At 40.5% G+C, this 60948-nt stretch overlaps 1 protein-coding gene across 13 annotated transcripts; it reads left to right on the top strand.

The window, feature by feature from the left end:
* The first annotated feature begins 624 nt into the window (after nucleotides 1-624).
* Nucleotides 625-49578, top strand: CSNK1A1 (casein kinase 1 alpha 1). 13 transcript variants are annotated; one of them, XR_516342.4, is made up of 12 exons: nucleotides 625-1410; nucleotides 2084-2190; nucleotides 24253-24379; nucleotides 28690-28788; nucleotides 31191-31274; nucleotides 34652-34791; nucleotides 35596-35674; nucleotides 36693-36767; nucleotides 39018-39124; nucleotides 40457-40605; nucleotides 43833-44098; nucleotides 44791-49578. XR_516342.4 is itself a non-coding variant. In XM_051843283.2 (12 exons), the coding sequence occupies exons 1-11, from the start codon at nucleotides 1288-1290 to the stop codon at nucleotides 42331-42333; spliced, it is 1089 nt and encodes a 362-aa protein (XP_051699243.1). In that variant the 5' UTR covers nucleotides 625-1287; the 3' UTR covers nucleotides 42334-42357; nucleotides 47054-48585.
* Nucleotides 49579-60948: the final 11370 nt, after the last annotated feature.

The raw sequence follows: 60948 nt of genomic DNA, 5'->3' as shown, positions 1-60948 counted from the left end.
TTTTGGTGAAAGGCAACAATACCAACTTGTACTATGTGCAGTGTTTTACGCTGTTGCAAGCTTTATTTCTGTTGATTTTATTTATCACTAATACTCAGCATGAAGCAGGTATTGGGTCTTACTCTTGAAAATTAAGTGTCCGTGGGGAAACACGAAAAAAACGGCGGGGAAAGTAATTTCTACTTCTCCCTTCCCCCTCCTGTACAGAGAGGGTCTAACACTCCGCTGAGCGAATTCCAATTAGTAGGAGGATCTGGCCCGGCTCTGCTAAACCAGGAGCCTTGACCAAGTCTCCCAAACGCAGCCCTCCTGGAGTGCCTTCCTCTTCCCCTCCACCAGAGGCGACAGCCTCTTTCCCAACACAAACTGGGCTGGAAAAGGCCGGTCCCGGGGAGTAGTCTGAAGAAAAGATGAAAGGTTAACAGCCCCCTCAAACAAAGAGCAAAAGTCAGTGCTCAGCCCCAAAGGAGGCCTGAACCGTCCATCTGCCACGAAAATCGAAGGCGACGCCTCCCATGGTCTCAAGCCCCGGGCCGCGTTGCCTCACCGACACCGGGCAGTCTCGGAAGTACCTAAACCGCAACAAGAGCGGACTTGCCGACGGCCGGAAGTGGAAGTGAGCCCGAGGGCGGGGGGGGGCGGGGAGAGGGCAGGCCATGACACGCCTGCGCAGTCGGCAGGCGTCGCAGCGCTCATGCGCAGCTGGGAGGGGACGGAGTGACGCTCGCAGCGTGGGCCTAGACTCTCACGGATCCGGTTCCGCCCTCTCTCTCGCTGCCGACCCTTTGGGGCTAGCGCCTGAGATCCCTTTCCCAGAGTGCTCTGCGCTGTGAAGAAGCGGCTCCCGGGGACTGGGGGCATTTTGTGTTGGCTGAAGCCGGAGTAACAAGATGGCGGCGTCGGCGGAGTGACAGGGGTCCCTTCGGCCCGGAGCCGGCGGCACTGGTCGCAGCGGTATCGCCAGCCTAATTTCACCGCGCCTCTTTTCCAGCCAGCGACGTCGCCGCGAAAGCGAGGCAGCGGCAGCCGCCCAGAAACAAGTGGCCCAGCCTCGTAACCGCGAGAACTGCCTCACAATCGGCGGCCTGGCAGAAAGAAACCTGACTGAGCGGCGGTGATCGGGTCCCCGTTGGCCGATTCTGGGCCCTATAACGCCGGGAAAAGCCTCCGTTTCCGCTTCCTGCCGCCCTCCTCCGCAGCCTTGCCCCGTGGACGAGCCTCCGAGGCCTCCGTCGTCCCCTCTGAGGTGTCGGGGCTTTGCCCCAGCCTCCATCTTCGTTTCTCAGGATGGCGAGCAGCAGCGGCTCCAAGGCCGAATTCATTGTCGGAGGGAAATACAAACTGGTACGGAAGATCGGGTCTGGCTCCTTCGGGGACATTTATCTGGCCATCAACATCACCAACGGCGAGGTAATCTCTCGGGGTGGGGTTCGCGGTAGCGCTGCGCCTTGGCTCGCCCCCTCCTCAACCCCAAAAGTGCCCGGCCTCTTCCCCCACTCGCTCGCCCGCCCGCACGCACGCACTGGGGAGTCCGGAGGGAGCCAGTTTTCCTGGCTTAGGAGCCTCCCCCGCTCTCTTGCCCTAAAAGGAAAAGAACCCGATGGAAACGTTGAGTGAACCATTAAGTTTCCCAGCTTGTTAAAAATGTCCCCGGGTCGAACTTTTTTTTTTTTCTTTTTTCCGGAAACCATCATTTAAGATGGGAACGACAGAATCCTAGTCTTGTGGTCCCCATGTTTTTCTAAATACTTTTCATATTCTACAGGGTTCTTGGGCCCCTTAGGGCCGCTTCCTGTCTCCTGGTTCCTCCCGAATCTTTGCTCATGTCCCGAGGTTGCTTCTTTTTCTTGCCTGTGTCATTTTCCTGCACTTTAGAAGATGTGCGGGTTTCGTCACTACCCCCTGAAGAGGCCTTTGAGGCCGGTCGCCTCCCTTTGTAATTGCAGAGAGAGCTTTCTCTTGCCAGCCTTTCACTTCCTCCTCGTCGTCGCGACTTGGAGCCTTGCTAATGCCCCCTCTCCTTTCCCAAGTGACATTGACTTCACGGGGATGTTGATGCCATCGTCCCGTCTTTCCCCTGCAGGAAGTGGCAGTGAAGCTAGAGTCGCAGAAGGCCAGGCATCCCCAGTTGCTGTACGAGAGCAAACTCTATAAGATTCTTCAAGGTGGGGTTGGCATCCCCCACATACGGTAAGAACCCTTTAGCACCTCGGCGATCCGCTGAGGGAAGTCGGAAGAGGGAAGTGGGAAGAGGCAGGTAAAGGGACTAGGAAATCCGGGTCTTGGTGTTCGAGTACCTGGGGTCCCTATAGCCGGTGGTTTCCTGTGACCCGTGTCACCTCAATCACAGTAAATTTTAGTTTGCCAGCTTAGTTTAAAATGCCAGTTGCTTGCCCTCAGCTCGGTTTAGCGTCCGTCGTTCCCCCTCTGTGGGGCCTTCTGGTGTGCAGCGAGGTATGCGGTCGCCTTTGATCCCTCCGCTGAAGGGTTGGCGGCTGCTCGCGTTACGGCGGCACCTCTGATGTCCTTAGGTTTGGCCAGCGGAGTGTATTTGAAGGTGCTGAAGTGACCCAGCTCGGCCAGTTCGGGTTGCTATTGGAGCTGGCTTGGGAAATGGCTGCTCTTTTGTTGTGTTTTTGTTCCAACATGTCTTCCTCCTCCGCTTAGAAAATGGCGGAACGACATGACTCAACCCCATATTCCTGCCCTTTTCTCAGCTTGAGTTCACAAGTCATGCTTCTTTGATTCCCCTTTAGCAGCCCTGAGTGGATTAACCCCTTGAAAAGCCAAGAATAAAGCTACAGGAGGCGATGGGGTTCAAGGAATGAGATGGCATAATGACGGTGTGTGTGCTATCTGCAGCAGATGCGGCACCAAATTGTTAAAATTACACTTTGTAAAATCTTTTGTATTTCTCTTAAAGGTGCCAGTTATTGTTTCCTTCCTTGAATGTTAATCTTTGGTACATTTTAGTCTGTATTAAATTTTTATGGGTAATAGCAAAGGCAATTTGAGCTGCACCAACTATGTTGAAGTTTGCTCCACTCTAATCAGTTGTATTAAGGAAGCTTAATCACTAATCACTTAACCACGGTTTGATAAGTAATTTTGACCTGTTGAGTAGTTTTGTCAGTAAAACTTCACATCAGGGGAATCATGGACTTCCGCAGGATGGCTTATGTGAATACAAATAGAAATGGTAATCAGAATAAATGATGACCAGATGAAAATGACATTGTATTCTCTTTAATGATTAACATAACAAACTATAGTTTAATCCCAATCGGTTTATTAGTAGCACTCCGAAATATTTGCAAAACGATCCAGAACAGTTGAAAATTAAATGAAATATTTACTGTGACAGTTTTTATTCAAATCGTGAACCAAGAGCAGGATTATGTTAGTTCTGATGTGGAAGCTACCAAAATAACAACTGTTTTTGTTTTTTGATTTTTTTGTGTGTGTGTGTAACAACTGTTTTTGAAAATAATTGTAATGCAGTCAGATACTTCTAGTGGTGAAATAGAGTGGTAAAATGTACTGTTGTTTATAAGTGGTGTAGTAGTTATTTGGAAAAAGTCTCGCATTTATGAGGCAAAGATGAATGTGAAATTTGAAATGATCCAGATTTGATATTTTTAAATGATTATAATCCCTTGGGAGAAGCTGGGAAAATAAGATCCCTAGGCCTTACTAGTTTGCTTTCCCCATCACTAGTTTTTCCTAGAATTTCATATATATGGAATCATACACTATGAGGTCATTTGTGCCTGTCACCTTTCACTTAGCATAATACTTTTGAGATTCAACCATGTTGAGAGATTTTATAAATTTTGCAAAAACAGATTGCATCTAAAGTATTTGAAATAATTTCCAAAAAGCATTTAAGAATGGCACTGATAGAGGCCAATGAGGACAATGGGTAATATACCGAATAGGCACATAAATAAATGAAGTTAACTTGTGAGAAGAATAACAGTTGCCTATTATGAGATGGTGAGTGCAGAGTTAATGGTAGTTTTAAGATTTATGTGGGTGGAGCTGAAGAGATGAACCGGGCTTTCAAATTAAGGCTTCCTGGGAGTGAAGATGGGGGATTTCAGGGTCTGGCTCCGAGAAGAAAGCTTGGTGAACTACTGTGGAGGGTGACTGCAGTCTTTAAGCAGCTTGTAGTAGTGAGGGGCAAGGGTGTGGGTAAATCTGCGTTAGTAATGATAGGATCAGGTACACAGAGACAAAGGTGGTTTATTTGTTTTAAGGTGGACTATGACAGGTTTCTCCACTAAAGTAGAAAGGTTAAAATTTACATAAACCTTCTCTGGGTAGCAGTATTGTTCAGTCCTCCAAGTTTAATTCCCCACTAATTCTGTATCACCTGTACACAAGATACTTGGTAAATATTAAGTTGACTGGGTAGTTTTAGCCAGATTAAATAAGGCATTGTTGTAGAAGTATTGACATTAATTTTTTTAAAATTTGGATTTTTGCCACATTTTTTCACAGTATGCACGCTTCCTCTCCACCCCTCTATCCCTCATATTTTTTGTTTATGGGATTTTTTTTTAAGATCCCTTGAGATATCCTAAAATAAGTGCTGAAAATTACTTGGCCTACAAAGCTGCCCTTCCTAATATATAGTCTTTTATGTATAATTTGAGAGATCTGTTGTTCAGAAATTAGCATGCAGTGTAAAGAGCAAGGATTACAGAATGACACCATCTCTTGGTATTTTTAAGAAGCTGTCCTTGAACCTTGTAAATTGACATTGGGAGTTGACTTAAAATTGCCGTGTTTCTGTTAGAACTCTCCTTTTCATTGTGCCATTCTGAATTGAATTAGCATGTCTTCTGAGGAAACGATTCTGATAAAGAGAAAAAAGTGCTTAAGCAGACAGTTAGATGTTGGAACCTGAGCTCTAGATTTACCGTGGGATATTGACTGTGTTCTTTAGGATCAGTTAATCTGTTAACCTTTGTGGGCTTACTGAGCTTTATGATATTTAAAATGAAAAGAAGATTTTACTAAGCTACTTTCTAATTTTGCTGGAGGGAACGAATGCTGAAGAAAGATTTAGGATTCTCCACCCTTCTGCTGGAAAGCTACTCATTTCCATTTGCTTTTGTGTACTGAGCTTTTGGGTTTTATAAGTGTCCTTTTAATAATAAAGATGTTGACCTAGTTGACTGCAGACCTTTCAGGTCAGGAGTTTTAGTATTATTTTAGTATTATCCAGAGGTAATAGCTGAAAAGCATTTAGTTAGAGTTGAGTCTGGAGCTTTTCTTTGCATGTTAATTTTAGGAATGAGAAACCACACAATTTAAAATGTCATCTGCTCAGGTAAAACATTGACCATTTAGAAAGAATGAAATATTGGAAAATACTTCTTTAGGAAAATTGGGGGGGGGGTGGAAAATTGTTGCTGCCTTGTGTTTTTTAAACATTTTTGGCCTACTATTATGAATGTCAAATGTTCTAGAAGATAGTTACATGGTACTCATTAATCCATTGTCTTCATTGTTAAAAAGTTTAAATTTCAATCTTGTCTTTGGTGCTAAGCCTATATCCTGTGAATAAGATTGTAATACTATTATCAGAGAACAAAAATGACAGCTGCACTAGCTACCTCTTCATTGAAACATTGAGATGTTACAGATGACTAAAATGCATGATGAGAGATGTGATTTTTTAACTGAAAAGTAACTATTCACAGTATAAAAGAAGTGCTTTGTGTTAAACTGGCTTAAGGAATAATGTAATAATGTTGAGTAGCCCAACTCTTCCTCATCCAAATTAGACTTTTGAGTACCCAGGAGTTACTAGCCTTCTCACTCTCAGTTCTCTTGAGCCCTTATCACCTTTATGTCAAGGTCAAATGATGCCTGCTGGTCATACGCCACACCTTTCCATTCCATATTCAAGAGCTATACTTTGCTCCTTCACTTTTTGACATTTGGCTTCATACAAGGAAGCTGAGAAGCTTTTAAATGTACCTAACCCATTAATTTGCTTTTAAGTAGCTGCCCTTTTGAATCCATGGATTGCCCGATAATCACTTCTTTTGGAAGTTATTAGTTTGTAACTTGGAGTAAATATTTGTGAATACGTGTAAAATGTATGTGCTTTCCTTCTTGACTTTCTTCATTTTTATTTATTTCAGAATGTATTTAAGTTGTACCTAAAGTGTAAGTGAGGTTTGCTTGGAGTCTGTTGATGTTTAGTAAGGAGTTTTACTGTCAAAAATTCTCTAAACAGAAAATAAGAATTGAAGACAAGTGTTATAAATTGAATTTTTAAAAATCAGTTGTTGAGTTTAACTGAAGTTTTTCTGAGGTTATATGAATACTTTCATAGTTTCCAATGAATGCATAGTTAAAAAGGCTTTTGTTAGTTTTTCTTCCCAATACAATCTTAGATGGTTCTTAATTCTGTAGAAGTAGGATTAACATGGACTAATGATTGTTTTAATGGGATTTTGTTAAACTGAGGTGAAATTTACTTACAAGGAAATACAGTTTTTTTATTTTTTTTTAAGATTTATTTGATTAAAGAAGAGAGAGAGGCAGAGGCAGAAGACAGTGATTTTCTGTCTGCTGGTTCACTCCCTCAGTGACTGCAACTGCTGGAACTGGGCCCATCCAAAACCAAGAGTTTCTTCCGTGTCTCCCACATGGGTGGCAGAGGCCCTTGGGCCATCTTCTGCTGCTTTCCCAGGCACTTAGCAGGGAGCTGGATTGGAAGTGGAGCACCTGGAACTGAACCACCAGTCATAGGATGCCAGCATAATAGTGGGTAGCTTAAGACACTGCGTCAGAACACTGGGTCCCTACATTTTCTTTTTACACACACACACACACACACACACACACACACACACACATATACTGCTAATCGCTGGTAAGCTACATTATGTGACACCATAAGCTTCTTTTAGTCTTTTGGATTATAGTTTCATGCTTTCTTTTGGGTTGACATTGACTTGATTATATGTAGAATAATAGGTTAGTAGTCTGTTTTACTGTTAGGTACTGTTAGGTTAGATTTTTCTGACAAAACAACCAGGTGGTAGTGGTGAACACTCTGTGGTTATTGATATTTTTGCTTTATTTTTTTTTAAGATTTATTTATTTATTTGAAAGTCAGAGTTACACAAATAAGGAGAGAGAGAGAGAGAGGTCTTCCATCATCTGCTGGTCCACTCCCCAATTGGCCGCAACGGCCAGAACTGTGCCAGTCTGAAGCCAGGAGCTTCTTCCTGGTCTCCCACGTGGGTGCAGGGGCCCAAGGACTTGGGCTGTCTTCTACTGCTTTCCCAGGCCATAGCAGAGAGCTGGATCAGAGATGCCAGCACTGCAGGCAGTGGGTTAATGCCCTAGGCTGAAGTGCCAGCATCCCTTATGGGCACCTGGCTCCGGGCTTCAGTTTGGCACAGCTCCGGCCATTGCAGCCAATTGGGTGAGCCATCAGATAGAAGACCTCTCTCTCTCTCTCTTCCTCTCCTCTCTGTTACATAACTCTGACTTTCAAATAAAAATAAATAAATCTTAAAAAAAAAAAAAAAAGAGTACTGGGGGACAGTGGTGCAGCAGGTTAAATCCCCTGCCTACAGTGCCAGCATCTCTTATGGGCGCTGGTTCAAGTCCCGGCTGCTCCACTTCTGATCCAGCTCTCTGCTATGGCCTGGGAAAGCAGTAGAAGATGTCCTTGGGCCCCTGCACCGGCATGGGAGACCTAGAAGAAGTTCCTGGCTACTGGCTTTGGATTAGCTCAGCAGTTGTTTGGGGAGTGAACCACTAGATGGAAGACGCCCCCCCCCCCCCCGCCCCTACCCGTTCTACTTCTCTCTGTAAATAAAATCTTAAAGAAAAAGAATTAGAATACTGCCTTTCTGTAGTCTGAATGCAATAGGGTTGTGTTGTGGCCACTTTAAGTAGCCACTTTGAAAGTGTACAAAAAGGTTTAGCTGAGGAAAGTACATTCTGATCCTCAAAACCAAAGGAAATGAGGAAAGCAAGGTTGGGATTCCTTGTTTAGGGTTCTGTGTATTGTATCATATAGATGTGAACCTAGAATGGATTCTGTAGTTTGTGATACCAGTTTTCATTTATAAATGGGATTTTGTAAGTTCTGTGAAGTTGCAAAAGTTTTTTAAATGCATCATATGTATTGATAAGATCAGTAGGCTAAAAGATGAGTCTTCTGTTTTCTACAGTAACTTGTTCTAACTTTAAGATATAATCCTTTTTTATTTGTTCTAACATTGATAAATATTAGTGAAATAGGGATTGGTTGATTGAATTCAATGCAGTTAAATTTTTTTTCTCTCAACATGCAAGAAAAAGGTTGGCATTGCACATGGGCTCATTTGTTACAACAATCCTGTAAAAGCCTAGAGCACACAGTTAATGTATAATTTGACTAGATCTTAATGCCTCTTTCATCTGTGCCATGGTTCCCAAATTTTGCAGCACATTAGATTCACAAGAAACTCTTTAAAAAATGACACTGAATTTCTACTAAACTTTTAATTTAATTGATTTGAGGTATGACCTGGATATCCTGTTTTTTTAAAAAACTCCCTAGTTGACTGTGATATACAGCAAAGTTCAGGAACCACATACTATACATTTATACCTCTCTGCCCACTCCCATCAGCCTTTTCCAGGAACTGTGGTTTGATAAGGCTGAGTGTTGCATACCACCTCCTGGAATTCCTGTATCAAAAAGCATGATAGTGGAGAGTGTACTATAATCCCATACAATCTAATGCTTTTATTTCTGAGCAAGTATCTGAAACCATTTTCCTCTTCATGAGTTTCATACGGAAATATTCTTAAAAGATGCATTCTAGAAATTCCTTGAGGAAAAGTTCTTATCTCGCTGATGATCTTTTGTGTTCCAGTACCATTAACTTCACAGCAAAGGCTTTGGATTATGGATGTTAATCAGATTAAGTGCCTACAAGGCTACTTCGAAGAGTTCATGGAAAGTGTGTTATTTTAATTACTCTTTTTCCTTGAATTATTTGAAGAATCCTCTTATTAGCATCTGTTAGTGAGTAGTGTTGCTCTTTTGATATTTCTTCTGGTTCTGGTTCAGCAGTATCAGGAAATTGCTTCTTCTCTCATTTTATTTTATTTTATTTTGACACAGTGGACAGTGAGAGAGAGACAGATAGAAAGGTCTTCCTTTTTCCGTTGGTTCACCTCCAATGGCCGCTGCGGCCGGCGCACCGTGCTGATCCAAAGCCAGGAGCTAGGTGCTTCTCCTGGTCTCCCATGTAGGTGCGGGGCCCAAGGAGTTGGGCCATCCTCCACTGCACTCCCGGGCCACAGCAGAGAGCTGGCCTGGAAGAGGGGCAACCGGGACAGAATCCAGTGCCCCGACCGGGACTAGAATCTGTTGTGCCTAGTGAGCCGCAGTGCCAGCCAGGAAATTGCCCCTAAAACAACTTCTGTAATGAAGAAAAGGTTTTTTGGTTTTTTTTTCCCCCTAAAGGTAGAGAAGATGGTGACACTTGGTGAGGTATAAATCATGTTTTATTTATGCCATCATAAAGTGCATGTGTGAGTGTACAGTGAAGAGATTTACACATAAACTTTTTAAAATTGAAATTGTCCTATGAAGGTTGAATATCCTTTACCCAAAATGCTTTGGACACAGAAGTGTTTCAGGTTCCGAGGTTTTTTGATTCTGGAATATTTGTGTAGACTTTAAAGTTGGTCATTCTCTAATCCAAAAATCTGGAAGGCTCCAAAATCCAAACTTCAGTGTCATATTGGTTTTTAAAAGTTTCAGATTTTGGATTTTAGATTAGATGTCTGTATATGTTTGGTGGTCTAGAAGCTGCTCAGAGTACTTATCTTTTAAATTTCCCTTTATTGCCAAACCATTCTGCCCTTGTGATGGTATTTATAGAGAGGGAAGTATGAGATCAGATTTATTAGTTTATTTACTTGAAAGGCAGAAAGGCACAGACAGATCTTCCATTCACTAGTTCTTCCCAGATGTCAGCAACAGCCAGGTCTGGGCCAGAGCAAAGCCAGGAGCCAAGAACTCAGTCTGGGTGTCCCACATGGGTGGCTGGGACCCAGGTAATTATTTTTTTTAAGGTTTATTTATTTATATGAAAAGCAGAGTTACAGAGAGGCAGAGAGACAAAGAAGTCTTCCATCCACTGGTTCACTCCCCAGATGGCTGCAACAGCTGGAGCTGCGCTATCCGAAGCCAGGAGCCAGGAGCTTTCTCTGGGTCTCCCATGGGAGTTCAGGAGCCCAAGGTCTTGGGCCATCTTCCACTGCTTTCCCAGGCCATAGCAGAGAGCTGGATCGGAAGTGGAGTAGCCAGGACATGAACTGGCGCCCATATGGGATGCCAGCACTGCTGGCAGCAGGCTTACCCGCTATACCACAGCGCTGGCCCCGGACCCAAGTAATTGAGCTGTCACTTGCTGCCTTCCAGCATGCACATTGACAGAAAGCTGGAATCAAGCAGAACCAGAACTTGAACCCAAGCACTCTGATACAGGATGCAGGTATCCCAAGCAGTATCTTAATCATTGTACTAAATGTCTACATCTGAAATCTGATTTAAATGCAACTTTGTTGGAAAATAATAGCATGAATGTTCTGTAGATTTTTATTGTAAGTTTCAAATTTTTTAGGTCTTTAGCTATAGTAGAAGTATTTTTATGCTTTTCTTGGTACCAATTTTAAGATGCTGGACACTTTTCATTGAGCAGACAAAAATGTTGTGATGCTTAACATTCTTTCTGAGCATTTGGCATATAATAGTTGTGAATTCGTCTCCTGAAAATTAGAAAAGATGTCTGATTCTCAAACAGATACGAATGCTTAGTTAACATCAAGGAGTTGGTATACTGATTGGTCCTCAAGTAGTATCTTGAAGCATTTCGAGATGCTTTCAATTGTCAGGTCACTGGGATCCCAGTAAGTTTATTTATGTAGATCCTGCTAAGTCAGTATTTCTCAAACCTCTATCATATGTAATTACCTACAGAGCTTTTTAAAAATGTAGGTTAACAGGGGCCATTGTTGTGGTGCAGCAGGTTAAACTGCCACCTGCAGCACCAGCATTTCATATTAGCTTGTTTGAGTCCCAGCTGCTCTTCTTCCTGTCCAGCTCCCTGCTGATGTGACTGGGAAAGCCGTGGAAAATGGCCCAAATGGCCCCTGTCAACTCACCTGGGAGGCCCAAGTGAAATTCCTGGTTCCTGGCATCAGCTTGGCCCAGCCCTGGATATTGTAGCCATTTGGGGAGTGAACCAGCAGATGGAGGATCTTTTTCTCTTTGTCCCTCTTTGTGACTGCTTTTGAAATAAATTGATTAATAAATTTTTAAATACACCCCCCACAATGTAGATTAACAAATAACCCTGGGTAATTTCTGCTACAGGCCAGAGGACCATGCTTTGAGAAATTCTGTGCAGAGGTTTTAACACGCCATTATATGGAGCTATTGGTGGTAGGGAATTTGGTGAGTGCTGTGGCTTTCATTGGAAATGCTGTTTGTGTTAGTACAGAGTTTCTTAATTGTTGGGGTGATTGCTTTTTGTAGTAAAAGTAACAGGCCTGCCTTTCTGTAATGCTTTATAATTTGCCAAGTAGTTAGACATAGATTGTCATATAACCAGTACTACACCTCTTAATTGGTAGATAGGATTATATTAAGAATCTTTGATCAGTAAGCAGAAACAACTTGGAGTCACAGAGCAAGAACATAATAAAGCCTGGACTAGAATTTTTGTTTCTGGATTGTTAGTCATGTATTATTTGTTCTGTATTACATATTCTTGTGTTGTCTACTCAGCCAGCTTCCCATTCTTAAACCCAACTGCTGGTGTACTGGGCCACTTTTTAGTTGTTCCCTGAAGGACTTCACTTTCATGAGTGTTGCACGGTTCTGTATTTTTTGTTCAGGTTTAAACAGAATTTACACGTAACTGTCTATTCATTCATGGTCTGTATCTTTTAGGTTGTATTTTCCTTTCTATTAGCTTATGTTGACTCTTCTGTTTTCTCCTTTGCTATATATTATATAATATTTCCATTTTATATTTGTTACTTATATATCAGAAATTATATCAAGCTTTGGAATACTAATAGTTCATTGTTTTCTTTACTCCAGTAATTTGAGTGAGTTTTTTTCTGAATATATTTCAAATACCATAAAAATTTATATTTATTTGAAAAGCAGAGAGACAGAGAACAGGAGAGACAAAAGATCTTCCATCCACTGGTTCACTCCCCAAATGGCCGCAACAGTCAGGTTGGACCAGGCTGAAGCCAGGAGCCAGAAACTCCATCTGTGTCTCCCATGTGGGTGGCAGGAGCCCCAGCATTTGGGCCATCTTCTGCTGCATCACAAATTCCGGCCCCCAGGTGATAAAGTGTAAAACCTATCCTGAAAGAAGCCATGTGGTCTCTGAATAGTATACTATGGGATATTTTATAAGGAGTATATTTGATTTCCATGATTTTTTTTAAAAGACTTATTTATTTATTTGAAAGAGAGATCTTTCGCTTGTTCATTTTAATGTACATGTCATCTTTGTCTTTTTTTGAGGAAAGAAGATGAATTACTTACAGCTTGAGAATTTGAGGTTTAAATGAGAAAGTTAGGAAGGGGGCCCACTTCTGATATTTGAGAAACAGGGTAGGTAGTTCTGTCTTGGAGATGTTAAATTTAAGGTGATAAGGTATTCCAAATTTAACTGTCCTGTATTTAAGTTAGCAGAAAATACAATACAGAAAAAGTGAATCTAGACCTAGGAATTGGGATTGAGCAGGATTAGCGTACAAATGGCGAATAGTCAGGATAATGGACTAAATAAAACTAAAGGAAGTCTGTTTTCAAGAGTAGGTAATGTATATCCTAGAGGTAGGGGGAACAACAGAGTTAGATTCCGGGCTTCCACTGCGCTATTGCACTTCCACAGTGCTTCTCTGCTGTCTGAAAAATGAGACTTAAGGCTTAGAGGCTTGGCTGTAAAAGAGCCCACTAAACAGAAGGTGCTTAGTAACACAACTGTTGACTCAGTGGTACGTTCTGAAGATAGTCTAATGAGAAAACAAGCATATAAAATTAAAGGATAACTCACGGGGCCATTTTTAGAGGTCGTTATATGTATGAAACTTGTGCTCTTTGCCAGGGGGGCAGGGTGGTAATGGGGAAGTTCTTAATTTTTATTTATTTATTTTTGTAAGATTGGTTTATTTATTGGAAAGGCAGAGTTATAGAAAGAAAAGAGAACAGAGATCTTCCATTCACTGGTTAACTCCCCAAATGGCTGCAATGGCCAGGGCTGGGCCATGCCGAAGCTAGTAGCCAAGAACAGCTTCTGGGTCTCCTATGTGGGTGCAGGGGCTCAAGGAATTGGGCCGTCTTCTGCTTTTCCCAGGTGCATTATCAGGGAGCTGGATCGGAAGTGGAGCAGCAAGACTCAACTGGCACCTATATGGGATTTCTGCACTGTAGATGGTAGCCTAACCAGCTGTACTACAGCACTGGCCCCAAGGGGTCTTAATTTTTTTTTTTTTCTTTCTTTTTGACAGTGAGAGAGAGAGACAGAGAGAAAGGTCTTCCTTTGCCGTTGGTTCACCCTCCAATGGTCGCTGTGGCTGGCGCACCACGCTGATCCAAAGGCAGGAGCCAGGTGCTTCTGCTGGTCTCCCATGCAGGTGTGGGGCCCAAGGACTTGGGCCATCCTCCACTGCACTCCCGGGCCACAGCAGAGAGCTGGCCTTTAAGAGGGGCAACCGGGACTAGAACCCGGTGCGCCAGCGCTGCAAGGCGGAGGATTAGCCTATTGAGCCGCTTTTTATAATAGAGAAATGGCTGAAACTTTAGAGGAGTGACTAGAACTAGAGGAATATTCAAGAAGTTAATATAGTAGTCCACACATCTTTATTTTTTAAAATTGAAGTGAATTTTCATACAGAAAGTAAGGTAGCATTTTGCAAATTTATCACTCAAAAGGGTATCTCTATTTGACAAAACCAGCTTGTTAAACTTTGAGAGATGAAATGTAACAGCTTGTACACCAAAATTAAAAAATTAAATTAAAAAAAAATGAAATGGTTACCAAGGTAATGCAGGTCAGGGGATCAAAGGTGAAGAGTCACGTATTATCAAAAAAGAAATCTAAAAGGATGGCTTTATCATGATCTCTCATTAGTGTTCCAACAGTGCCTCTGTTTTGGTAAACTTGAACATTTCAGCAGGCATACAAGCAGCTTCTTTGGTAAAAAGGATTTTGCGCGACTACTATTGCTGTTCCCATGATCATCTTCTATAGGTGACAGGTATTGAGAACACAGTAGGTGTGGCTTATTTGGGGTAGCTATTTCCCCTCCACACATCCTACTCCCCCTGGTGACTGAGACCCCTCATACTGCCATTCATACAGCCTGCTGCTGCACATTCATCCTGGGCTCAGACATCTTTGTTTTTTGTTTTGTTTTAAGGGAAAGAGTTTATTTGGGGAAACTCGAAAGACTGGAGGGAAGGGGTGAAGAAGGAAAAGGAGAAGGAGAGCATAAGAGAGATCAGGAGACGGGGAGAAGGAGAGAGAGAGAGAGGAGAGGAGAGGAGAGGAGAGGAGAGGAGAGAGAGAAGGAGAGTAAGACAGAGAAAGTTCAGGAGACAGAGAGGAAGAGAGTGAGAGAGACTCGTGTTCAAGAATAGGTTGTTTTAAAACTTCACTGGAGGCGGGCAGGAAAGTATGAGCAGCGAATCCCATTAGGATGAGGGTGGAGCTTAACACCTGTGGTGGTTAGGCCATGTGGTTATCTGGCTTCCAGCAGTGGTGGCAGGAGCTAGAGCCTAGGATGGTATCAGGGTGTAGATCGCGCCATAGATAAAACTGTGCCATTTTTCCAACATTCTCCTCTTTTGTTTTTAATAAAGCAGGAGTTGTATGCGATTACTTTAGCCCCAAAAGTCCAAGAGGGGTAGAGGGAAGATGATCTGTCTTTAGAGCTACTTCCTACTGACATGGGGCGACGAGATACTCTTCACTGGCATGGGGCGATGTCTCAAGCTGCTGTCTTCTGGGTGGAGAGCAGAGTCTATCTCTGTAGCAGCATTTGGTTGACTACCTGGTTGCTAAAGGCCTTGGTTCGTTCCATTATCATCTGCTGTAAACACTTAAACAGACACTGTAGTATAAAAGACAGGGTGAGAATAGCAACCAATGAGAGGATTTCATAGAGGAGAAAAAATGAGGGGGTGGTCTCTGGACCCTTGTGAGGATTGTTTGATGGACATGGCTTAAAGCTGATTCCAACCAAGACCTGGAGAAAGGCCACTCAACTTTTGTAGGTAGAGGGGCTTGTAGAGAAATTCTGAATAATCATACAACATTAAGTGCAGGAGAGGACCATCAATACACACCGGACGGGAGTAGAGCCATTGATGTTAGAGTAGAGGCTATGACAATAAAGGAATGAGGCCCCAGATGGGCTAGATAGGATCTGTAACAAAAGGACAGGGTCATTATTAGAGGACCTAAGAAAGGTGCTATTTAAGTCACAACTAAATTTTCTGATTGAGAGGCAAATAGAACCTGACAGATAGGGCTTGACAATAACCTGGTGGGTGGGGTACATCATAAGGGAGATGTGAACCTCCTTGGGAAGGCACCCTGTTGACTTCCATTACCCAGCTCTCCTGGGAGGAGAGCTGACCAGGTAAAGGCAAGTGGCATCTCTAACAGGAAATTTACAGTTCTGCCTGCAGTGTTACTGACTCTACTTGGCTGTCTCCTCAGCAGCAGTGGTCACCTTGGAAGCTGGGCCCAGTGAAGAGCTTTTCAGGTTGGCACCAGCAAGGTCTCTGGCTCTAACCTGAACTCCTTCGACTTCAGGGCAGTTCCATTTCCAGCGTTCCAACTCTTGGTTGGCAGAGCTGCAGGGCTGACTTCTGCTGAAGCCCAGGCTTTCCACATCAAAAGCCACTGCAGTGGATTGGCCTGTTGGGTCTCCTTGATGGCAGATCACTGTATGGAGCAGCCTATAGTAGGCCTGCTACCTATCTTCACATGCCTCTGATGCTAGCTTTCTTTTCTTCCTGGTTTTTGTTAAAGCAGACCAGAGGATGCAAGTCAAGGGTCCCATCTCTAATCTTTGGTGGCCTAAGAAGTCTGTATCAGAACATGTCTTCATATTCTGATAGTGGTAGTGGTTTTTCTGAGGTAGACAATGTCAGGCATCTTTCAAAACTTACTCCAGATGCTAACTTTTCTAAGAAACCTTCTTTCTCTTCTAAATAAATTACTGTCTCCTCGATATTTTCTATTTACTTGATTGTTGCCTTTATAGTGCACTTGTCATTTATCTGCTTTTCTAGACCTTGAGGTGCCTGTAGCACTTATGTGTGGTATCAGAAAAATGGTAGGTGCTTATTGTTAAATCAGACTAAAGCAGATTTTGGGAAAAGATATAGTAACTTTATTGAGGTGATTTACCTGTGTAAAGCTTGACCTGAGGTGGTTAATTTGGTTTTTAGTTAAGTGTACAGTTATATTGCCGTTGCTCTAAAATAATACCTTAATACATTTTTAGGATATTTTTATTCCAGAAAAAAACCTGAAATCCATTAGCAGTTGGCCCTATGCAATCACTGATACATATACCTATTAGAATAAGATTTGAGGCCGGCGCCACGGCTCACTTGGCTAATCCTCTGCCTGCGGCTCCGGCACCCTGGGTTCTAGTCCCGGTTGGGGTGCCAGATTCTGTCCCAGTTGTTGCTCTTCCAGTCCAGCTCTCTGCTGTGGCTTTTGTAATAAGTATTGTACACTCACTTTTTGTTTCCCAGTAGAGAAGTATATTTGCATATATGTTTCCTGCTAATGCTCTTGCAAAGGGGTAGCAGATAATGACCCAGCTACTTGGGTTCCTGCCATCCTGGATGGAGTTCTAGGTTCCTGGCTTCTGCCTGGCCTGTCTGTTGCTATTGCACGCATTTGGGGAGTATATCACTATATGAGTATGTCTTTCACTGTCTCTTTAAAAAAGAATAAAGAGAAATATTACTGTATCTCAAAATAAATTTTTTGTTTGTTATTCATATTTATTTGGAAGGAGAGACTCAGGGAGAGAAAGAGATCTTCCATCTGCTGGGTCACTCCCCAAAAGCCCAAAGCAGCCACAACTAGGCTAGGCTGAAGCCAGCAATCAGGAATTGCATCTGGGTCTCCCACATGGGTAGCAGGGACTCTTATCTGCCTCCAGGCACATTAGTAGGATCAGAAGCAGAGGTGGAAGCGGGACTGAATCTCAGGCACAATAATACGGGATTTGTCATTAACCTGCTGTGCCACAATGCCCTCCCCCAGGTTTGTTGTTTTTTTTTTTTTTTTTTTTTTTTGTTTTGTTTGTTTTTTTGTTTTTTTGATTGATTGATTTGAGAGGCAGAGAGTCTTATCTCTGTATTTATGGTTCTAGTTGCTTATACTCTACAGTGTTCATTTTCTTTCTGTTAAAACTGATTCTCCAGTTTCCTCTAGTAAGAATGCTCTGGATCCCAAATCATTTCAAAGATGTTTTTGTAAGTTATAAATCTGATGTTTTCCTTGAACCAGTTGCATTAACCTAATCCAGAGGATTGTGAGTAGAAATTTTGTTACTGGCCTTTTAAATTCTGAATTGTCTTTAACCAAGGTCACCAGAGGGGAAAAAGGTAGGTTGATGCTCTTAAAATTTTTTGGTGGCAGAATAATTTGTTTAGATCATTAAGTTCCAGGTATCTTGCATTTAAACTAAAATGAAGGCCACAAATTGAAGGAGTAGATGTAGGCAAGGGAGCCTAAGGAGCATGAGTCACAAAACTTTGTGAAGAATTAATAGAAAAATCACAAAGAACTAAGTCACAGTCTGGTATCTAATTATCTTCAGAAGGGCTAAAGAGTTATGAATCAAAATGGAGTTGGACCTGTCTTGCTTTTTTTGTTTTGTTTCCATGATGAGTGCCATTAATGACATGGAGGTTAGTAGGTAGCCTGATAGTTATTAAGTTAAAGGTCACAGTGTCTGATATCCAAGTTCATACATTGCTGCAGCTTCTAGAAGTAGTTCATGAATGTAGTATCAGAAACATTGGTGACTTCTGAGGCTCAGATGCTTAAATTGAGAAGAGAGAAATTATACTGTAGTTAAGGGTACTCTGCTTTTAAAGTATTGATTTGGTAGCAGATAGAACAATGTACCATTCTTTTGTTTGTTTGTTATTTTATTTACCTGAGAGTAAAAGTTCCCATCCTTCTAATGGTTAACTCCCAAAATGCTCACAGTGGGTAAGATTGGAAGCCAGGAGCCAGAAACTCATTCTTTAGGTCTCCACATGGATGACAAGAACCAGTTACTTAGGATCACTGCTGTTTCCCATAGTCTGCATTTGCAGGAAGCTGGCATTAGGAATGAGAGTTGGGGGTTAAAACCTAGGAACTATGCTGTGGAATGCAGGTACTCAAACCTTCTGCTTGATCCTCAAATCATCACTCTTCTCCTCCCTCATTTCCAAACTTCATATGATGCCAAGGCTAGTACTAAAACATTTAATTATGTCACAGCTGTAAACTCTACTATTAGTTCTCCCCAGTTATTTACAGAATATAAAGCTCTGTAGCTTTGCATCCAAGAGTTAATAGTATAGCCTCAAACTAACACCTGATTCATTCTGCTATGGGGACCCATGATCCAGAATGGTTTGTTTGCCCCTGCCTAGTATATCCTTTCCTGTCTTCCCTATCAAAGTATTATCTATCCTTCACATTCTCACTATCAATAGACATTTTACACAAACTCTCTTTAGACAGATTTAGTTTCCCTTGATCTTTTGTCCGAATTCATTTAGCAATTTTGTTAGCTTCTTTGATCTCTCTGCCTGTGTCAACTTGGATTTGCGTTTTTAGTATATTTGTTAATTTTTGAACTAGATTTTGTTTGGATATGGGTTTATGTCATCTTGAGGTCTTGAGGTACTTTTTAAAGATTTTATTTATTTATTTGGGAGGCAGAGTTACAAACAGAGGGAGAGGGAGAGACACAGAGATCTTCCATTCGCTGGTTTTCTCCCAAAATGGCTGTAATGGCCAAAGCTGGGCCAATCTGAAGCCAGGAGCTTCTTCCAGGTCTCTCACGTGGGTCTAGGAGCCCAAGCACTTGGACCATGTTCCACTGCTTTCACAGGCCGTTAGCAGAGAGCTGAATCAGAAGTGGGAGCAGCTGGGACTCAAACAGGCGCTGGCTGACATTTTTATTTCACTTAATTTATTTTACTTTCATCATTAAATTAATTGAATTTTTTGGATGCTGTCAAACTATTGGGAAGAATAAGGTACAAATGAAACTGGAGAATTATTTTTAAAAGTCTTTTAGGGGGTCCTGTGCAGTAGGTTAATCCTCCACCCGCGGTGCCGGCATCCCATATGGGCGCCGGGTTCTAGTCCCGGTTGCTCCTCTTCCAGTTCGGCTCTCTGCCGTGGCCCGGGAGGGCAGTGGAGGATGGCCCAAGTGCTTGGGCCCCTGCACCTGCATGGGAGACCAGGAAGAAGCACCTGGCTCCTGGCTTCGGATCAGCATAGTCCCGGCCATGGTGGCCATTTGGGGAGTGAACAAACCAATGGAAGGAAGACCTTTCTCTCTGTCTCTCTCTCACTGTCTATAACTCTGTCTCTCACTGTCTAACTCTGCCTGGCAAAAAATTAAAAAAAAAAAAAAAGTCTAAATCTAAGGCCTAAATTTGTTTCTTGAGGTACCCAGAAAGTAGAGAATAGGAGTGAGGTTTTCGGTGTGTTTTAGACTGTCTACAAACTTAGATGACCTCAGAATCTGGTTAGAGCTTGTTCACTACTCATGTTCTGTAAAATCTGTTTAAAACAAAATAGTTAGCTCTGTCCTGCCAAGTGTAGACAAGCACCAAAGTAGCAGTGTGAGAATTTTGTATTGTCAGGTGGTTAAATTGTGGATTCATAGCAACTGCCTGTGCAAATTATGTGAAATGGGAGGTTGATGTGATACAGGCTACATGAGGAAGCTTTTTGGGTATCTGAGTTTTGGGTAGTTGGGATTGAGAGTAGAGAAAACTTCTCAGAACTGGAAAACATGAAGTTGAAGATAGAAACCAAGAACCAGTAGGGTTTGAATAGGATCATTCTTTGTTCCTCATCTTTGTGTAAAAATGTCTGGATGTGTTAGTCCATATGGAAACCATTGCTGAGATATGTGAGGTGTTAGCTTTAGAGAAAAAGCTATATATAATCCTTGAGACCAAAAGAAAGTATGAAAGCTGGGAACACTTGTCTATTAGGTTTAGGGAGTTATAGTACCAATCTCTTTAGATCAGAGAGTCCTATTTTAGAGTTGCATAGTTGCTTCATAGAAAAAAAATACCTTCGAATTGTTGATATTCCAGCTGATCGGGAATAGTGAACATGCCTTATGCTGATTTAATTAATCAAGGATAGAAATGCCCAATAGCTTGATTTATGCATCTGCTTATTATTATTTTTTTTCCTTTGGAAAGCAGAGAGATACTGAAATTGTCCACTTACTGATATACTCCCCAAATACATGCAACAACCAGTTCTAGGCCAGGCAGAAGCCAGCAGCCAGGAACTTCATCCGGGTCTCCCACATTGGTGGCAGGTACCCAAATACTTGAACCCTCACATTCTGCCTTCCAGGGTGCGCATTAGCATGAAACTGAAGCTGAAGCTTGTGGGTAAAGCTTGCTCTCCATGTGGGAGGACCCCAGTGGAGTTCTAGGCTCCTGGCTTCAGCCTGGCCCAGCCCTGACTGTTTCGCTATTTGGGAAGTGAACCAGTGATGGCAGTCTCTCCCTCTGTTAATCTGTTACTGTCTTTAAAATAAATAAATAAATAAATCTTTAAGTGCTTTATAAAATAGCCATTGTATGAAAATATAAACTGCCTTTTACATTTCAGATTAGTATTTGGGCTTAGATAGACAGTTGTAGAATTGCTTGTGTTTATTGTACTTTTATGTCTCTGAACCTTTGCTGGAAATCTGTAAAGATAATGGTCTTTTGAGAATTAGTTTATGCTTTTCCCTTTAGTTTGCTAGACTTTTTTGTGTCTTCTCACCTCCTTAGGTCTCTTTATTTGGTGTTCTCATTTTCTTAACCTAAATTACATTTATATTAAAAATCTGTTATAACTCCTAATAGTACTGAACATTTCTATGGGCAAGTTCCTGATAAACTCTAGCTCAAGTTTGCCTCTGCAGTTAGGTAAAAGGAAGAGGAAAGAGAAATGAACAAAATAAAAAGGGAACAAGGGCCAGTGCTGTGGCATAGCAGGTAAAGCCGCTGCCTGCAGTGCTGGCATCCCATATGGGTGTCGGTTTGGGTCCCAGTTGCTCCACTTCTGATCCAGCTCTCTGCTATTGCCTGGGAAGACCGTAGAAGATGGCCCTTGTCCTTGGGCCCCTACACCTGCTTGGGAGACCAGAAGAAACTCCTGGCTCTTGATTCCTGGCTTTGGATCCAGTGCAGCTCTAGCTGTTGTGGCCATCTGGGGAGCGAACCAGCAGATGGAGGATCTCAGTCTTTATCACTCTCTTTCTCTCTCTCTTTCTGCCTCTCTAACTCTGCCTCTCAAATAAATAAATAAATAGTTAAAAAAAAAAAAGGGACCAAAGGAAAATAACACAGTTTAATCATTGTTCATCATTTACTTTTACTTTGTGTGTGTGTGTGTGTTTAAGTTTGAGAGGCAGCATTACAGACAGAGGGAGAGACAGAGCAGTATTCATTCCATCCACTGGTTCACTCCCCAAGTGGCTGCAGTGGCATCGGGGCTGAGCCAATCCGAAGCCAGGAATATGTTTTATTTATTTGAAAGGTAGTATTAGGGGCTGTGGGTGGGGACATAGATCTTCCACCTGCTGTTTTGCCCCCCAAATAGCTGCAATGGCCAGTGCAAAGCCAGGAGCTTCTTCTGGGTCTCCTATCTTGTTCCAGGGCCATCTTCCACTGCTTTCTTAGGTAGGTTATCAGAGAGCTGTATCTGAAGTGGAATGCCTGGGACTCAAACTGCACCCGTGTGGAATGCCAGCACTGCAGATGGGGGCTTTATAAAACACCACCACTCTGGCTCCTTTTTTGTTTTTGTTTTTTAAGATTTATTTGAAAGGCAGAACCATGGTGGTGGTGAAGGGAGAAAGAAAGAGAATGATCTTCCATCCGCTGGTTCACTCCGCAAATGACTGCAATGGCTGGGGCTGGGCCAGGCCAAAGCCAGGAGCAAAGAGCTTCATCTGGGTCTCTCTACCTTGCAGAGACTCAAGAACCTGGGTCTTCTTATGCCTTCCCAGGCACATCAGCAGGGAGCTTTGGCACCCACGTGGGATGCTGTTGTCACAGATGGCGACCTAACCCACTGCACCACAGTGTGGGCCCCATCATGTAATTTTTTGTTTTGTGTTTTGCCCCATTCCTAACCTCCACCAAAAAACCCACCATTGTGAGATTCGTTCCAATAAATATTTCAGTGATAGTGAGCAATGATAAATTCCCATATGGAGAATAAAGAGCAGAAGAAGGAAATGAATGGAAGCTTTGGTAAACAGGTTTAGGTCCAACAAGGACAGACAGATTCTTCCACTGTCACATTGGCATATCTGTTTCTTTTCTTAAGGGATAAGACCTCTGGAAGGTTAAGCATATACTGCGTTCTCCACTTGCCTTTTTCTGCAAAGAACCATGTGAAAATAGATGCCATTTTGTTTGTTGGCAATTAGCTGTTTGGGAAATGGTTCTCAAGCAAACATGCTGTGGCGTAGATGTTTTAAAGTTTATTTATTTGAAAGGCAGGGTTATAGAGAGGCAGAGAGCAAGAGAGAGAAGTCTTCCATCCTCTAGTTCACTCCCCAAATGGCTGCAATGGCTGGAGCTGTGCTGATCCGAAGCCAGGAGCCAGGAGCTTCTTCCAGTGGAGTAGCCAGGTCTCAAACCAGCGCCCATATGGGATGCTGGTGCTTCAGGCCAGGAAGTTATTAACCCACTGTGCCACATCACCGTCTTTTTTTTTTTTTTAATTACATTTAAATATTAGCTAGTTTTCTTTCTAAGTAGAATTTATAATCTAAAGAAGTTTGAAATGAAAATAATAGTGCTTATTATTAAGAAAGTACCCTTTCCAGAATTACAGGCATCAAAATATGAATCATTTACTGCATTGATCCCCAGTCCTTTTTGCGGTGAATGAAATTTGTAGAGACATTTGTTGAGTTTTTGGGGACATGTATATTTATACATAGTAGTATAGCACAGGAAAATGTAAGTGATTTTTTTTTTTTTTTAAAGATTTACTTATTGAGGCCGGCGCTGTGACGTGGCGGGTAAAGTTACTGCCTGCAGAGCTGGCATCCCATATGGGTGCTGGTTCAAGTGCTAGCTGCTCCGCTTGCGATCCAGCTATCTGCTGTGACCTGGGAAAGCAGTGGAAGATGGCCCAAATCCTTGGGCCCCTGCATCCATGTGGGAGACCCGGAGGAAACTCCTGGCTTCGGTTCAGCGCGGCTCTGGCTGTTGCAGCCAGTTGGAGTGAACCGGCAGATGGAAGACCGATCTCTCTTCTCTCTGTCTCTGTGTGTTTGTGTGTGTAACTTGGGCTTTCAAATAAATAAATCTATTAAAAAAAGATTTACTTATTTACTTGAGAGATGTAGCTAGAGACAGAGGTCTTCCATCCGCTGGTTCATTCCCTAAATGGCTGTATCAGCTGAAGCTGTGTCGATCTGGAGCCATTAGTCAGGAGCTTCTTCCAGGTCTCCCACGTGGGTGCAGGGGCTCAAGCACTCGGGCCATCTTCTATTGCTTTCCCAGGCCATATCAGAAGTGGAGCAGCTAGGACTTGAACTGGTGCCTGAGAATGCCGATGCCTCAGACAGATGCTTAACCTGCTACTCCATAGCATTGGCTCCAAAAGTGAATCTTATCAAAAGCAAATACCATCTGTTTGTATTAAAACTTTTTTTTTTTTTTTGCGATCTGAAATTAAGTGGAAATGTGACTCGTTTTTTAAAAGGGACAAATAATTACTAATATTACCTTTATTTTGTGTTGGGCAATGTGGTTAATCAATGGGTTCATCTTTTGAGAATAGAGGAAAGCATCTTTGGGTATAAGAATTGTTAAATTTGGTGATATTTAGTGATAATCAGCTTTTCATGATGTTCTTCCTTCTTTCTATCTTTCTGTTTTCTTAGGTGGTATGGACAGGAAAAAGACTATAATGTACTAGTCATGGATCTTCTGGGACCCAGCCTCGAAGACCTCTTCAATTTCTGTTCAAGAAGGTTCACAATGAAAACTGTACTTATGTTGGCTGACCAGGTATGTGAAATGTTCACTGTATTATGATCTTAATATCACTGGTTATATTCATTTTAGTTAATCATTCTAATGTGTCAATGTTTTCCTATGGGTGTAGAACAAAAAATGGAATTGCGTTGGTTTATTACTCATTTGTAGACTAGTTGTTTTCAAGCTACTCCTTTGTATAGAGCTTGTTTTAGTGTTAAATATGGCAGATTTTCTTGTAAACTTTATGTGAAGACCAACGTGTATACATGTGGTATCATTATGAAAACTGTGTGTGTGTATTTGAAAGGCAGAGAGAGATCTTTCCTCGCTGGTTCACTCCCTGGATGGCCGTAATGGCCAGGGCTAAGCCAGGCTGAGGCCAGGAGCTTCATCTCGGTCTCCCACATGAGTGACAGGGGCCAAAACACTTGGTCCATTTTCCACTGCTTTTCCCAGGCTATTAGTGGGGAGCTGGATTGGAAGTGGAGCAGCTGCGACACAGACAGCGCTCATATGGGATGCCAGCATCACAGGTGGTGGCTTTTACCCACTATGACATGGTGCTGGGCCCCAAAAGCTGTATAATTTGTAGGACAGTAAGGTACTGAAGTAATTTAAGAATTTTTGACCAAATTGATGTTTCTTAAGGTAATGGTTTCTCAGCCATTGGTAGTATTTAAGAAGCTTTGAGAAGTCTTAGAGATGTAATAATTTAGATGCATACTTTGATTAGAGGGTAGCTAAAATGGCTTTTCAGCTGAAGCTTGGCTACTTTGATTTCAAAAAAATGAATTCGGGAACAAACCTTGAGAAAAGATAATACATGAAGATAATAGGTAAATATCAAGAAATTTATGATTTTTAGTTTGGTCAAAATTTGTCACCTTTAAAGGGAAAGAAAATGTTGGAAATACTTCAGGTTAAATTGAGTGTACTTGTAAAAATGTCTTTAAAGAGAATGGTATTCCCTAAATATAAATCACATATCATAAAGGAAAATGAGATGACTAATAGAACTGGCATTTGCAGTAGAGTTTTAGAAATTCTGTGAATCCAAAGGATTAGAAAGTAGTGATCATTTCCTGTAATCTGCACCTGATGGTCCGCAAGCTTCTTAATTTAACATAAAAACTACTAGATAGCTCAAGCAAATATTTGCAAATTATGTATGATGTTTAATTTGTGGCGCATTGTAAGTTCAAGCATTAAAAGTTTTAAAATCTTTTAATATATTTTAGCAAACTTGTGAGTGAATCCTAATTAAAAGAGTTACAGCTTATATTTTGTAGGCTTAGTAACAAGCATTCATATGGTGAACCTGTATTGAAGGCTTACCACTGTACTCTGGTGGGTGCAAAGAGTAAGAACTAATCTTTTCCTCTAGAGGCTTTGAGTGTGGAAGAGAAAGGTGTAAAAATACGATTATTAAGACTCTGTGTTGGATGTACTGGTAACATGAGAAAGAATGTAATTCTGGAGGAGAGGATTAAAGAAATGTTTACTTTGAGGCAGTTAACAGCTGTCTTGCTTTGTAGATGATAGGTAGTACTTGTCATACTCTGTAGTTTGTGCCATTAATTATCCTTTACTCAACCTTTTCCAGTGATTTAATAGTCACAGTTTAATGATGGGTATTACTTAACTAAGACACATAGGCACATTAAGTGACCTGAATATTTTATTTTACTTCCTTTAAAGTATAAGTTGCTGCTGCACCTAAAGCTAGTATTTTGTGCATTATATGTATTTACTACTTTCAGGGTATGAACAGTTTAAGCCAGAGATTACCAGTTTGACTTCAAAAGATACTTGTCAAGGTAGAGAAGGATGATTTAAAATCTGTATATCCAAGGTAATAAAAGCTCTGGGGGAAATCAGGACAAATAAAAAATAGAATCCTGACACATACTACTGAGAAGAGCAAGAACATATGGGTAGAAAGATAATATTGGTATCTTTGGATATGCACTACATTTTAAAAAAATATCTTCTAAGTAAGTATCTTACAGCAAAGATATACTTGATAATTTGAAAATTGTAAAAGTTACATAAAACAGATGCCATAAGTAGTCAAAAAAGAATTTTTTTAAAGTTTAAATCTATATAACAAACAAAAGATTACCTGTGGTATACAGAGAACTCCTAAAAGTTGACAAGAAAAGGATAGACCTACCTATCAAAATGGCAAAATTTAGGAAGAGCTAAAATAACTTTGCTTGTTTGAAAAAGAATACTTTGAGGGGCTGGCACTCGTGGCACAGTAGGTTAATACTTTGCCTGTGGTGCTGGCATCCCATATGGATGCCAGTTCTAGTCCCGGCTATTCCTCTTCCAATCCAGCTCTCTGCTGTAGCCTGGGGAAGCAGTAGAAGATGGCCCAAGTGCTTGGGCCCTTGCACCCGCGTGGGAGACCAGGAAGAAGCTCCTGGGTCCTGGCTTTGGATTGGCACAGCTCCTGCCCTTGCAGCCAACTAGGGAGTGAACCAACGGGAGGAGGACCTTTGTCTCTGTCTCGTCCTCTCACTGACTGTAACTCTACCCCTCAAATAAATAAATAAAATCTTTTTTTAAAAGTAACAGTTATCACCAAATAGCAACTAATTACAATAGAAAAAGAAAAAAACTTTAAAAAAAGATAAACAATACTTTGATATACTACTGTTGGAAATTAGAATTTTATAGACGGTTTTGAAAGATAGTCTGACATTATCAATGAAAAATACACATTCCCTTCATGAAACCCCTTCTCACTATAATTATGTGGTATTTATAGCCCATTAAATAAAAGCATCAGTAGGTAAGGAAACACTGGTAGTAATATTTATTGTTTACAGTAGAGAAAAAATAAACAATGATTATGTAAGAATACTTCAAAAAATTGATGGAAAATGGAAATAAAGGATAAATGTTGGGGCATAGCAGTTAAGATGCCTCTTGGGCATGCTGCATCCCATATTGGAGCACCTGGGTTCAAATCTTGGCTCTGCGCTTAATTCCACCTTTTCTGTTAATGTACACTTTGGTAAGCCAATAATAGTTTGGTCCCTGCCACCCATGAGGGAGACTTGGCTTTGGCCTGGCCCAGCCCCAGCTATCTTGGACATTTGAGGAGTTGAACTAGCAGATGAGAGATCACTGTCTGGCTCTCTGCCTTTCAAGTAAACAAATTTTTAAAAGTTTGCAAGAAATAATTCTTATAAAGATTTATATTCTTATTTGAAAGAGTGGCAGGGCGAGGATTTGCATCTTACGAGTTCATTCCCCCAGTGGCCTCAATGGCCAGGACTGGCCCATGCTGCAGCCAGGAGTCAGGAACTCCATCCTAGTCTCCCACATGGGCGGCAGAGGTCCAAGTACTTGGCCGTCTTCCACAGCCTTCCCAGACACATTAGCAGGAAGCTGGATCAGAAGTAAAGCGTTGGGGCTGGCTTGTGGTTGATTGGGTAAAGCCGCCGCCTCCAGTGCCTGCATCAAGTCCCAGCTGCTGCACTTCCAATCCAGCTCTGCTATGGCCTTCTGCTTAGTAGAAGATGGCCCGAGTCCTTGGACTCCTGCACCTGCATGGGAGACCTGAAAGAAGCTCCTGGCTCCTGGCTTCAGATGGGCGCAGCTCTGGTTGTTGGGGCCATCTCGGGGGTGAACCAGCAGATGGAAGACCTCTTTCTCTGCCTCTGCCTCTGCCTCTCTGTAACTCTGCCTTTTAAAATACATAAATAAACCTTTAAAAAAAAAAAGTAAAGCAGTGGCTTAACCCACTGCTCTACAGTGCTTATTCTGGCTGCAAAAAAATTGTTTAAATCCAAGCACATGTTTTTCATGAACGTTTTGAAGATAAGTTGTATGCATGGATTTCCATTTTTTTGAACCAAAATAAACTTATCTTTTAATTCCGTTTCCTATGAACTTTTAAAGTACCCTAATACTGTGTTTAGTGGAATAATAGTGAAACTGTATCTCATAGAATGTAGCTATTACATTGTGTATTAATAGATAAGGCTGCTTTCTTTAATGCTGCCATTTCATATGGGTATGGGTGCTGATTTGTGTCCCAGCTGCTCCACTTTTAATCCGGCTCCCTAATAATGGCCTAGAGAAAGCAGAAGGTGGCTGAAGAGTAGCAACCGGGACAGAATCCAGTGCCCTGACCGGGACTAGAAACCGGGGTGCCGGCACCTGCAGGTGGAGGATTAGCCTAGTGAGCCGCGGTGCCAGCTCTCCATTTACTTTTTTCTAACACTGTCTTTGTGAACTCCAAATAAGTGAGATCCTGAAATACTTAACATGTTGCTTTCTTTTATTACTTAACTCAGTTGCCTCTTCCCTCTTTTTTTTTTTTCCAGATGATCAGTAGAATTGAATATGTGCATACGAAGAATTTTATACACAGAGACATTAAGCCAGATAACTTCCTAATGGGTATTGGTCGTCACTGTAATAAGGTTAGTCAAATGATCTTTGCATGAAAAGAACAAAGAGTAAGATATCCACAGGAATTGCTTTGATAAATTTCCAGCCTTTAAAAAGCCATAGAAATTGAACTTGCTGTTGATAATTGCTTTATAAGATTGTGCTAGAAGGTTAATCAGCTAACTGTATTAACTTAGTAACTTAAAATAAATTTTCTCCAACTTACCCAACCAAAGTTCTTATCTATATGGGAATGTAAAATTCCAAGGTCTTTGTAATGAACTGTAATTGTCTGTTATTTAACTGAAGAACAATTGTATCTATTTTTGATTCACTTGAATAGTGAAAGACCCCATGTACTTTTCTTCCTGAATGCTTAAAATCAGATTTTAACCTTTTGCTCTGAAGTGTGGGTTTTTGTAATACATGTGCTTGTGCCAGTGTGGGAACCACTGACCCATCTGTCACCATGACGTTAACATTTGCTGATTGAGCATGATTGATACTGAGAATTCTTCAGTCCTTGAATTTGTGTATTTAAAAGGATAACTTTTGGGCTTGTTTGAAAAGTAGTTGACAGTTTCTTATTTGGGTGTCAAGTTGGGTGAATTCTCCATCCTTCCTCCCCCTTTTTAAAGAAAAAAATAGACAAGTGAAATGAACATTCATACAACAAAACTCGTGTTCTCTGGGGTTTCTGAGAATGGTTCAATTTATGGGGTGATGGGTTTTAGCTAGTGACGCATGATTGAAGTTAGAAAATAATTGTGCTGAAATTTTTTCTTCAATGATTAGTTTTATGAGTGAATTGCTTTCTTTATTGATTGAATGTTGAGCTCGGGCAGACAGGCAGCATTGGCAGTGCACTTAAGCATGTTATAATCTGATGATCTGATAGAAATTCTCAACTTCAGGACAACCTGGGGGCTTTTTTGTTTTTTTTTTGGTTTTTTGTTTTTTTGTTTTTTTTTGGTTTTTTCCTTTTGTTTTTGGAAGGAAGATTCCCATTTGTTTCATGGAACTTTCTAGGGAATGTTTGGTGCTTTAGGTCTAGATGTAAATGTTTACCTGTGTTTGCCTGTATGAATGCCAACTTGGAGACAATACCATTAGAATCTGTTATTTGTAAATGTGTGAGTTATTAATGTTGATCAAGTTTTAGGAAAATAAATTTTTTCATTGAGCTTTAAATAATGAAATATGTTTAATCTACATATGATTTGTCATTCCCAAATACATTTTTGAGATTTTGAAGTATCCAGGTTCTTGATTGTCATGGTCAAAACCTGGTAATTTAATTGAAAAAATTACTGATCTTACTTTTGGGTGGGGGACAATTTTGTCAGTTTGACTCTAATCTTTGGCCATTTCTCAATCATTTGCTTATCCCAAAAGACCCTATATTACCATATGATCCCTGTTCTGCATGTTTACCATGCAGTACATGATTTTTGCTTTAAATTTAGATGATGGCCTAGATAATAAACACCTCAGGTTTTTTTGTTGTTGTTTTTTGTCCCCCCCCCCCCCCCCAAGGATAGCTTGTTAATCATGTAGTTGTGTTTAATAGGAAGTCCTAGTTACCCAGTGGTGAAAAACTTTTTAGGATCTATATCCTCCTTACAGGTAATAAGAAGAATTTTGGGATTTTTGTGGAGCCGTTTTGCCCGTTAGAGTTTCAGAGAGTCCCTGAGGTGGAAATGAAGTGTCTTATTTACGATTCAGATACTCAGTGTTGCTGTTGAATATTTTAGCGTTTTGTTTATGTACTTGGCTTTTAGTGTTTTCTGTATTGTAGCTGGAAAAATGTCAGTTAGATAAGACTGGATTTTTTTTTTTTTTGTCAGCTTGTTCCAGGAGTTTTATTCATTGCGGGGAGGAAGATTTTGGGGGCTTTTGAGGTCAATTTTTAATAAATTTCTTAATTTGGAAAATTGTTCTGAATTTGATACTTAGGAGTAGCCACTCCAATCTTAGTGAATTTGTTCATCTCTTCCAGTAATCAGCCCTGCATGCTTATGAAAATAAATTTTAAGGTGACTAAATGCCTTCTACCTCTTCCTTACTGAAGATTTTTTTCCCCTATACAATCTTTTTTTTGGGGGAAGGGCAGATTGTGGTAACCAAAGATTACAGCTCTAAATTCCCCATTTTTGTTTATAAAAGAGCCAAATGTCACCATTGCTATCCCTGTTTCAGGCAGTGACACAATATAGTGGCATTAAAATACCTGAGTATTCTCCAGAATTGAAATGTTCTTAAGCATGTGATTCCTATTTGGAAAACTGAGAAGCTACAGTGCTTGGTGGAAGAAGGATGGCATTTGGCTACCCTGTTCTTTCTCTAATGCCTCGGTGTTGCCTGTCTGCGCCGGCCATTGTTGCAATGTAAGCAATACTGTTTGATGCACTGCCACCCTCTATTGTCTGTTTAGTGTTTAGAATCTCCAGTGGGGAAGAGGAAAAGAAGCATGACTGTTAGTACTTCTCAGGACCCATCTTTCTCAGGATTAAACCAGGTCTGAAACTGTCTCCTATTCCAACCTCAATCCCAAATTCATGTGCTTTTTCTTTTTTATTGTTTTATTTTGATTATTTTTGTTTTGTTTTTATTTCTGGAGAATGTAGATCTTGCTCGAGCACCTCTTACGTTGGCATTATTCAGACATACTTGGCAAACATAACATTACTAAGATGTTTCTTTGTGGCTTTTGCTTAAAACTTGTAAATTTAGAGAAAATCTAAATGAAAATAGGATATTATGTTTAGATCTCTAACATCCATATGAGGATATGCTATGTTGGTCTAGTATTGAAATGCTTTATCTAATAGTAACTTTGAGATAGCTTGTTTAGTTTTTAAAAATGTATTTGGAGTTACAGAACTTAATACACGGAAATTCAGTTGCATCAGTGCTGTAAAATGAACATATTGTGCCTCACCTCTCTTCCCCTTCCCTAATGAACTTCAGGTAAGTGTAGATCAGATTTCAGATCTAGTGTTTCTAGAATTGATTTATCTCAGTCTGAATTGTTAGCTTCCTCCAAATGCATATGCTCTGAAACTAGAAAACAGTGCATTCTTAGCAATATAACAGCATAATAATATAAGCACTTACCAAGCTAAATGGTAATTACCATTTGTAATTTGAAAGATGGATGAGTGCATAATATGAGTTAGCTTTTGGCTAGCTAGGTACACATTACAAGAAAAAAATTTTTAATGGGGTCCTTTACATTTTTCTTTACCTATTCATTCACACATCATTTAATGATGGATTGAAATGTTAAATTGTTTCTTTCTGTATATACAGATTAGTAAGGTTTTAAGGGATCCTGCAAATTTTGGTCAAGAGAAAGGCAATGTAACCCCTGGTTAGGAGGAAAATTGTTCCTAGTAGTACAATCTAACATTAGCAATAGTGTTTCTGAAGAAAATTTACCTCTGCTGAATAAATCATCCCTAGTTTATTAAACATGAACTATTTCCATATGCCTTTGAAGAGCAGGCAGGCTATATATATTCTTTCAAACATGCACAGATTTTACTTACAAGTTAGTTAAAAAATCCACAGAAAAGTAGCTTGACCCACCAAAGATTTCACCTTTGTCTGCATATGGAAGCTTATAAAATTGTTTTTCTTTTGCTTATGTGATACTGTCTTTTTCTCATTTGATTCTGCCTTTTACAAATCTATGGCTGTTTGTATCCTTGGTATCATTACATATTGGCATTTGTTTGTTGTTGAAAGCATACAGAAAACTAAAGAAGCTTTACCAAGAGATTTTTACTATTTTACTATTTTTACTATTTGAATTGTTTGCTGAAAACAGAATACCTTTCTTCAGCAATGGTATTTATATAAGGAGAAGAGAAAATTTAAAGTTGATTAATTTGCAGTTTTTTGTTTTTATATTAAAGATTGAGATATAAGAAGGTAGTCTTGACATATTTTTAATTTTTTTAAAATAATGTTTCCTCCCTTAGTTTTGGAAGGAAATGATTCTCTATTGAATGCTGAGTTTCTGTAAAGCTGTCTTTGGCTGTGAGAAAGTGTCTGGTATTTGAGTTGCAGATGGAGCTAATGAAGGTAGAGTTAGACATAAATGAAACTATCAGAATTGTGTCAGAACTGTTCCTTTTTTCTATTTTGATGTGCTAGAGGAAGCAATCTCAGAAAATACCCCTAGAGGAAATTTTACCAATTACTCTCCATTTTAAAAAAAATCCCAGAAAGGCTGAATGTCTTTTTGTGTTTATTTTTCCCATATTTTCTTTTTCACTATGAATCTGCTGCACTTATAATTTTTGTTTTGCTTAACCAGAAATGTATTTTGCTCATTTTAATATTTCATGTACTGAACTGGTTTTCATATAGAAAAATTTACAATGTGAACCTTTAATGTTTTGTGTAAGACTGACTTTCCCTTACTCCTATGATAACTGGATTGTTTAGGAAAGAAATTTAATCTTATTACTTACAGAGTCTTCATCTTTCAATTACATTTTACTAATAATTTAATCTTCAGTGTTTTGTGGTAGACCAAATGAAAATAACTATCTAATTGTTGACATGTAACAGAAGCTCAAATGCTGATATCCTTACTATCCAGAGTATAACTGAGAATAGGTTACACCCTGATGGAAATAGATATTATTCGTCCTCCTAAAAGAGACAATTGGTCAGATCTTTTCAACCTAAATCAGTAACTCACTGTATTTATTTTTAACACAGGCCCTAATGGGTTAGTGAAATTACACATTGTGGCAGAAGGGACCCAATAGCCTAATGAAAAGAAATATAAAAGTTAGGCATAACCAGAAAAGAATAATAGAACTATGTAGCATAAGGCACCTAGACCTGCCTGGCACAATAATCTTGGCACATACAACTTTGTTGCAGTGTTAGTACAAGTGATTTTTGGTCAAGATTTTAAAAGATTATTATTTTGCTTTATGAATTAAGTAAATGTTGATGTATTTTGGATTTTTTCCATTAAAAATAGGGATTTTTTTTCTTTTAAAATTTAATTTTGGAGAATAAACTTGAATTACTTAGGAAAATCAGCTACATTATAAATGAGTGCCTTATTCCCTGGGTACCATTTAAACAAAATAACACTAAACATTCTTTTGTTTTAGAATACTAGTTTTCTTTTTAGTTAGCTCTTTTAAACTGCTAATGGTAAACTGCCTTGCTTTGAATGCTGAGTGTTTTTTTTTTTTGTTTTCGTTTTTAGATTTTTTAGATCAACTTGTTACATTTTCCAGAAGTTTAGCCTGATCACATGTGTAATGTCAGTGTGAAGTAACAGAATATAATGCATGTGTCTTTAGGAAAGGCTTTTTTTTTTCTTTCTTTCTTTTTTGGGGTGGGGGTGGGGGTAAGACAAAGGCTTGGTTTTATTGGCAGTATCACTTTCAGGGTTGTCTTATTTTAGATAATGAGCATTCTGCTGGCATGCTGAAGAGTGGCTTTTGTAGGAGGAAAGACTTCCAGAAAACTTAATGTCTAGATTTTGAAACTCCATGGTTATTTAGCAGTAGTAACAGGATGTCAGGTTTCATAATGACCAAAAGACACAATTGACAGCTCATGTATGGATTTCTCCACTTATTTGATAAAGCCAGGCTCCTGAGAATATAAGGAACTGGGCCTGTGAAATTGTGCAGATGAAAAAGAAACTAGAAGGCTTTAATGATATTTTTTAAACTGGATTTATTGATGAGCTCTAGTAAAAGCTTATTGGGGTATTGTCTGTTCATTACCTGTTCCACTTAGGATTCTTTGTTCTAATGTGGTAGAATACATAGAATAGATACCATTTAATAAATAAGGAACAGTTTTATTTGGACAAGGCTGGAAACCTAATGTCCTTTTATTTCTCTTTTAAAGTTATTCCTTATTGATTTTGGTTTGGCCAAAAAGTACAGAGACAACAGAACAAGGCAACACATACCATATAGAGAAGATAAAAACCTCACTGGCACTGCCCGATATGCTAGCATCAATGCACATCTTGGTATTGAACAGAGGTGAGTTTTAAAATTTATGATAGGCTTATCCAATCCATAACAAGCCATTAGTCGATTTCTGAAATATTTTGATTAGGTTTTTTGTTGTTGTTGAAGCATGTCTCTTGGTTGAGGATTTGAAAGATGCTTATTTAATTGTTTTACTTGCTGCTTTAAGGGTACACAGAAGCCAGTTAACATGAAGTTTATTGTTTTCTTTATCTCTTGAGGAGAAAATATTACATGATAGAAAATTAGAATCATATTTTAATAATGAAAGTTCAGTTTTACGCAGGAATATAGAAGGTCTTCAAAAAATGAGTATTATGAAAAAAAGTACAAGTACAAAGAACACTTGTAAAAGTGTTCTGCTACTTGATTTTCAGTTTTCATTGACCTCATTTAAAGAATTGTTTAAATTAATTTTGTTCTTTATTAAATTGTATGAGCATACTTCAAAACATTTATGGAAAAATAGAATTAAAAGATTGTTTTAGGGGCTGGTATTGTGGCATAGTGGGCCAAGCCTTTGTGTGCAGTGCTGGTATTCTATATGGGCTCCAGTTCCTGTCGCAGCAGCTCATTTTCCAATCTACCTCTTTGCTGTGGCCTGAGAAAGCAGTAGAAGATGGCCCAAATACTTGGGCCCCTGCACCCAAGTGGGAAACCCAGAGAAGTTTTTGTTTTGTTTTGTTTTTTTTTTCATGAACTTTTTGAGGACTTCTTATGCATGACGGTTTTTTTTTTTTAATGTTTTTGTACCAGAATAAACTTATCTTTTACAGCAGTAGTTCCAGTTCATAAAATAATGTTCTGTTTTTCTAGCCGCCGAGATGACATGGAGTCATTAGGATATGTTTTGATGTATTTTAATAGAACCAGCCTGCCGTGGCAAGGACTAAAGGTAAATCAGACTCAAATTACCAGTTATGTTTTCTAAGAGAAATAAATATTGGGGAAGATGCCCGTTAAGGTCTCTATCATATCTAAGATCAAACAAACTGTAATTTATTTCGATCTTTCATTTGGGAAAATAGAAAAAAATAACCTGTCCAGTGAGCACTTAATTAATGGAAGTTGACTGTCTCTATTGAGACAGTAAGTCAGTACAAATTGATAATCACTAGTGTTAGATAGTTGAAAGTTGACATAGGTGAAGAAAGGGACTCATTTAATTTGTTGCCATTGCATTTAAAATGTGTAGTCGGACCTATTTGTCTAATGATCATAGAAATATTTTGCAGTTATTCTAACATTTTGATTTTAAAGGAAAAAGACAACCTATTTGCTGAACAACTAAATTAATCAGTGCACTCAGTGCTTACATGAGTAACTTTATCCAATATGAATATTTTGATATTGGAAAAATAATTTTGACTTAAACAATTAACTTTAGCTCTAGTTAATTATTAATGTCACTAAATGATAGGCATGTTTTTGTTTGTGTGTGACCCCATTTATACCTTGGCCCTGGTGTTGAATGTGGGTTAAAATGCTTTTCAAATTTGCTGGCGCTGCGGCTCAATAGGCTAATCCTCTGCCTTGCGGCGCCGGCACACCGGGTTCTAGTCCCGGTCAGGGCGCCGGATTCTATCCAGGTTGCCCCTCTTCCAAGCCAGCTCTCTGCTATAGCCCAGGAGTGCAGCGGAGGAAGCTTTTCAAATTTGAACCCCGCCCATTTTTACTTAAATCCTTCATCTTTATGTCACTATTAGCTCACTCTTTCTTAATGCTAAGTTGGGTTTTTGTGGAAAAAACTCACTTCAAGAGTAAACTGATGGCTTATGAAAAATTTTTAGATGCATCGTAGTTTAAGGTTTCTTTTGAATCAATCTCCAAGTATACATTTATATATCTAGTGTGTTCTGCTACTAAGGTTTTTCTCACTAATACCTGTTATGTATGTGTGTTTTGATTCTAAGGCTGCAACAAAGAAACAAAAATACGAGAAGATTAGCGAAAAGAAGATGTCCACTCCTGTTGAAGTTTTATGTAAGGTAAGTATTAAATAAATGTAAATTATCCAAGTACAAAAATTATATTTTACTTATCAGCCATATAACTTAAACATTCTACTTGGCAGCTATTTGCCATTTTAAATTTACAATTTGATTATTCAAAATAGTTTTATTGTGGCATTGGCTTGAATATAAAATAACAGTGGCACCCCCCACACACATGCATGCATTGGGAGGCAAAGAGAAGAGTGACAGAGACCTCCCATTCCTCGGTTCAATTCCCAAATACCCCAACTGTTGGGACTGGGTTAGAATGTGCTGGGCAGAAACTGGGAGGCCAGAAATCAGTCCAGGTCTCCCCCCTGAGTAGCATACCAGTGTTTATTTTCTGGTTTGCTTGTACTTTCTGATTTGGTGAAAAAAAAAAAAAAGAAAAAGGGAGGGAGGGAGGAAGATTGATTAACAGGGCAAGTAAACTTTTCTAATAGAACCTCATGAATCTGTGAGAAAAATGAAGAAATATTTTTCTTATCCCTAAACTAATGCCTGGAAAGAATGGATATCAGCAGTTATTATATTCAAGGAATACAGCAACAGGCAGAAAAATTGGAGCAATGCAAAAAAGCTATTGTCCAACAATAGAGAAATTATAGAAGACAGTTTGAGTTGAGCTCATAAGTGAAATCTCAAACTTCAAAGAAAGGCAGGTTTAAAATGGAGAGGCTTTTGTGTCATGATAAATCATGATTTTCATAGAAAGAAGGTCATATGGTCTTGAGACAAGAATTGCATACCTAAAATTAATTAGAAAATAATATATAGTCTAGGTAAGTGGCTGAGTGATAGAATGGAGAGAATAATGGGAGTAAAAATGGACTTTGTGGAGTGGGAAAATGGGGTGTCTTGTGTCCCCATCTGAGAATTAACTTTCCCCTTTTCTACATGTCTGCAATAGAGGAGATGGTTAGCAGATTGTGATACTTTCTGAATGTCTTTGTCTTACTTTAAATTACAAAATACAGCTTAGATTCATGAATAATTATGTACACGTAATCTACCCAAATACATTTTTGTTAATATTTTTTGAAGATTGATTTATTATTTGTTTGAAAGGCAGTGTGACAGGGAGAGACAGATCCTCATCTGCTGGTTCACTTCCCAAATAAAACAGTTGGGGATGGGCTGGCAGAAGCCTGAGCAGGGATTCCAACTTTTGTGGGTCTCCCCAAACCCTTGGGCCACTTTCCACTGCCTTTTCCAGGTACATTAGGGAGCTAGATCAGAAGTGGAGCAGCTAGGGCTGCTAACTAGGTACTAACTAGGTAGCCTGTTATGTGGTCTGTCAGAAGTTAATGAAGAGATCAAAAATAACATAAGGATACTTGGAATATATTAGTGGAAAACTGCATAATATATATACAATGTAATAACAGTTGCATAAACAGCAAAGAAAGGCAATATATTTATAAGAAGCAGCATTGAATTATATATCATAAATGGTATGGGTTTGTTTTTAAGTTTTATTTATTTATTTGAAAGAGTTAGAGAGACAGAGAAAGAGAGGTCTTCCATCCTCTGGTTCACTTCCCAATTGGCTGCAATGGCCAGAGCTGCACTAATCCGGAGCCAGGAGCTTCTTCTGGGTCTCCCACGCAGGTGCGGGGGTCCAAGGACTTGGGCCATCTTCTGTTGCTTTCCGAGGCCATAACATAGCAGAAGCTGGATTGGAAATGGAACAGCCGAGACTTGAACCTGCACCCATTTGGGATGCTGGCATTGCAGGCGGCAGCTTTACCCATTATACCACAGTGCCGGCCCCTGTGTTTAGTAGTGGTTGTTTTGTAAGGCTACAATCCTGGTGATCCTACTTTTTTTGTTTAAACAGAATGTACTAATATTTATAAAAAGAAGGAATATTATTAGGTAGAAGAAAGTGTTCGTTTCTTGTCCTGTTCCAAACACATGTCCTTTTTGATACTTGTTTGTTATTACCATCAAGTTATTAAATGTTGATAATATATAGTAAATTAATAGGTGGGATATCTGACTTAATAAAGAATATAAGTGCTGAAGGAAAAGAGTATTTATTTCCCCTACCAGTGTAAGATGATATTGCACAGTATGGAATGAGGAGGATGAGATTTTGTTTGAATTTATGAAGAAACCAACTCAAAATTATTCTAATTCATAGCTTCCTACAAATTAGTAAAAAATACTCATACATTTTTAACTATATTTCAATACATTTATTTTCCTATCTTAAAATTTTTGTGTTATTTGGGCCTATAGGGGTTTCCTGCGGAGTTTGCCATGTACTTAAACTATTGTCGTGGGCTGCGCTTTGAGGAAGCCCCGGATTACATGTATCTGAGGCAGCTATTCCGCATCCTTTTCAGGTAGGTTTTCTTTCTTATTCCTTTAAAAATATTTATTTTATTTGAAAGGCAGAGTGACACATGCATTCACTTGCGTGCGTGCACACACACATACACACACACACAATCTTCCATCTGATTCACTGTCCCATTGGCCACAAGAGAATGTTCTGGACCAGGCCGAAGCCAGGAGCCAGTTATTCCATCCAGGTCTCCCATGTGGGTGTCAGGGGCCCAGATACTTGGACTGGAAGGAAGCAAAGCAGCCAGGACTGGAGGTAGCACTCTGGTAGGGGATGCTGTTATCACCCACTTCACCATAATACCTGCCCCTGAGGTAGGTTTTTATGGTGCTTTTGAGACTGAAATGCCAGTGAGGAAATTATTTAAATCCATTAAACTTATTTCTTTTATAATGAGCTAAAGTAAAGAAGGACCAAAAATCAATCTGTAGTACAAATGTACTTGAGATTATATGAGTTTGGGGTTGATAAACAGTCTAATTTTTCCTAAAAAATTGGAACTCATATTAGATGTGGCAGTCAGTGTACCAAAGAACTAACTATCCAACTTTGGCACAGAGCAGAACTCTGTTAAGTACCAAATTTTTAAAAAGTATTTAAAATACTTGTTATGGTAAATCTGTCATAGTATGGAGACAGCCCCAAGCTAGATTTCCTTTGACATATGTGGCTCAAGCTCTTAGTGGAAGTGTAAGAATTAAGGTTAACCTCTTAGCCCCCAGAAAAGTCTTTCCAAACTTGTAGTTCCATACCTACTCTTACTTTTTTTTTTTTTTTTTAAGATTTATTTATTTATTTGAAAGTCAGAGAAGGAGAGGTAGATACACAGAGAACGAGAGGTAGAGAGAAAGAGAGGTCTTCCATCTGCTGTTTCATCCCGCAGTTGGCCGCAACAACTTGAGCTTCGCCGATCTGAAGCCAGGAGCCAGGAGCTTCTGGGTCTCCGATGTGCAGGGGCCCAAGGACTTGGGCCATCTTCCACTGCTTTCCCAGGCCATAGCAGAGAGATGTATCAGAAGTGGAGCAGCTGGGACTTGAACTGGTGCCCATATGGGATGCTGGCACTGCAGGCAGCAGCTTTACCATATATATTATCTGATACAGTAGACCAGAGTGTTGAAATCATTTCCTCATAATCATGATATGTAAAAAGTAGAATTACTTCACTGAACAGTTAGAAATGTATATGGGGAGAAATCTTTTAGGAGCTGCCAAACTAAAGAGGAGATAGTCCTATTGTAAAATGCCTTTGACAGTCTTGGAAAGCCACTAAAATATCAACTACACTTTGTTACTGAAGGCTTAACTTGCTTAATTTTATGTCTTTCAGGACCCTGAACCACCAATATGACTACACATTTGATTGGACAATGTTAAAGCAGAAAGCAGCACAGCAGGCAGCATCTTCCAGTGGGCAGGGTCAGCAGGCCCAAACCCCCACAGGCAAGCAAACTGACAAAACCAAGAGTAACATGAAAGGTTAGTAGCCAAGAACCAAGTGACGTTACAGGGAAAAAAATTGAATACAAATTTGGGTAATTCATTTATTTCTAACAGTGTTAGATCAAGGAGGTGGTTTTAAAACATAAGAATTTGGCTGTATGTTTAAAAAAAAAAAAAAAAAGACGTCCTTGGAAAATTTGACTACTAACTTTAAACCCAAATGTCCTTGTTCATATATATATGTATATGTATTTGTATATACATATATGTGTGTATATTATATCATTTCTCTTGGGATTTTGGGTCATTTTTAACAACTGCATCTTTTTTACTCATTCATTAACCCTTTTCCAAAGTAAACATTTGGTGTTGGGAATGTGGTATAATCAATCAATCCAAAATCCTAGACCTAACACTTGTTGATTTTTAATGAATCTGGTTAGCCATGGTATTTTGACTTTCTTTTAGACTAACGGTATTAAGAATTTTTTTTTTGCATGTTAATGCGTTAGCACTTAAAATGGAAAATTGTGAACTTGATCTAATTTGAAGAGCGTGGCATTGCCCCCAAAGTGTCTGTCAGTTGCAGAACATCTTATTTCTCTTTCTTTAAATGCTTAAATGACTACAAAGCTTGATACATCTTTCCTAGTCATAGAAATTAGTCTCTTACCTACTGTTTAATTATATAAATCCTTACTTTCAAAATGATTCCTTTGTATTTGGCCTTATTTTTTAAGATGTTACACATATCAGGCTTTAGAGGCTCAGTGTGCATGAAGTATGCAGTTAGACCTTGTCAATTGAAGATAATTGGGGCAAATGCCATTGAACTACTGGTCTATTTACTTGGTGTCTCTGGCACTGGTGGTGCTTCTGAGGAGTAGAACTGTTGGGCATGGCTCCATTTTTTTTATTGCTATTGCCATATAGTTTGTCTCCCTTTTTTATGGCTTGTTTTATTTTCCTCCTTCTGAGGCTTACTCCTAATACCTGCCTACTTGAAGTGGTGGGCAGGTAAGATTCAGCTTTTAGTTTCTAATTTAATTACTGAATGGTTGCTCTAGTCTAAGCTTGGCTTTCATAAATTAATCTTTGATCTATTCTATGTTTTCTAATGTTGTATTTAAATGATTTGTAATTTAAAAATATATTCCAATCCAGCAGTACTTGATGTGTAATCAACTGATATGCTCCTCATCCCAGCATCTTATCATTAGGAATGAAATTGATAGACTTCCCTTTTGTATTTTGAATTTGGGAAGGTTTAATGTAATTGGTATTCTTAGATGATGAAATTTAAGCTCAGGATAGAAAACTAATTATCTGCCTCTGCATCTCAGTAGGGACTTAATTGCCTCTTTTGAGTGTTTTAATTACTGTGTAACTAATTCTGCCAAAAAGTTCATTAAAGGTAGGTAGCTAGGGTCACTGAAATGGTCCTACCAACTAGAAGCTCTAAACCAAGAACTTGTTTAGATGCTTACAGTACATTTGCTTTTTCTCACAGTGAAACCCATTTTTGCCTAAAGCTAGCTGGGATAATGGGATCATCACAAGTTGTAGTTTCTAGAACTAAAATTAGATTGAAATCTCATCTGACCTAGAACATTTGACTTGAGGCATTCATCAGCCTTCAAAAAGAATTACCTTATTTTGAGCTAGTTTCATTGTTAGTAAACTGTGTGTCTCTTACTGAATAAACAAGAATAATTTTTGCCTTATCCAGGTCCTAAAGATGAGAAGTTGGATCCACTGAGTTAGTGTGTTTCCTTGAAAAAAAAAAAGGTTGCAATTAAACTTAAGTTAAATCCTTATTTTGTATTGTAGCTACTTTTTATAAAAGTAAGTTTAAATTCTAACAATTTCATAGCCTTTTTAGATGTAGTCATATAAATTATTATATATACATGGAATTGTAATTCTGAAAAATTGGACTTTTTTATATGCTTTCAAAAATACATAGCTCAGGAGCCAGTGCTGTAGCATAGTGGGTTAAGTCCCCACCTGCAGTGACGGCATCCCATATGGGTGCCAGTTCTAGTCCCGCCTGCTCTTCTGATCCAGCTCTGCTGTGGCCTGAGAAGGAATAGAAATTGGCCCAAGTGCTTGGGCCCCTGCACCTGTGTGGGAGGCCTGGAAGAAGCTTCTGGCTCCTGGCTTCAGATCAACCCAGCTCCAGCCATTGAGGCCATTTAGGGAGTGAACCAGGGGATGGAAGACCTTTCTTTCTGTCTCTCCCCCTTTCTCTGTAACTCTGCCTCACAAATAAAATTTTTTTTAAAAAAAAGATACAATTCAGGGTGATACTTTAAGTAGGGTGTTGCTTTCTTCCAAAATACGCCACTCCACAGAAGACAAACAACAGAGTTCCGTTTGCTTTTTTATATATGATATTATTTGTTTTTCACAGCTGTACTTTCAGAGGCTTACCTATCAGTGAAATGAGTTTCATAATTGCAACTTCTATTATAGGAATATATGTTCCTGGGAAAATACACCTAATAATAGCATTCACTGATAGGTTCTGTATGGCTATTTTTGAAAGATATACATCTGATATTTCTACCAGGGGGAATTAATCCAGCAATTCCCTAGAAATGTGCAAGGGATCTTTTAAAAAGTCTCTTATGTAAGGAACAAAAGATTCACACCTGACAACACACTTCCAGATCCCTTTCATTCCCTTTTCATTAGCTGTATGTGACTGTTGAAAAAGTACTTTTCAAGATGCTTAAAAAACAATAAAGGAAAAGGAAATATTTTTAGGACATTTAAAATTCAGTCAAGTTCACCATTTCTTTAGTTGAGAATGGAGGTGGTAGATTGTTTCAGGAAATCATGAAGCCAAATGTAGAGCTTCATAGAATTCTATTCTCTTCCATTGTCTTAACTCTTCTGCTTACTACCTCCAGGCATAGATACTAAGCATAATCATAATAATAGAGATAAATGTCAAAATTGATGGCATTCAAAGGAGATCAGGAATATTTTTCCATCATGTTAACCTACCGTGTCCATGATCTTCCTTAAATTACCTTCCAGTATTTACTGGACTTCACCTACCATTTATGTGTAGCTTAACTTTTTCTGGCTTCACCAGTTGCTGCTAGGAATGTGTTTGGTCACTCAGCAACATAACCCAAATCACAAGGGAAGAACTTGAAAATACCTGGAGAGACTGATTTTCTCTGAATATACTCAATCCAGAGAAGTACCAGGAAAAACTGCATCTGCTTGCTGAAATCTTGAATTTTTGTCAGCTTTTTTCACTGTGGACAGTAAAACTGGAGGGCAAAGAACTAAATAACGGAGCAAGAGCTGAAGCTGAAAGTCCAAGAGTTCATTTGTGGTGATCTAAAGTCCGGTCTCCAAGGTTTGCTGGAACTGTCAAAGTTTCCAACTGTCACGTTGTATGGACTATGCTACAACTATCAGAAGACCCGGAAGAGTACAGTGTTGGTGTGACTCAGTGGTGTGTAATACAAGCCATCTTCCAGTTGGGGAAAGAAAGAATCAGTTGTAACAGGTATTAAAACTCTTACAGAACAAGTTCTATAATGGGAAAGATGAGAGTTCAGATTATCAGTCTGCCTTTTAGTGCAGATTAGATGTGATGTGTATCTGCTACATTCAAATTGACATCTCATTTGTGATGATAAATATGTTTCCTTTGTCTTTCCCAATTTGATAGTTTTCTGTAGGGATGAGAGCTTTGCAGTGACTTTGGTGTTTCTTTAATTTTTACAGAGTGCCACTCAGTTTCAGAATTTTCTTAAGTTTCATTTTGTATGACCAAAGAACCACATGAGCATGTTACAGGAGAAGTTAGTTAATATAAATGACACTTAATGATGAATATTTTATTCAAAATAACTTTTAAAATTATGTATTGCTTATATTATGGAAGAATCCTAAATTTCAAAAGCCCACCACAGACTTTACATGCATGTCTTTTTGAACTAGCTGCTGATTCTATTGTTTTAAAAAATGAAGGGCATTTGGAGTTAGTTCACAAATAAGATATATATATTTTAGGTTTCAAATTGAAGGATATATACGTAGAAGCTTCCTATTTAGCTGTATAACCAAACATCCCCTGCCCTCCCACATTTGAACAATTTGAAAAGAAATTTAAATGTAACTATTATTCCTAAGTCATCACAGTAATCCTAGTAACAGTAGCCTAACTGGTGTCCCCCTCACACCTTTTTTTAATAGGAACAAAGGGATTCATCTCTCATTTTACCTAATATTGTCAAAATAGTTCTTTGGACTTTTGGAAGCAAGGAGCTGCCACCCAGTCTGCAAAGGAAGATCCAAGGACTCGAGCACACTGGAGAGGAGAATGCTGAATGCCTAAGTGCTGGAAGAGCAAATGTATCGAATATCTGCTGGGTGTTCCTGCTGAGGTTTCTTGTAAACAAACTGCACTAATGGCATAGGACAATCCCGTGGAGAAACAGTGCTCCCTCTGTGAAGAGTATCCTACCATTGACCCATCTGAAGAGTAAAATCTGGATTTGACTGCTCTGTCCTACCAGGAATACTCTTAGGCTAGCCTTTAACCAATCCCTAAACAATTGTAGTCACTAATTGGCCCAGCAGTTCCTCAAATATCAAAGCTGAGCAGTCCTATTAAAGATCCAAGTTTTCTGATATTTTGGCTGACAGTATAACTTGCCCTTGCTTTTTAGTTTCCTAATGACCATGATTTTCCATTTGAAAGATGCTGAAATGAAAATAAATTATTAATAAGATGTGATTACATAAACTCTGATAAACTTAATTAAATCCTGATGGGATACCTGTCATTTCTGTTTAGCCCATCTGTAGTTTCTTAACCTGTATAGTTTCTTATTCTGGAAAACTAGAATTAGATTACAGAATATTGTCTGATGTAAGTTTAAGTGAGGTTTACCTTGCTAATCCTACTTAATAATATATTTAAATAGTTTCATCATCTTTTATTTTTAGCATTTACATCTTTACAAACTTAGTACTCAGGCAACACAGATCTGTTAGACACCTGTTCTGTTGTGGAAAAGTAAAGAAGTAAAGCACTCATATCTGTCCTTGGGGCTTAGCGTAATACATTTGTTAAATAGATGCTTCCCATGAAGTCCATAGGGGGTGGTCCAGCAAATGTTGAGATGTAGAATGAAAGGATTGGCTAAAACATGTTTTGTGCTAAAGAAGGGAAGAAATAGTTCAAAGTGGGCTAGAATTCACCGTAATTAGGTTGTCTATAAAGCTCTGGAAGTGGGCATAGGGTCACTAATGCCTCAAAGAAAAAGAAACTGAAGGAGAGAGAAGATAGTGGCATTTTCAGATTTTTGCTGATAGGCATGTCTCCTCTTTGCAGCATGCACATCTGTATTGAATACAAATGTTCTTGTGTTCAAACCTGCATTTATATAGAAGCCTTAGGGGAAGAGAGGAGGAATGTGTACAGAGTGGGAAGACTTGAAGTAAATAAAACCAAAAAAGTATCCCATTTTTACACTTTCAACTTAGTGATAAAAGATCTTTAATACAACTAATGGAAGTCAAGAAATATTAAAGGCCTTTCTGGGATTTCTTTTTTCTTTCTTTTCTTTCTTTCTTTCTTTTTTTTTTTTTTTTTTTTTTTTGACAGGCAGAGTGGACAGTGAGAGAGAGAGAGACAGGTCTTCCTTTGCCGTTGGTTCACCCTCCAATGGCCGCTGCGGCCGGCGCACAGCGCTGATCCGATGGCAGGAGCCAGGTACTTCTCCTGGTCTCCCATGGGGTGCAGGGCCCTAGGACTTGGGCCATCCTCCACGGCACTCCCTGGCCACAGCAGAGAGCTGGCCTGGAAGAGGGGCAACCGGGACAGAATCCGGCACCCCGACCGGGACTAGAACCCGGTGTGCCGGCGCTGCAAGGCGGAGGATTAGCCTAGTGAGCCGCGGCGCCGGCCTTTTCTGGGATTTCTGCACAGAAATCATATACTTTTCAGATCTGGGTTCGGTGGAATAATTCTGATAGGTATGCCTTGAACGCATTATTATTGAAGCTTGCCATTCCTAATTAGTGTCAGAAATAATGTGCACAAAGTTTGTGCTTCTAATAGGATCATAAGATCAAAACTATATTATCTAGTTGTTGCAGCAATTTATTTTTCATTCAATAAACATTTGAATGCATAATATGTTCTAGGTACTAAAACATGGCAGTGAGCAGAATGTACTTCCTGGAATTACCGTGACTTAGTTTGAGAACTGTGAGCTGAGAAGCTGTAATTCACTGTATGCCACTCCTTTCTAGAAAAGTCTTCATGATAGATTCAAATTTCTCTTTTTAAAAAGTTTAGCTAGTGGTTTTCAAAGAGATTAAAAGTACTCTGAGCCACTATAAAGTGATTTTTGTCCTAGTTTCACCCAGCTTCCCTATTTTGTGTATAGCTTTAAAATTTTTTTGCTTTGAAATATTAATGTTATTTTTCTGTTCTCATTTTTGACAGGTTTCTAAGCATGAATTGTGGAACAGATGAAGCAGAGCAGATGATCGGAGCAGCATTTGTTTCTCCCCAAATCTAGAAATTTTAGTTCATATGTACACTAGCCAGTGGTTGTGGACAACCATTTACTTGGTGTAAAGAACTTAATTTCATTATAAACTGGCTCTGGGCAGCACTGGTGATGCTGTATCCTGAGTTGTAGCCGCTGTAATTGTGAATATTAACTGAGGTAGTGAAACATGGTGTCCGGTTTTCTATTGCATTTTTTCAAGTGGAAAAGTTAACTAAATGGTTGACACACAAAAATTGGTGGAGAAATTGTGCATATGCCAATTTTTTGTTAAGATCCTTTACTTTGAACTATACTGCTTTGAAATCTCATTTCAGAAGAATGGCATGAACAGTCTTCAGCCGCAGTTGTGATGATTGTAAATTCTCACAATTGTGCATTCTTAGGGTTTTTTCCACCCCTGGGGTTTGCAAGTTGTTCACTTAAAACATTCTTAAAATGGTTGGCTTCTTGTTTGCAAGCCAGCTGATATGGTAGCAACCAAAGATTCCAGTGTTTGAGCGTACGAAAGACTCTGCCTGCTTACCTGTGCTAGAAATAACAGCATCTAAAGTGAAGACTTAAGAAAAACTTAGTGACTACTAGATAATCCTTAGGACTCTGCATTAACTCTATAATGTTCTTGGTATTAAAAAAAAAAGCATATTTGTCACAGAAATTTAGTTAACATCTTACAACTGAACATGTATGTATGTTGCTTAGATAAATGTAATCACTGTAAACATCTATACAATCTGGGATTTTGTTTTTATTTTGAAATGGGAGCTTTTTTTTTTGTTTACAAGTTCATTAAAAACTAAAAACTGTTTCTGTAAGGAAATGAGATTTTTTTTAAACAACAAAATGCCTTGCTGACTCACTATGAAATAAAAATCTCCCCAGTTTTTTGATAGACTACTTCAAGCCATTTGTTACATGATATTCCTTGAAAAGTTAATTTAGATTTAATGTATGACTTCCTCAGATTTTTTTTTTTTTTTAATTTTTAAAATGTCTGGTTTTTTTCCTCCCCTGAAGGGAAAAGGCATTCTTTCCTTTTTTTTCTTTTTTAATGACTTGCAGGCACAATACCTGGTACTGCAACTGCCAGAACCTGGTACTGTAACTCCTGCTGCAGCTGACTAACAGCTGGACTGATTTTGAATAAGAATGAAAGCATTAAAGGGTTTGACTACAAGATGTTTTTTCTTTAAAATACTTGTGAAGTGGCTCTAAGCAGTTGACTCTTACCCTTGGAGAGCTTCACACTGTGTGAGGTCCAAGTGAGTGCTGACCCTCCTCGCCAGCCTGAGCCCCCCACCCGCTTCTCTCTGTTATCATCTGTGTGCGCTTCCCTCAGTCTTACTTGCGCGCTCTTTTCTCTGAATCAAGAGAAAGGAAAATGTATTGATGATAATTCTTTGAACAGTGTAATTTATTCATTTATAGCACATCAGGATAAATTAAAAGAACTTTTGTCTGAAAATGCTGCCGGGAGCCTATTCTGTAAATGTAGGTATTTTGTAAAATCTGGAAACTGTAAATTGACATGTGTTTGGTCAGATTGTGTCAGGCTTAAATTTTTTTTATTTTATTTTTTCATTCAAAACTGTTTTAGCAATAATTAATTCCATGGTTACCACATTCTGCCGTTAAGGGAAATGTTAGTACGGACCTTAATGCTGAAGAAATCTTAATAAGTCTGAATTTTGGGGGTAGGCAGCTTCTTTGTTTCTTTTCTAACCATCCTTGTCAGTTAAGGTGTTTGTTTCTTGACTAATAAACCCTTTGATACTTTTAGCCAGAAATCAGTCTCATAAAGCTATTTTTGAGTATAGTTTGTGTAAAATAAATTTGTTTAGCTTTGGTAACTTTTCCAAGCTGAACTCCCTCTAGCAAGATATTTTTCAGTGCTTTCATTTACTATGCACTTAGACTATGCACTTTTTCTGAGATATTTTTGTAACACTTTTTTGTATTTTTGCCATTTGAAAAGGTTGTGGTGTAGTTGGTCTGTAATTAAGTTGCAGATTTAAAACTGCTGTTAGCTTTGTAAATCAAAATATAGGTATCTCTTTGTCCTGGTATATTGTCATTCCATCTGCAGCTGGAGCTGGAATCCCATTGATCTTCTAGCTACCATTCATTTTCTTCACAGTTCACAAAAGAAGAATGTGAAATTCAGTGAATGCTGTTACTAATCCTGTCGGGAAATGAATCTCATTTCACCAAAATTAAGTTATGTTTTTCCACTAAAATGATGATACAAGTTGAAGACACATCATTCTGAAATTGGAAGACCTCACCACTTAAGGCTCCACAGTGGCTTACTCAGCTGAACTCTAGGTTACTACTTTACTTTGTTCACCCAATGGGGGGTGCAGTTTTTTTAAATGTTGGGAGATGGCCATTCTAACTACTGTTGAATGTCTCTGTTTTGGGAAGGTATAACAAGAAAATAAAAAAGAATATATATGAAGGGAGAGACTGGTTATCTCCTCCCATATGGTTGTGCTTATGCTCGTATAGCCTATAAATGGATATTTGGAGGTTTGCTTTTCCTATTTTTAAGAGATTTTCATATTTCTGATAGTCCTTGCATTGCCAGTAATTGTAAATGCTAAATGTTTCAAGCAGATAATACTATAATAATAGAAAGCTTAGATCTGTTATACTAAAAACATGAAACACAAGGACTTTAGAACCCAAGCCAATGAGCTCATGTTCCCTCAAATTTGCTGAAATACCAAGAACAGTTTGTTGTAAGTCATTACTAGAATGAGCCAAGGATAATCTGAGATGGACTGGCCTACTCACCAGAACTGTGTGGTTTTCTAATGTGGGTGGCAGGTGCCCATGCAATTGAGCCAGCACCTGTAGTCTCCCAGGGTACACGTTAGCAGGAAGCTTGGGTCAGAGGCTGAGCTGGGACTCAAACCCAGGCATTCCTATATAAGATGTGGGTGTGCCAAGTGGCATTTTAACTGCTATGCCAAATGCATGTCATTTGAAAAATAACACTTTCAAAACATCAAAAGATGGCAGAATGCTAGCTATAGATTGATCTAATCTGGTGACAGTCTGTTTGAACCATACATTGGAGTAAAATGATGACTTTGCTGAAATGTCTGGTTAGACTGGTTTTTAGGACATACTTAGAAGTAATGAGACTGCTGAGCAACAGTGTAGCTGTAAAAGTAACTCACCTAGAATCTATGACTACTAATGGGTCTTAGAGGAATGTCTGGGCTGTGACAGGGCAATACAGGAACCAGGAACATCTTCTTGTCCCAGGATGGAAGTCTCAAAAAATGGTAGGTACATGTCAGAAACACAAGATCCTCACAACAGTCAAACAGCTATGGTTACTCCTGTCACATACAAGCTATGTATTAAGAAAAACAAACAAACTGGAACTACCCTATAGGAGGCATCTTGGTAAATTTTGCAGAACCAGGACCTAAACCTGATGGCCTTAAGCTGTTACATGGTTAAAGCATTGGTGCTTTAAACCCAGAGATTGGTAATACCAGCTATCATTGAGTACCTTACATACGTTGATTTGCCTAGTCCTCAGATTGTCATGTTTTTTATGAGGATACCATAGAACAAGGGCCAGGTTGTATCCCCTTAGATTAGGGGTTTTTGTTTTTCTTTAAGTTTTGTTTATTTGAAAGGCAGAGTTAAGAGAGGGCTGCTGTCCACTTTGTTCCCCAGATGACCTCAGTGGTCAAAGCTGGACCAGGCTGAAGCCAGGAGCAAATCTGGGTCTCCCATGTGCATGCAGTAGCCCAAGTACTTGGGCTGTCTTCCACTGCTTGCCCAGGCACATGAGCAGAGTGCTGGATCAGTAGGGCAGCTGGAATTCAACTGGCAATCAAGTGGGATGTCAGCATTACAGAAGCCGTTTAACTTGCTGCACTGTAACGCCAACCCCAGTTCCCTTCGATTTTCTTTTTGAGAGGTGGACTTAGAAAAGTCTTCTATCCACTGCTTCATTCCCCAGGTGGCCCAAACAGCCTGATCAGAAACTTCTTCTAGGTCTCCTGTGAGAGTGCAGGGGCCCAAGCGCTTAGGCCATCTTCTGCTTTCTCAGGCCATATCAGAGCTGGGTCACGAACCAGTGCCCATGTGGGATGCTGGTGCTGCGGGCAAGGGCTTGGCCTACAATGCCACAGCACTGGCCCCTAGATTTTTAAATAGGATCTTGGCTCACCTTATGTTTAGACAATTCATATTAGCTATGTATCCTGTATCAAATGTAAGTGTACCTGCTTATCAAATAGAGGGTCTGCCCTGGTGAAGGTAAAGGCCATTTAAAAAGTGATCTGTAGCCTCCCTGTACCCACACCCTGAAAGTAAAGTGAATGTGAAGAGGCGTAAGTCTAAAATTTTCAGGCAACTTGGTTTACAACATTTTACAGTTTGATATGTACCTGATGAGAGTATAGGTTTTCCTAATGTTTAGTTTGCTTGTGAAATTTAGCTATTTATTTAGTAAGTGATATGAACTGGCTTAAATGGAGTAAGTGTGCTTTTTTTAATTGCTTAGAAATATGTTAATCCATAGATTGTGAGTTTTCTTTTTGGTATTAGGTTTATGTGAAAGTTTGGGAGATATTTCAATAGTGATTTTCTAATCTAGTCATGAATTACCATATTCACTTAATGACAGCTGAGTCTGATGCGCAGAGGGATGCTATGTGATACAGTTGGGGATTAAGGAGAGAGATTATGAGTGACAGTACAAGGTGGGGGCTTTAGGAGTCAAAGGAGAGTGACAGTATATTTTGTGTTGACGGTGAAGGTAATTGTGTATGGTAAGGTTGTGCTGGTCCTTTGGCTGTCAGCAAGCTTGCCAGTCCTTAAACTCCCTTTGCCTGTCATGCATCCTTTTAAAAAAAAAAAAGTACTCACCCATAAAAGATGTCGGGGTCCAGAGGAGAGGGGAACAAGGCAGGCTTTTTCATTTGCCCAATAAACTGGTCATTTCTGTGGCTTAATAATAAACCCATATTTAGAACCAAATTCTAGAGATCATTTTCTTCAACCTCTTAGTGATCAGTTGATGAAACCCAAAACCTTCAGTTTTCCAATCAAGACTAGAATGCAGGCCAGCTAGTATTTTCCATACTTTAATTCTTGGTGGTGTCATTAAGCCAGGGTAATTTCTCTATATATTGCATTTATCAGTCACCTTTTACCTTGTTGTGACCAATATGTCTTGTGTTGGTAAGCAAAAAGTAAAATGTCAGTTTAGGTAAGCAAAAAGTAAAATGTCAGTTTAGATGCTGAACAGTGTGAAAAATTTTAAAATCAGAGGTTTTTTTTTAATCTTAAAATCATTGACAAAATCAATTAGTATTGTGTAGATAAGATACACTTTTTTTTGGAAAGGGAGAGTGAGAGGAGAAGTATCCACTGGTGTCACTTCCCAAATGGCTTCAACAGCAAGGGCTGGGCCAGGCAGAAGCCAGGAACTCAGAACTCCATCCAGGTCTCCCACCTAAGTGGCTCTTCCACTGCTTTCTCAGACACTTCAGTGGGGACTGCGCTTTGATAGGGGTGATGGAACCTATCCATTTCTAGTGATCAGGAGTGGGATGCATTCTGTTACATAAAGCCATATTTGGTCAAATTGTGAGTAGTGGTCGTTTTAAATATGCTCTTAATGCATGTCCCTGTACCCGGGTTTAAATGAATGGTTCTAATATAGCAGTGTACTCACTGAAAGGGTTTTCTTAGCAGTGGAGCTACAACCTGTCATTTATGGAGTAGAATGTGTTGGCTAGGAAGATGAAGCTTTTTGTCAGCATTACCATATTAAGTGCAATGTTACTGATTGAGAGAAGGAAAATAGTGTGAATAACTGTTGGAAACAACTGTGGATTTCAGGCAGCCAGCCATTGGTTCTGTGTGCCAGTGGACAGTGGCACAAATGTTGGTGATAAAGTGCTGTGTTGATAAGCTCTTAACAGTTGCTAAGTAAATATTTTTTGTTAATTGCAAAACTGGTTTGCACTCTTAACATGTGACTCCATTAAGAATGTAATGTTTTAGTGATGTAGACAGTGAGCTAAAATACACCTCTAGGTTTGTGTGTGTGTGTGCATGCCTGCACGTACACACACGCATACCATCACTAGAAAAGCGAAAGCAAGTCCTTCGGACAGGTTTCATTATCAGTGGCCACCCTGCCCCCCTGTGAAATGGTGAAGAACATGTAAGCGATTGCTTGATCTTGAATGTTGTGTGATGGTAATGCTACACAACAGTAACAGGGATTTATGGAGTATATTAGAAAGTAGGGATAGTGGAACAAATGAAGACCAGAGAAAGTAATTTCCATCTGGAAAAATTAATGAAGACTGTCCTCACCTTGAACAAACTACTCTTGGAGTGATGGGAGCAAAACGCTCACATGAGTAATTTTAGCCAGTAATTTCAGCCGTTGCTTTAGCAAAGCAAACAATGTCATGGGGGAAAGTGCTAGAGGTTCATGTGTGTTAGAGAATGAGTTTGCCTCAGTCACAGGTAATAGGAAAAATTTGACCAAAAGCTGAAATAAAAGAGTAACTTAGAAGAGTGAAAGTCTCATCCAGTGTTGTCCCTACCTAATGATGTAGTTTTATTGGTCTTCAGATACTGGCATTACTGTTGTGGAGATTAGGGAATGAAAAAGATTATAGGGGGCTGGCGCCGTGGCTCACTTGGTTAATCCTCTGCCTACAGCGCCGGCATCCCATATGGGCACCAGGTTCTAGTCCCAGTTGCTCCTCTTCCAGTCCAGCTCTGCTCTGGCCACGGAGGGCAAGGGAAGATGGCCCAAGTGCTTGGGCCCCTGTACCCGCATGGGAGACCAGGAGGAAGCACCTGGCTCCTGGCTTCGGATAGGCACAGTGCTGGCTGTAGCGGTCACTTGGGGGCATTATTCAGGGCAATTCTCTGATCACTAGTAGGGACTCACTTCATCCCCCAGCCCCAAGACCAACCCTTTTAAATGTTTGGGATTTTAGGGCTGATAAATTTGTCCGTATGGAGTAAATATATTTTAATGTTTTAAGGTGTCACTGTCTTGTCTTCCATTTCTATCCTTAGAGAGAAACATGCTATTTTTATAACTGGGTACCAGGAAGGAAAATTCCATGCATTAATATTATTTCTAGTGATTGTCAGAACCTTTTATAAAGCCACATCCAAATGTGCATTGTCACCTAGAAGGATATGAAGCCTAGTAGGAGACTTGATGCTTGCAAAATCTGCAGATACCCTACCCTTTGCTTTTTGTCTCCAGATGCTATGTATGGAGTGGTGACAGGCTGAGAGGGGTAAACAAAGTAGTGATGCATGGGAGGTAAACATATCATTGACTCTTGGAGCTCTGATCCTCCCTTGGAATATCTTGTTCAAGGTCGCAGAGTTGGTTAGTGACAGAGCTGGGAAAGAACCCAGCAGATCCCACTTCTCCACTGAACTGCTACTATGGGCACAGAGCAGTGGTGTTTTGTTTGTTTTGTTTTAGATTATTTGAAAGGACAGTGTCAGTATCAGGACAAGATAAATCATCCTCTGGGTCACTCCCCATGGGGCCCTAACAGCAAGGTCTAGACTAGGCCAAAGCCAGGAGCTGAGTTCCATTGGAGTCTCCCTGTGAGTGACAGGGACCCAAGCACTACAGCCATCCTCCACTCCTGTCACAGGCACATGAGCAGGAACCTGGACCAGCACTCCAGTATGGGATACCAGTGTTCTAAGTGGCATTTTAACCCACAGCACCATACTGCCAGTCCCAGTGACTCTGAATTCGACTCCAGGATCTGCAACTTCTGGAAATTTGTTAGTTCAAATTCTAGTGTCTGCTCCAAACCTACCCCTGGGAGCTCGACAGATGGAGTGCAGCACCTCTGTTTCAAACCCCCCCCCCCCACCACCACCCCCAGCATTGTAGCTGATCCTGATCCACGATGAAGTTTGAGAACCACTGACAAGGATGAAACGAAGTAGGCAGCAGAAGGAACTGAGGAAGGACCTGAAGCATGACCTGTGATTCATTTAACTTTCCTTATCTATGGAAGAAATGATCACAAATTCTCCCTGCTGGTGGCTGTGCGGGTGGAATGAAGTCAAGCAGTGTCTTGGTTCACAGAAGCTCTGCCCCCTCTATTTCATGAAATGTTGGTAGCTGGAAATTAGCTGAGGTGAGAACTTGGAAAACTCAAGTCCAGGCCTTCTAACCATAGCTGATTCACCAGCATGCCACTGATTGCACCATGCAGTGCATCTACTTTGGTTTTTCCTTACTTTGTAGCTACCAGGATCTGAGCTAAAATTACTTAAACATTTGATCCTAGAATTCCCATTACTTGTGACTTATTTTGTTATTGTTATTTGAAATAATTAGGGAGTGAGAACCTCTATCCCCTTGTTCACTCCTCAAATAGCCACAACCAAACCTGGACCAGAGGAAACCAAGAGTTTCTTCCAGGTGTCCCACATGAGTGCAGGGGCCCAAGAACATTGGCCATCCTCCACTGCTTTCTCAGGTGCGTTAGCAGGGAGCTGGATCAGAAGTGGAGCAGCCAGGACTCAAATTGGTACCCATATGGGTTGCGTGCATCGCCGGTGGTGGCTTTATCCACTATGCCACAACACCAGCCCCTGCTTGTAATTTCTAATGAGCATATTAGATTAGGGGAGGATTGTTGAGTTAAACATTTTATATATATATATATATATATATATATTTCATAGGCAGAGAGTTGTAGAGAGGCAGAGAGAGCGGTCCTCCATCTGCTGGTTCACTCCCCAAATGGCTGCAGTGGCTGGAGATGGGCCGATCCAAAGGTAGGAGCCAGGAGCTGCTTCTGGGTCTCCCACGTGAGTGCAGGGACCCAAGGACTTGGGCCATCCTCTACTGCCTTTCTAGGCCACAGCAGAGAGCTGCATCGGAGGAGAAGCAGCTGGGACTTGAAACGGTGCCCATAAGGGATGTAGGTATGCTACTGTAGGTAGCAGCTTTACCTGCTTCGCCACAGCAGCAGCCCTGTGAGTTCTACCTATAACAGAAACTCACTTTCCATCAAAATCACATGTGCGTGAGTCCTGTGAAGCCCCATGTTCCAAATAACTTGGAGGTGTGGGGTTGACTTTACAGAGGTGTTGGTGGAGACTTGGAGACTCAAGAATGGAGAGTCTTAACAAAGGAGCGCCAACCAGGAAGTCAGCAGAAGTCAGGGAAGCTGTGTGTTAGTAAACATTGCACAATACATTTCTGTCTAATGTGAGCTAAGCAGCCCATCCTGCTTCCCGTCTTAAAACTACTGGGGGCCAGCACTGTCATAGTGGTTAAAGCTGCTGCCTGCAGTGCCGGCATCCCATATGGGCGCCGGTTCAAGTCCAGGCTGCTCCACTTCCAATCCGGATCTCTGCTGTGGCCTGGGAAAGAAGTAGAAGATGGCCCAAGTCCTCAGGCCCCTGCACCCACATAGGAGACCCGGAGGAAGCTCCTGGCTCTTCTGATCGGTGCAGCTGCAGCCATTGCAGCCAATTGGGGAGTGAACCAGCAGATGGAAGACCTCTTTCCATTTCTCTGCCTCTCTGAAACTCTGCCTTTCAAATAAATAAATCTTAAAAAAAAAAAAAAAAGGCAACTGGAACTGAATGCCTCCCAGTATAATGCAGCCAGGAAAAGATGATGGAGTCATACTGGCGATGAAGGGCCCTGTCTCAGGAAAGTATAGATCTTTAGTTCTCAGATGTGCTTGCATGGACGATTGTAGACAAAGGTGGATGTGTCTGAGAAGCACACTCTGGGTGTTTATACCTCAAGTATCCAGGCCAGGTCTTCCAGGAAGGCAGCCTGGGGCTGCTAAACTCAGATAGCTCTCACACTGGCTGCTTGCCTCCCTTTCGGGGCTTGTCACTTAGGAAATCAAGCCATGCAGTCCCCTGTTGCTAGGAAATGTACAAACACAGCAGGGAACAGTCCGCCAAGGGTTTAGCGTTGCAGCTTTCCCATAAGTGACCAACAGCTGTTTGACCTTTGGGGGGTTTTATGACTGTGTTGGCATAGAAATAGAAGAAAAGTATGTATTTCATCTTCTTTGATAGTTGCTTTGTGATATTTGGGGGAGGGGGAGGGTAGAAGCCATTATCTCTTTTTTTCCTCGTGTTCATACAGGCAAACACCAAAAAGTGACCAGTGAAATCACTGTTGAGAATGTACACCAGGACAGCATTCGCTTTCTTGCAGCAGGATTACACGGTGGTTCACTGGATTTGTGGTCAGTTGAAGCCCTGAAGTAGCTCATCCTTGAGATTTGTTGCTGTACCACATCAATCTTGGACCTGTGCAAAAAAAAAAAAAAAAAGAGTGGTTTTACTTACTTGCTGATTTTAGATTCAAAGATCTGTCCCAAATGGGATCAGCAAAAGTCCCTCATTCAGCTCTTCAAACAAGACTGCAGCCCTCTCTCCCTTACTATAAAGGAAATCTTGTCAGTGCCAGATCCGGGGCTTTTGTGTATGTGTGCATTTTTTTTTTTTAAGATTTATTTATTTGAAAAGCAGAATTAGATCTTCCATCTGCTGTTTCACTCCCCAGTAGCTCTGAAGGCCGGAACTGGGCTGGGCCAAAACCAGAAGCTTCCTCTGGTACTCCCTTGTGGGTGCAAGGGCCCAAGCTGTTGGGCCATCTTCCATTGCTTTCCCAGGTCATTAGGAAGGAGCTGGACCAGAAGGGCATGCCAGCCCCAAAAATATGTTTGTCTTTCTCAAACCCATGCTGGCCCTTCAAGCAGGCTTTAAAACTGAAGTTCTTTGTCAATGCTTCCCTGTTGCTTAAGGCCTTGGGTGGAAGATGACTGGGAAAGTTGTTGGTCTGGCATAACTGACTAGACTCTAAAGGAGCTTGTTACTTTGTTTATGTTGTGTGCCCTAGTGATTTGCCACATGACTCTCCTCGGGCTCTTGGGCAGCCACAGTGCCCAGAGCTGTGCAATGGTTGGTTCTGTATCAAGCTGGCTCTCTGTATTTATAAATGAACCTGATCTTGCCTCTCTAGATCTGCTCTTCCTTCTCTACTTTCTCTCTCTGTCTCTTTATTTATTTATTTATTTTTTAAGATTTATCTACTTATTTGAAAGTCAGAATTACACAGAGAGAGAAAAAGCAGAGAGAGAGAGGTCTTCCATCCGATGGTTCACTTCCCAATTGGCTGCAACGGCTGAGCTATGCCGATCTGAAGCCAGGAGCCAGGAGCTTCTTCCGGGTCTCCCAAGCAAGTGTACGGGCCCAAGGACTTGGGCCATCTTGTACTGCTTTCCCAAGCCATAGCAGAGAGCTGGATCGAAAGTGGAGCAGCCAGGGCTCAAACAGGTCCCCATAAGGGATGCCAGTGCTTCAGGCCAAGGCATTAACCCGATACACCACAGCACTGGCCCCTCTATTTTTCTCTAGATGCATGCCCAAGAACACCAGGAAGCATCCTTGACTCGTAGCAACTCCATCTTCCTCACTGTTTCCTTTATTTGGACTTTATCCTCTCCTGCCTAAAGTCTTGAAGTGGTCTCATTTCCAGGTTCCACTGCCCGTGTCACCATCTTAAATGTGCTCTCCCCTTTTGATTTCAGAATACTGATCAGATTCCATGATCTGCCCTCTGCCTTCCAGCCTCTCCAGCCTCATCTCTTGGCTTCTATCCCAACACCTTACACCAAGTGAGCAAGGGTGTATTCATTTCCATTCCAGGCTCTTGCCTCACACCTAGAAAGGCATCCCGAGTACAGACTTGTGTAAGTGCACAGTGTTAAAATTTATTCAAAAGTGAGAAAGTGAACACACACACTCCCGAGCATGCATTGCCCCATGAGGAGAAACACCCATCATGAGTGGGCAGTGGGCCTGCAGATTGCCTGGACGGAGGAGGTGGGGAGGGAGGGGAGACAGGATGCCTCCTCTCCAGGTGTAGTCTAGGAGAAAGAAAGTCCCTCCCCCCGTGTTGGCCCCTTTGATTTTTTAAAATTTTATTTATTTGAAAGCGTTTCCAAGAAAGAGATCTTCCATCCGCTAGTACATCCCCTAGATAGCCACAACAGCCAGCACTGGGCCAGGCTGAAGCCAGGAGATTCTTCCGGGTCTCCCACATGGGTGCAGGGGCCCAAACACTTGGGCTGTCTTCCACTGCTTTTCCCAGGCCATTAGCAGGGAGCTGGATCAGAAGTGGAGGAGCATCCAGGACACGAACCAGCTCTGCCACTCCACCAGCCCCTGTTGGCCCTTCCTATGAAGTAGGGAGTAGTGTGTCTACAAGTATGAAGCCGTCTGGGAATTATATGGCAACTCCACAAATTACATGTAGAGCTCAATATCCAGATTTTTGGGCCAGCATTGTGGAACAGTGGGTTAAGCCACTGCCTGCATTGCCAGCATCCATATGGGTACTGGTTCTGATCCAGCTCCCTGCTAATGTACCTGGGAAAGAGCAGAAGATGGCCCAAGTACTTGGGCCCCTGCACCCATGTGGGAGACCTGGATGGAGTTCATTGGTGGCCATTTTGGGGGGAGTGAAGCCCAACTGGAAGATTCTCTGTCTCTCCCCCTATCTGTGTAACTCTACCTTTCAAATAAATCTTTCAAATGTATCACCATATTTTTATGGTGTCCCTACTAGGTGCCAGATGAAACATTTGCACCCCAGGAAATGAAGCATTTTGATTGAAAAACAGGACTTTCAGTGACTTCCAGCTCAGCAGCCCTAACCTAGCCACCTGCCTATCCCTCATCAGAGTTGCACTCACAATCCCCAGGACTCAGTGTATCACCTGTGCTAGAAATACCTTCCACTGTTTTCTCCAGTCTGCCTTGTTCAAAACCCATTCCAAACCCTAGGAAGCTTCCCTACACCCACTAAGAAAGCTGCAGTTGTATTTCTGAGACTACCCAGACACTATTTCTCCCTGACCAGATGGAGCTCCCCACGGCTAGAATTCATTCTGCCTGTACTCCCAGTGTTTGAGGAGTGGCTCAGAGTAGTAAGCCGATGCTCACTGAAGGTTTCTTTAGTGATGGACTCAGACACAGCCCCAGCTCTAGGATGAGATGACTTCTAACCAGCAGGGAACCCTCAAAGCCATGGTTCAGAAGGCCTCAAACTGAACATGTTTCTCCAGGAGTATGGGTGGGAATAGGGCAGAGAGCACAGATTTTGATATTAGAAAATAGCAGAGTCAAAGTATTATGTCTGGGAGGGACACCCAAGATCACAAACCTTTAGGACAAGACCGTCTGTTTGGTGTAGCAGTTGAGATACCTGTTGGGACACCCACAGTCCACATCACAGTGCCTGGAGTGAGTTTCGACTCTCCTCTGGACTCCAGCTCCCTGCTAATGTACACCCTGGGAGGTAGCAGGTGATGGTGTAAGTAGTTGGGTCCTTGCCACCCATGTGCGAGACCTGGCTTTGCCCTGGGCCACCCCTGGCTTGGTGAGCATTTGGGGAGTGAACCAGAAGATAGGAGATGGATCTCCTCCCACAAACACCCCTTTCTGTCTCTGTCTCTCTCTGCTCTGCCTTTCCAAAGCAGTAAGTGAAAAATGAATGTCTATCTTTAATCATATCTCAAGAGGGATCAATGGAAGACAGGCATGGCGTGGCCTCCTGTCCTGTCAAGTGGAATGTCTTGGGCTAGGAGCACTTAGTGATGGCCTGGAGCCCATGCCCTCCGAGGCGGTTTGGCTTCTCATCATCTTTTGAATAACACGAACCAATTTCTTCAGACATTCACATCGATCGCTCTTTTTCTATCCTTGAACTCCTGTTTCTATGTCACTTTTCCCACAGGGTTGAATT

This window comes from Oryctolagus cuniculus, chromosome 6 (genome assembly GCF_964237555.1).
Source record: "Oryctolagus cuniculus chromosome 6, mOryCun1.1, whole genome shotgun sequence".
In the NCBI taxonomy this organism is placed as follows: Eukaryota; Metazoa; Chordata; class Mammalia; order Lagomorpha; family Leporidae; genus Oryctolagus; species Oryctolagus cuniculus.
The sequence above is the reverse complement of the archived record's forward strand: the minus strand, read 5'-3'. Positions and strand labels throughout refer to the sequence as shown.

Bases quoted from the DNA above. Each gene is read 5' to 3' on its own strand.
- CSNK1A1 (XM_051843282.2), top strand. From the start codon at position 1,288: ATGGCGAGCAGCAGCGGCTCCAAGGCCGAATTCATTGTCGGAGGGAAA. The intron at 24,380-28,689 runs GTATGTGAAATG...TTTTTTTTCCAG, and splicing joins TACTTATGTTGGCTGACCAG to ATGATCAGTAGAATTGAATA. The intron at 39,125-40,456 runs GTAGGTTTTCTT...TATGTCTTTCAG, and splicing joins CTATTCCGCATCCTTTTCAG to GACCCTGAACCACCAATATG.